Consider the following 51,447-nt stretch of genomic DNA (forward strand, 5'->3'; position numbering starts at 1 on the left):
TGGGGGCACTGGAACAGGAAGTCTATTATATTTTTCTTGTGTGTATTTGAGATATTAAGTATACCAAAATAGGATTTAAAAACAATAGTATTAAACGTGACATAGGACTCTGCCAGCAAGTTGCACTCTTTCTTAAGTTCGAGTTTTTTTTTGGAACACTGAAATAGTTCCCTCTCATAGAGGTTTATGTGATGCAACTTTTCGAGCTTCCTGAACATTATGAAATGACTTTGGAGGGCGGGCGTAAGCGTGTCACAACTATCTCTGTAAATATGAAACGGGCATGGGCTTGCCCCCTTGATCATTGACACCCAAATGCATCGTGACTATAAAATAGTCCAGGAAGAGACATCACGTACCATCCCGGTAATGTCCCGTATCCTCTCCTCAATATGATCCACCCTGAAATAGAGGGCTCCGATGAAGCATCCGAGGAGAAGATGACGGGCTAACTCGAGGCGAGAGAGGATGATGGTCCGGTACTGCTTGAAGTTACGGTCGGAGAGCGTGCATAACTATAATGTGCAAACCAAGAATAAACGTTAGAATGTTAATTAGATGATGATACTGGCAGTTCTGATGAAGAGAAAGATCATGCTTACGTCAGCTCAAGCTGTACTTACGACGACTTCTTTTGTCTAAGAATGGTTTTATGTGAATCATGTTGAAAATATATATATATATATGTATGATGATGTTTATGGAAAATAAATGAATGTCAAATCAAACATGGAATCAAATTAGAAGCAAGGCGTCCGAACCTGATGCCAGAAACTTGTTGGCCACTTGTCATTCTTGTCCTCCTTGAAGTGTTCTTTGATCTGCTCTAGGTCGTGCAGCCCCGCGATGGACATTCTGCTGACCATTGGCTGCTGCATGGCGTAGCCACTCTGAGCAAAAGAGGCCCGGATGCCCCTAGGCTGCCGCCCCGCCCCACTACTGGGGGATTGCTTGTACCGAGTGCCCAGCCCGGGCAGGGCCATGAAGATGGAACGACGTGCGCTGGGGCCTGGCTGGATCTCATCTACAGAGAGAGCTGAGAGAGAGAGAGAGAGAGAGAGAGAGAGAGAGAGAGAGAGAGAGAGAGAGAGGGGGGGGGGGGGAGAGATACAGACAGAGGGAAGGGAGGGGAGAAAGTATCTACATATAACGCATTTTGTGCCTCACATTGCATGAACATAGTTTTCACAATCCCAAATGTCTTGTGCATGTTTGGCAACCCAATTTGGTGTCACAATTTATATCATCCAACTTTGTTAATCGTCCAATTCAAATCGAATTTCCTGAATGTAAACATATAGATTTTCTGTTCCGCTCCTATTGCATTCATCACACATTACTTTTTTTTTTTTATTTGAGGGGAAGGGACGGACAACTGTGCCCATCATTTTAAAAACAACTGTATATACCTCAAGTACACAAAAGTGGCCCGCGCTTTTCAAATTGTTGACCAAGACACCAAGGCGCTCAAAACATCTGATAACCCTTTATCTCCCGCTTGTCAGAATAGTGTCTCCCCCTCCCCTCTCCTTACAAAAAACCTGGATCCGCCACTGGCATTCATGTCATGGATTTTAACGATATTGATTCGATCGCAAAGAATTGCAAAAGATGCAACCTCAGGCAATCTAAAGTCCTTCCTGCACGATTGAAATTTTAAACATAGCAACGGAATATTCCATACTCTAAACATGATTTCTATAGGTGACACAATAAGGTATTAATTTTCCTTGATTTGATTTCTTGAAAATCTTTACGACTGTGTTTTGAACAGACGCGAATTAAACCACTAAACCACCACCCTAACTCACCTAGATTGAATTGAACCGCGTTTCCTCCCTCCTCCATTCTATTCACATGCTCGCTCACGGTTCGAACCTCGGACCCTAAGGGTGTGAGCTCCCAGGTCTGCAGGCGAGCGGCTCGGAAGAGTGTCTCCTTCTCTGCTCTAGATCCTTTCATTTTATCGACTAAATAACAGTGATAGAAATGTGAAGATGAAGGTTTTATACTGTTCATAATTATACAAAGTCATGTATGTTTTTATTTAAAAATCCCCTTTTATGATTTGAAGTTAAACTTTATGCCGTGATTTTTTTTCTGCAATTTCTCTGACAGTGCATAATGTATTATCTTTCTGAGTTTCAAAGAAAATGTTAATTTGCAAAACCGCTTTTCATTGTGTATTTCATTGATTTTTCATCGGGCTCTATACAATCGAGGACAGGCAGCTACCAGAATATTTTAATATTGATTGTCCCGAATCTAGGGAGTTCCGAAAACTTCAGCTAGGTCACCGCACCTCTTATCCGCCATATGCAGATTTACATTATTTAGATGTGTCTTACATTGAAGCAATTCGTTTTGTGTATTTGATGATATATACACCTGTATATACAATATTAATTTTAAAGCCCTGCTCCGTAGCAGATGTTCATTATTTAGACACGTTCGATGCATCTTAGATAAAAGCGGCAATTACATGCATTCGTCAGTGTATATACCTGTATATGTATAGATCTGAGCAAAGCTGCCCCCACGATTGTAACTGTACACAATGTTACAAGCCAAGGTATACAGGTTAACGAAACTAGCGACTGACCAGTTAACTTTCACTTACTAACAAAATCTGCCGGGTTATAATGCCGAGAACAACGCAACCCAAGATGGGCGAAATAATCAATGACTCGACCAGCTTGTCCAAAATAGATAACCTGTACAGGAAAACAAGATTTGCATGTAGTAACTTACTCAGTTGAAGTACATGATTGGACCCTTTCTGTTTTGTTATCAGCAGAATTTTTTTTTATTAAACAAAAAATGAGTATAAAATTTTTTTTTTTTAGAATATAAATAAAATTATGTAGATGTTGAGATCATGGTTATTTTGCGATGGAATAGTTTAATTCCAAGCGACATTTTATACTTCGATAAATCGTTTACCATAACCCCCCCCCCCCCCGCTCACTCCCCCTCTCTCTCTCTATCTCTCTCTTATCATTATTATTGTTAATATTATTATCATTATCATCATCATCATTACAATTTTTTCGTACTCCGATCTCCTTGATAATATTACCTCTTCATCTTAGAGCGGCAGGTTATCGAATGTAAGAAACGTATGACTAGACGGCTACCATCACAATCACAATCATACTCCTATCCTCCTCCTCCTTTGTCATCACCATTACCATCACAACAATCTCAATCATCGTCTCAATTACCTCAATTATCATCATTATCATCATCATCATAATCATCTTTATCATCATCGTCGGCATCATCATCATCATCATTATCTTCACTCTGATCCCCTTTCAAAATACCTCTTCACCTGAGCAAGCAGAGCAGCAGGTTATCGAATGTGAGGAACTTATGATTCGACGACTATACCATCACAATCACCATCATACTCCCCTCTTCCTCATCCTTATCGACCATCATCTCAATCATCCTCATCTTTATCATCATCATCTTTATCATCATCATCATAGTCATCACCATCGTCATCATCATCGTCATCATCTTCACCCCAATCTCCTTGCCAAATACCTTTTCATCTGAGCAGCTGGTTATCGAATGTGAGGAACGTATGATTCGACGGCTATACCATCACAATCACCATCATACTCCCCTCCTCCTCATCATTTTTTTATCACCATCACCATCATATTAATCATCGTCATCACCATCATCATCATCTTTATCATCATCAACATCATCGCCATCGAAATCATCATCCTCATCATCATCATCATCAACGTCACCATCACCAGCATCATCATCATCATCATCATCTCCTTGCCATATACCTCTCCATCTGATAAAAGCAGCAGATTATCGAATGTAAGGAAGGTGTGACTGGACGGTTGATGAATGCACGCTACCACAGTTTTCCCATAACGCCTTGCGTACTTCTTCAGCATCATAATCAGCTCGCTCGCACCGTGAGAATCTAAACCGGATGTTGGTTCCTAGTAATCAAATCGATATAAAAAAAAAAAGATATATATATATTAATCAATTTTTGATAAAATTGTGCATTTAGTATACAGCTTAAGAAATTTACGTCACATTCGAAAGAGGTTCTGGGATTTCATTTCGTCCTTCGACTCCTACTTGAAGCATTTAATGCCAAAGTTGTTCTAGAAATGAATGACCATTTTAATGATAATGTCATGATATAATTTTAGTAGAATTAATCGACATTATCGCTATGGAAACTTAAGTTGTTGTATTGTTTTTATTACTTTGATTAGTTTTGTTTTTTGTTCTTCAATTATTACTATTATTATAACTATTGCCTTTATTAATATCATTATTGTTATTATTACTACTATTACTACTAATACTACTACTACTATTATTACTATCATTGATGATGATGATGATTATTTTCCAAATATGTAAATATGTGAATGAGAAGATAAACAAGAGAGAGATAGAGCGAGATTGAAAAACACAGGGCCTTGTTGATGACGATCATGCAGGCCCGAATTCACAAAGAAGGTTTGTCGACAAACCTTGGTTTTCGTACGTCATATGACGCGTTTTACGCGTTTTTTACAAACCTGGTTTGTAAAGAACAAAAGGAGGTTTGGCGAAACAAAAGGAGGTTTGAGCTCAAACCTTGGTCTGAGCTCAAACCTTGCTTTGTGAATTCGGACCAAAAGGTTGCCTGAAGGTCAGTTCTATGGTGAAGTGTAGCAGTTGGCTCCAGATCGAAACACTTGTTCATCTAACAGTTGTTAGAGGTGAAAATAGGATCGTGTCTAGGGAAAGTGCATAATGCTTAGTGATCATATAGGCCTAACTATAGGCTACACCTGTGTGTAATGGTGCATTGACGATATGTCATAAGCCTTCTTTGTGATTCAATCGCACACGCGTAAAATCATACCCCTTCCACCAAGCAGGGACGTGATAGAGAAGGAAAGGAATCAAGCCGCTCTCCTTTGACCCCATGCTCCAAGCCGCCGAAAAGTTATGCGCTAATCTGCAACTGTTGACCAGGTGGTGAGATAAAAGAGCGCATGAAATTTCAGGATTTAGAATTCCTACATCAAAAAATAGTATCACTGCAACTGTTCGCTGTCCCTTTCAATGATTTCTCATCCATTGTTGAATGTGTAAAGAGTAGAACAAGCGAACACAAACTTGTGTACTTTCATCCTTTTTTAAACTTTAAAAATACAAAAAAACACGCGAAAACACGCATTAGCAAACTTAATGTTTTTGAAGATTGTAAATCATGGATCAAATAACGGGAGATTAAAGCATGCACAAATTAGCGCATCATCCTAAAATATTGAGTTTTTGACAGGATGTAATTTTTCTTTTACCAACTCTGGCACACAAATTAAAGGAAGGACGGAGTTCTAAATTTGAAAATTTGTTTGATGCACTATTCCCAATAAAATCCCCATATAAAGTTTTTGATTTACACTGAAATTTTGCCGGTAATTTAATATTTTGTAATAAATGTAAAACTGGTGCCTGGCTTCCGCCGGGCTTCCGAAAGTCCCCGCAGTGGAAGCGCGGTTCGGAGCATGGAACTTCAAAGCCAAGTGGAATGTTACACATCCCATTGTTACGCTTTAGAACTCAAGAATGCGTTTGAATAAATTACAAGAGTTGCGCCTCCTTTTCTTTCACCTCCCTGCACCAAGTGACAATCTTACAAAATGTTCAGACAAGGGGCGAAGGAGAGGGGAATGGGGCGTTACCCCATGTGTCTAAGAAATTATGCGAGTTTACCTTTAACTTTTCTTTTCTGTTGGGACAACATACAGGGAGAATATAAAACTTGATAGTCAATATAGTGCTAAGAGACTTCCGGTGGAAAAGCACCGTTTTATTATTATTATTATTATTATTATTATTGTTATTGTTATTGTTATTGTTATTATTATATGGTAGTTTCCTCTAGATTGAAGAAACAAAACAATTTCTTAATGAAAAGCGCAAGTTAATCATTAAATCCATTCTTGAAATAAAAATGAATCAAATTCCCCATGAATGTAGGCCTCGAAGTCGGCAATATTTGAAAATCTAATTTTGAAATGAATTCGTAGGGAAATAAAAGGGAACATTTTGCAAAATGTGCAATCAACGGAATGTCACGTGACATTTAGTAGCGATATATCAAGTTATTTATCATGACTTTATGGGATAGAAACAGCTTGGAAGTGACTAGCGAGCATAAAATTTTGTCGCTCCGTATCAACTATCATTTGCGATTTCCGAACGGTTTGCCCTAAACTGTTAAAGCAAATGAGCTCCGGATGGTTCAAGTCCAGTCTGCATCATGATAATGACATGTTGGCAAGAGAAAAGGGAAACCACAAACATCTCAACTCACATCTAGCAGGAGAACATCCGGATCAGTAAGTAACTCACAGCCGATGTTAGCCCGCTTCTTCTCACCACCAGATAGCCCCCTACTTAGGGAGTTACCCATCTCTGTTAATAGCAGATTAAAAAGGTAAAGAAATAAAGTGAGACCGATGGATGTCAAACAGTATCATAGCCTAACTATTTTGATGGGGAGGGGAGGGGGGGGGGTGGACGTCATTAACAAATTTAAACAAAAATTTCCGATAATATTTTTAATTTCTTTTTATTCCCACGTTCCACTTGTCAAATGATACTCAAATAACAGATGAAGGAAAGTAGTATCAAGTCTGTAATAAACATTTTGTTCTCCTTTTGATTACTAATTATTTTTGTCTTTATAATCTATGTTTGAATAATTAATATTTTAATCAATCAATCAATCAACCAACCAACCAACCAAATAATCAATCAATATATCTATCAATTAGTCAATTTTCAATTTGATGATGTACTAGTGATATGATTTGTTGGTTATCATAATAATGTTGTTATCAGTTTGTAATTTTGAAAAGACCATGAAGAGAAATTAAATCTAATCGTATCAAATCAATCAAATCAAAGGACGCTTTCACGAAATGATTCACAACTACATTGTATTAATTCCACTTGTTTTGAAGGGTCAAAGTATCTACTTAAGCATTGTTCACGAGCCTTCAATGTGGACATCAACTCTGAAAGACTAGTATTCAATACTATGATTATAGACGTACTCGTGTTAAGGCATTTTTGTAGTCCAAGGGTCGTGACAATATTCCTCACTCGGCTCCTCTTCTCGTCAATGGACATTTTCTCAGGTAACCTTAGCTGGGCTGTATACTGAATCAAGATACAACAAAGTGCTTGAAATAGTAAAGTTAATTTAAAATTATTCCATCATCCACTACTTTAATTGTTGTAATGATTGCTTTATTATTATATTAATTTAGTTAAGGTAATGCAAGCAAACTTTAGAAAAGTGTGAAATGCTATGATGAGGTCACAACAGTGTGTAAGACTAAATATCACGGGGGGGGGGGGGCTAGCCCATCATCTTATAAACCTTGTTGGCAAATCTGAAGTACACGTTCGAGAAACCGTGTCTTTTTCAAACTTTTGACCCCAAAGGCGTCTAAACATGTGATAAGTTCATATCACCTTTTCACATGCATGTACTGTTTACATTGCCATCTTCCCCCTTAAAAAACCTGGACCCATGCCTGCGTGTAAGTAACACCAGCATCTCGTAACCATGTCATTTTAAATGAACATTTAAAAACATTTTGCTATTACAAAGAAAAAATAGAATGTGTTATAGTACTCAACGGAGATACCGTTAGGACATGCTCATCGGGAACTTGTTAATCATAATGACCGATGGTTAAGAAAGTTATGTTTCTGTAAAATCAGTAAATACAAATAAAGACAGTGATAAGTAAATGATGTAATACCATTAAAGTATCTCGTAGAGTCAGTTGGTCAAAGAAGACATCTTCTTGTAGGACGAAGCTAATTTTTCTTCTCAGGGTCTTGTCCATTGGTTTCTGACCTAGCAGCACCTGACCCTTCTGAGTTCCCTGGTAGCGACCAGCCAAGGCGGTAAGCAGCATCGTCTTACCAGCCCCTGAACCAGTATGGATAAACATAAATTACATATTTCATCTCAATTTGTTTAAGAGGTAAATACTGATAGAAATGCAAATACTTCTTGCTCGGTCGCTACGCTCCCTCCCATAATATTACTGTCACCCTCGCCCTCTCGTTCACTATGCATTCTCATCCCTCGCATTTTGTCCTCCCTCGGTCATGAAAAGAAATCGCCGCTCATGCATGTAAGCATCTAAATGTACAATGATGTCTTCGTTACAAGCCATATTGAAGATACATCCGATTCCTTTATTATTTTTCAAATGCTGCATTTTTCATCATAATAAAAACATGTCCGAAATGTAGAGCGAGGCAACAGATCAAGCAGTTATAATAACACTGGTGAAGTAAGGGGAATAGGTGAAGAGACGAAAAGGCAAGCACTACAATGCATGCATTGCTATGGGGCATCGTCTGCTTATACTAATTTGGTCCCTATCGTGATGTCACAAATCCCGGCAGTGTTCGGAGAGCTCTTCAAGTGCGAAAGTGGGGCTGTATTTTACTATTTCAAAATTGGTAGTAATCGTTACTTTAAATCTTTCCGAACGGGAAATTTCGATGACCTTGTTCGATTTAACCTCCCCATATGTAATGATACAAATTAAATCAATATTTAAAATCAATGAATGTTTATTATGCAAAATACAAGTCTGGATGTTTTTTTCGTTACCTCAAAATTTGCCCTCAACAAAAGACAGGAATACTAAGATATTCACAATTTATGCATACGTTTTGAACAAAGCATGTTCTTCACAACCTGAAAGCTTGCACGAGGCTTCCCTAACATTGTAACAAGTACTACATGCAAATTGTATTAAAAGTATTGTAGTCCATTTGTCAATAACAGGTTAATGGAATAACTTGTCACTATAACCATGTACGTCTCAAGGTAAAGGAACCAAACTGTATATAAATTCGAATATGATTTAACCGGAATATTCTGTAATTTCTCACCGCTAGGACCCATCAAAGCTAGAAGTTTGCCTGGTTCGGCTGATCCTGATACATTCTTCAATACATCCTTATCCTTTAGGGTCAGACAGATATTCCTGAATTCCAATGTCGAATCCTCTTTGTCATAGTCCATGTCGGAGGATTCCTCTAATGATAAAGTGTCTTTTGTCTCCTGGTGTGGGATAGGTTCAAATAAACCATTTTCACGATGTAATCAAATGTAATACATAAATCCTTGATAAGTGCTATTATTGTTGCTAAGTAGGACAAACTTTAGGGCTTGTCCTACCTAGCAGCACGGAATGTATGCAATCCGCATTATGACTATTGAAATACAATTATTCGTAACAGGTGAATGGAATATAATTTGTGATGAGGCACCTACAAAGATCTATGATTAAATTTGATTAAATTACGAAAATGATCCATTGGTGACCCTGCTATATTTTTTTTTTTTCTTTTTCTTTTTCCCTTCCACAGGGATCCTTTATTAAATAATATCGTTCACATTATTATGTATACAAGAATTGGTTTTTACATGCAGAAATTCAAAATAATATTCCTGGCCATTCAAAATATGATAAGAAAATACATTTATAGATACCGGTATCAGTTACAAATTGAAGTTCACTATTTAACATAAATATCCCAGATTTAGTTGGCAAAATGATTTTAGAAGAAATAAACAATCAGAAACACTTTGCAAAAAGTAACCACTTTTTCACAAATTTCTGTTCTTTCAGATTTGTTTTACATATATACTTTTCCATGTTATAATAACACTTTATCGCTGATATTATGTTTTCAAAAACTGGCAAACACCGTTTACATTTGGCTGCAAAAATTTCTTTCCTGACTATAATCATAATACAGTTGAGGGCACTGTTATTATTACCGTGAAACCCAAACAACTTATTTTGATTTCTAAACTTAATAAGTACATTATTACGAGACAACCAATACTCGAGTTTAGACCATATTTCGGTTGTATGAATACAGTAACAAAATATATGTATAATCGTTTCTACACTGTTATTACAGAATGTACATAAGTTATCTGTAACTAATTTAAATCTTAACAAAGCATCTTTCATATAAAGAATTCTATTCAGTAACTTGAACTGAAACCACCTCATGTTAACATCGACAGTTGAATTAAAGGGAAGAAAATAATACGAACTCCATACAATATTGTCAAGGTCAAACTCCTGTTTCCACTTAGTAAGACTTTTACATTCCTTTATATTATGTTTCAATAAAGAACGGTATATATGTGCACAACCTTTTTCCACTTTTATTATTAATAACAATGCTTCCGGGATGATACATGTAGGTTCAATGACCTTTGGTATGACATTTTTATTAAAACCAAATCGAATAGCATTACAAAAGCCATAATATTGAAGGAAGTTTACATGTACATTGTATTTATGTTGAAAATCAAAGTATGAGAGAAATGATCCATCTGTTTTTAAAACATCGTTAACAAAACGTACCCCCTTAGCGCACCAAGACTTATAATAAATTACGTTATCATTAACTTTTATTTTAGGGTTATTCCAAAGGGGTTGACATGCAATATCATTTACAGTGAATTGAGTAAGGTCTGAAAAGGCTGATAATACTTCTTCCCAAAATGGGTTTCGTATTGTAGTGGCTAATTCTTTGTAATATTCAGCCCCCATGAATAACTGAAGAGATGTATACGGTGGAGGTAAGAATGATTGGAACATATGAAGAGAGAAACTTTCAGAACAAATAAATCTTCTTATCCATGATATCTTAAGTGATTTACAATGCATACAAAGGTCAGTCACTTTAACTCCGCCTTCATTGTACAATTGACCCATTTGTTTCCTACTTATTTTATCACGTTTGCCATGCCATATAAATTCAAAAAAACGTCGATCGATATCCTTCATAATTTCTAATTTTGGTTCAGGAAGAGATAAAAATAGGTAGTTCAATTTGGGTATAAATAAAGATTTTACTATGGTAACTCTTCCTAAGGGAGTCAATGTTCTTTTCAACCATATCGTCATCTGACGGTTTATCTCTTGAACCTTTTCTTGATAGTTGTGATTAACCATTTCTGATAATTTAACTGAAAAGTCTATGCCCAAGTACCTAAAATATCCCTCAGATATCCAATTAAGTTTGTACTCGTGTAAAATCTCTTTTTTGAAAGTTCTGTTCTTCCCAATCCATATCACTTGAGTTTTAGTCGTGTTGACTTTGAGGTTGGACATATTTGCAAAGTCATTAAGTATTGTAAGGGCACATTGTAAATCCTGCATTGAACCGTTGAGTGTCAAAAGGGTATCGTCTGCATATTGCAACAATTTAAGCGTTTTTCCATTCATATGCAATCCGCCCAAAGAATGTGAGTGTCGTATTAGGATCCCAAGTATCTCACTGACTAACAAAAAGAGGTAGGAAGACAAAGGATCTCCCTGGCGACACCCTCGTCCTATTTCAAATCTATCTGTACAGTGTCCGTTAACTAATACACAAGATAATGCATTTGCATAAAACAAGTTGATCCATTTCTGCTATATTGCTGCTATATTGTCCCGAGTCAGTTCATCACTTCACACAAAAACAACAATGATAAGCACAAAAATGTATGTAGTCCTAGATGTTACTCAATCTTTTAGGAGCGAAACAAATATGCGACTTGAATATTGAAAACTATTTAGCAAGAAACTAGAATGATTGAATGCAGTATTTAGCACAACGACAAACGTACAAACTGGACTTCGCCTACTCCATTTTCCAAACAAAAACGAGGGTGACGCTTGAATACTTCTGAAAAGAATGGATAAATATTACGAAAATTGGGACGGAGGTCGCCTACAATGTGAAAGACAACAAAAGTTGTGTCTTGGTTCTTCTGTCTGTTGGCGACCTCTGCAAGAGGACTTGTTATGATAGTCGTCAGTCTGTTGACTTTCCCAACACTAATGACCCCTCCCATTCCTATTCACCCTCTATCAGCAGTCAGTCACGATCAATAAACGTCAAGTTTAGCTATTATAAATAAACTTTTTATTGGAGGTGGGTATATCTTGCCAAAAATTCATTCACTATCAAATGAAAAAATATATACATTTTCCTTTTGCTGCAAAATTGGCATCATTATCATTTCATGTTGCAATAAATACATCAACCAATTAATCATGTACAGGTGGTGTTTCTTAATATGGATATAAATTGTTTACTATGTCATTCATTGCCTATTTTCTATCTTTCTACCCCCCCCCCCTCCCCAATGATCGATGTTCACGTTTATTTTTAAGGTAGACGAAATGTGAATCAATATACTGAATCAGGGCACTTTTCATAAGAGGAAGACATTTTTATAGTGTGCATCAAACCACTGGAACAGTAGGGGCAGTGCTTGTCTTAATTGCAAAATGAAATTCAAATGTGCAAGGCAAAAGATTAAGGAGAGGGTGCAGGAAGATGTTTCTTTTCTTATCCTATCCCCACCCCCTTCCACGTTGCAAATTGAAGGAAATCAAAGCAACGCGAAACAAAGTAAAAACAATGATTCTCGATTTCATTCATTTGCCTATACAAGGTTCACCGAATCCAACATAATTCATCCGACAGCTAAACAAATTTGAGAGCCCCCCCCCCCCCTTGCTCAAGAGACGCCCATGTTTGCATCGAGCATTGGCCTTCACTAGGTGTGACACAAAATCAGAGGCGGTGATCCCGGGGGAGCAGCGGGGGGGGGGAGCAGAGTGCCCCCACTTTGTCAAATACCACCAAATTGCCCCTTTTTCTACATAGGAAAGTGCCCCTTTTACTTTGAAAAGTGCCCCTTCCCCTTTTCACCTCTGATAAGTTATTTCCCCTTCTCACGAATGCTTCTTTTCATTCCCATGGTATATGACCCTTTTCAGGTACAAGAAGATACTCCTTTTCACTTCAGATAAGTGCCCCCTTCACATTCGATAATGCCCCTATTCAAATATGAGAGATGCTCGTTTTACTTTGACAAGTGCCCCTTCCCTTTTCATAATTACCCCTTTTCATCTTTGATAAGTTCCCAGTTTATTTCATTTATTTTTAACATGTGCCTCTTTTTGTTTTTAATAGGAGCCACTTCCCTCCCCCTTTTAATAAAACCCCACTTTCACCTCCGATGCCCCTTATTATAAAATTGATCGTTGCCCATTTTCATTCAACAAATGCACATTTTCCTTTAATGTAAGTGCCCTTTTTCATTCTCATAAGCGGCCCCTTTTTATATTTGGTCAGAGCCCCTTTTCAGGTGCGATAAGTGCCCCTTTTCACCTCTGATAATTTCCCCTTTAACAATAATACGTTCCCCTTTTCCTTTCTAAAAGGGACCTATTCCCTTTTTACCTCTTATAAATTTCCTTATCAAGATCTAATGGGTGCCCCTTTTTCGCCGACAAATGCCCATTTCCCATTCTCATTCGTGCCTTTTGTTTAATCCCTGGCGAGTGCCTCTTTTTAGGTGTAAGAAGTGCCCCATTTTTACCTGTGATAATTAACCTTTGTACTTTGACCCATGCTCCTTTCTTTTTTCTAGTAAGTGTCTTATCCCTTTCGATAAGTGTCCCCTTTTTCTCTCATCATTAAACGTGCCCCAAATTCATAGCGACTAAGAGCAATTTCCCCCATAGCTCGCTCGCTCGCATTTTTAGATGATATAATTATGTTACTTATCAAAGGACTTTTCAGTCTTCCGTTATGAGAATGTGCTTATAACCCCATCAGGATGAGGTTTTTCCTCGCTCGCTTCGCTCGCTCGAAAATGGATATTCTGACCGTCTATCCCAGCTGCAAAGCATGATGCTTAAGCAATATCTTGTATAATGTATAAAGAGAACAATTATTGAAATCATCCCTGGTAATGTAATCACAGTGTAGGGGTATATACCAATGTCTAAAAACAATGGTATATAATCGCTTTGAGATTTCCCTTTATAGGTGCCCTTTTCCCAGAAAGTACCATTTTTTTGTTGGTGCCCCCCCCCCCCCAAGTCGCTCCGCCACCCATACAATGTTAAATCATCACCTTCAGTATTCCGTGAGGGGATTACTTGAGGTGTGTTACTAGCTGACTAAGTAACACGTGCCCCTTCTTTTCACCACACTTGGCAGTATAATTATCTCTTTTCGTGTTTTACGCATGTTTTAATTCTCATACTTCTGAAGCTTCATTATTCCGAAGGTTATTTTTACGAATATTCATAGTCTTAAAACACAACTTTTATATTCCAGGAGATTCATGATCCCGGAAATCGAATAGGGGTCGTTAATTTCTGAACATTTGTTGCGTTGCTACTATTTTTCATAATTCCGAAAGTAAAATAGGGTTTATTATTCCGGATGTTTGTAATTTCGAAAATAAAATAAGGTTTATAATTCCAAAGGTTCGTAAAAACAACATCTGACGATGATGGCACTAATTGTTGACACGCGATGTGGTTTTGTTATAATACCCGCATCAAATAGTTTTACGTAGAACGAAATTCGACTGATCAGTCAATTCTACCTTTAGCATTTAGTAGACCTTTTATGCACCTTAAAGAGGTAATCCGCCCTGATATTTCATCGGTTATCATAAAAATAGCACTTGTGCAATCATTCTTTTGAGGATTAATTTGTAGGATTATATAATTATATATAGAAAAAGACGTTTGTGATTTGTTTTTTAGAACGTACTCTTAATAAACCTCACAGAATTGCCAATTTGTGTTTGATCGATTTCACATTTATAATAATAATAAATTTATATAGCGCAGCTTTTATACAAAATATTTTCAGCTGCGCTGGTTCAGAGCTCCTTTTTTTTACTAAATTCTACAAATAGGATCTCTCAATTGAACAAATATGTTTTTAATTTGTATTTAAAGACATTGAGAGATGGAGTGCTTCGTATTTTTATTGGCAAGCTATTCCATAGTTTGGGGGAAGCAATTGCAAAAGCACGGTCCCGAGAGTTACTTTAGTTTTGCCATGGGGAATCTGCAACAATAATTTATATGTGGAACTGCGCAGGCTACGACTGTGTGACTGGACTTTGAGTTGAAGTAATTCTGTTACATTCAAACAATTCATAAATTTCCTATTTCATATTAGATTTTGCTCAAAATTCCACGAATCTGATTCTCTCAGTTTTGCTGCATTTATTAATAAATTAAAAAATATCAGATAACGTGTACCATGGGTATAAACAAATAGAAAAATATAAAATGAAATAAAATCAAGTTTTAAAAAAAGGGACGAGATTTTTTTTTAGAGAGATCCGTGTTTTGCTAACAGTTCGAAATAAAAACATCTTACGAAAGATAAGAACGAAATCTTTTGTTGTTGAGCTCATTATAAATGCACTAGGAACATCCTTTGTGCGGTGCCTTCGTAAAGTTTGATGTCATATAAAGTTAATTCCCTTACTGTAATACCCAGTTGCAAATTTTGACCATGCAGTTGGTAGGCATACATTAGCTAGTCAAGACTGTTTGCCCCATACTTTACCAACCTTACCTTAGTTTACCTTATATTTTAGTACATCTGAGCGTTGTATTAAGCTGATATTCAAGAGCTTTAAGACCAAATTTGAAATGAAATGAAATGACACGCTTGATGGCAAATTATGTGCAAGCTCCAAAGGGCTTGGCAACGTAAGGAACTTAAAGTGCCAAAGTACTTTGGATTTTCGAAGTTAATATACCTGCTATAGTTAGAGAACAAATGGACCTCGATAATTTTATGAACACACTTGCAGATGAACAGCGAACAGTCAATATCACAAGGACAATATCCGGATGCACCTGCCGACACAGGTGATGCCGTATGCATGATAGTAGTGATAAAGATGAAAATCATCTATTATTAACTCAGACACATTTGGTGGCAATGTATGTGCAAAGCTCCAGTCGACTTGGCAATGTAAGGACACATAATGCCAAAGTACCCTGGGTTTGCCTTCTTAAAAGCAAGATAGATAGATAGAGCTCTTCAACAATTATTCATATCTTTCTAATGTTTAATCGGAATTTGCTCAAACTATCACTGATCTGTAAAACAGTTGCTCTCAAACTAACTGAATATCAGGATGTGTTTTCCATTATTACGCCCATTGCGGACACGGTATATCTCTCCTAGGCACTCTTCAGTGCACGTGCCTGGATATGATTCATCAGGCTGAGGTTTATACGGAGACAGTAGTCAGGATAGTTTCCAGCGACAGCCCATCATGATGACACCATCTTGATGGGGGTAATGAACTTTGTTAAATTGGTCGTGCTTCAATCAAGCGCCTGCGATCGAGCTTGGTTAAAGTTTGTGTGGCTCTTTTGCACTGACTCCTGAACCGAACAGACGTATCCACTGGAATGATGAGGATGGATTACCCTGATACATGTCCAGTGAGTATTAAATGCTTGGTGTGGTGTCTAAGTAGATGCCCAAATTTACTTCATTGGTGTAGCTACCCAGGTGAGGTAAATGGATACCTGGCAGGAATTAATTCCTTGAAATGCTAGAGCGCTGTAATGGCAGCTATAGGCTAAAGCCGGTGTGATAATAACAATGCGCCTCGGAATAGAATTTCTAGATAGACGGCGCTATAGAAATGCCTATAATTATTAATTATTATTATTACATAGTGCACACGGTGCCGTCGTATTTTTAATATAGGTTTTCCCGGCCAATTTCGTAAAAGCAGCAATCAATTTCAACGTGCATTCATGTTCGAGCAAATTTTCTCCACTCGTAGCTCCCCTGTTTCATTTTTTGTTTCGAGTCACCGAATTTTCTAAACATGCACATTCAAATTTAAACTTGGTTCAATCAATTTGGAAATGCGTAAGGGTCATTCAATTTCGCCAATGTTGAGTGGGAGGTGAATTCTTTAGCGAATTGCGGTTTCATTTTCGTCTATGGGCAACCTCTTTCGCAATCGGGTCATTCAAATTAAAACTAGACCTCCTAATCATAGTATGAGGCTCGATGTTCATTCGGATATTCAGTATTTCATGTTCATTTATTTATTCTTTTTTCTCTATGATCTTTTCTGACATGATTTCAAATTATACAATCTTTTAATTTATCTGATATATTTATATTGCATTTTATGTTTTCTCTTTCTTTCGACATTCTTTATTTTTGTTGAAACGTCACTTTATTCATATCTTCATATTTTTCATTATAAATGCCTTAGGGGTTATGTTTTAAATAGTTTGTTTTGTTCAATCTTGATTGAGTAGGTGATCTTTCTTTCTTTTCATTTAACATCTTTTTCTTTATTCATCATTGTATTTTGTTTCCATCATGTCCATGTCTATTAAACCTGAAATAACTCTCTGTCCAAGATCTTGTGCTTAGAAGAGAAGTCACAAATTGTGCACCTTCTCTGGGGACAGTTACCTGTGTAATGACAGAACGAATACGCATGTCATTCCTCCAAGTAAACTTTGCATAAAAATATTCAAACAGAAGTATATTAAGTGACAAATTAACATCAAATGGAAAGCAATACACAAATGTCACAAATGTATGCCTAATCACGAAGTTGAATGACATACCGACGTTTGTCCGGCGCGAATTTGAATGCTGTTCGCACGCTTTTCTAAATTGAATGCTCGTTTTGCACTTCTCCGTGACAAGAGTATGAAATCGCATGCTACTAAATCAAATTGAATGATACAATTAGCTTTTTGAATGTACACAAACAATCCTGATTGCATACCCGAGGGTCTATTTTCGGTAAAAAGAAAAAGAAATAGAAAAGGGTCCAGTTACTTTCGTTGCATTAATCCAGGGTTCTTGGGGGCAGGAAGAGAATATTATAGAGAGTAAAGCATTGAAGTAGATATTCATTGATTTTAAAAACTAACTTCATTTTCAATATTGCAAAGTTGAAACTATGATTCGACAAGGTTATCAAAATTCAATGCTTTCGAAGCAATGATTATTATAAATTACAAAACGCTTAAATACAGCCCCGGCATAGCACCTGAAGAGCTCTCCGAACGCTGCTGAGATGTGTATGGACATGATTTGCACAAGCAGACGATGTCCCATGACATCTCACACATTTTCAGTGCCTGTGTTTTCATCTTCTCTTGAGTTCTTTCTCATACTTTACTACCGCCAGGCAAAATGTATGATCTATTGCCTCACTCTAAACCCCGCGCATGGTTTTATTTTGATCACAAATGCAGCGATACAAAAATATAGGAATCTGTCGCTTGTAAACAAAATAAGACGCCATTGTATTTTCAGCTGCACACACCGCGGTATGTTCGGCGTTTCAAGAGGGAACAAAATTATGCCGTCCTTAATATCATTCCAGTTTTTTTTTTCAATTTGAAAGTCTGGTTTCTTTTATTGTTAATTAACCCCTATCCTGTGTATGTACAAGCAAAAGATTTTAGTTATCAAAATCGGGTCATATCCCCTTTTGAATGGTTTGACATGCCATTACATTTATATACACTAAACTCATTATAATTTGACAAATAATAACTTTGCAATTATGTTCATTCTTTATGGGATTTCGTCTGCTTGGGCAGTATTGGTCCATATTGCAACGTAATTAAAACATCGTTATTTTTCTGGCGAATCTCTCGTATATCCCAGCTACTATGGAGGTGTTTGTATTTGTATTTTTATAAATCACCCGATATGTAGTTGACCTAAAACTTGTACGATGGCTATCTGATAGCTTACCAGTTTCTAGTGATACATTAGTTGACATAATTATGTGTGATTTTCTTTGAACTTCACCTTTAAACAATGGCGTAGCGTGTCATTGAAGGGGGGGGGGGTTAGTCTAACGCCTGGACTGTTCTCTATTCCTACGTCTTAGCGGCGTGCGCGCTCGCTCACACACTAGCTAGCATATATATATATATATATATATATATATATATATATGTGAAAATAAATAAATGAAACCGTGTGATAGCAGTCAAAATTACTCATATTTATGCGTACTTTTTATTAAAAGTTTTTCTGAACCTAAAAACTCTCCAGATGCTTGCCAGACATGTGCATGGCCAGCTAGATAGGATGAAATCGACCCGACTTCTTGGGCCTCTCTTTGGGAGGCTCTGGGCCAAACCCGCCAGCTATGGTCAGGCTCTAACAATCTTTAGGTTAATAATAGAGCTAAATGGCCTACATAATGTTGAGGTTTAAAATATAATGGATGAAATAGGGTGACTATTCCGGGACAGACTCCTAGAATCGAAACCACACGGTTCAGTGGTTTTACGCTTTTATGCTACACCACAGCAGGTAATATTGAAGGCATATCCATTTGTGCTCCAGTAAGTTGCTCCATTCGATCGTAGCAAGGTCTTCAACGAGGGAAGCTCGGGAGCTCTTCTTCGGTCGATACAGATTGTCCATATACCTGCAATTCCAGTAGAATAATCAATACAGTTATATATACTCATCAAGAAGTGTAGCACGAACACCTGGGCCTAAAAAAGTAAGTTATTTCCGCCTCAAATTTCTCTATTTTAATACGAAAACGTCAATCTGTTGACAGGCGCGAGCGCACTTTCGTGATATCATGACTCGTGAGATCTAAATCCATTGAAAGACGAATATATCTGTTGTGTAACAAAACTATTAAACACGAAGCCTAGATATTTAAAGAACTGCATGAATGGTTGTTTTTCCATGCCTACAATTCAATGACTAGACTCCCATGGATAGCAACCATGCATATCGTATGAACTGTGCGTGTTTTTTTTCTAGGTCAGCGTTTTTAATCAGGATTGCTGCAAATCATCGCTGGGAGCCGGCTGGTGCCACGTGAATTCTTGTGATATCATAAATTTTGATATATTCGGGCAATCACCACCTCATAGTTGAACAACAAGGTGCGCCATAATCGATGAGAAAAGAAAATTTCAAAGATAACAAAGTGCCCTTATCAGCCCTTGATTCGCTCACTCGCAAATGGTTTCAGGCCGCAGCAAAGTGCCCGAATATTCGGCAGCAAGATGCAATATATCAATTGTATTTATTATATCAAAACAAAATACAACAAACTAGAGGGTCTATTTACTTCCTTCCTTCACTTGCTCGCGGAATAGTAAAGTGTAGATTTGGCTATTACCGTCCATGCTGTTTGAAGAATATCGATATACAGTACACGCCGAAAATCTCCGCAACACGATTACACGATTTATTTTTAGGATTACACGGTTTACACGATTCACCTGAATCGTGTAACTGTGTAATCGTGTAAATTTACACGATTGAAGAATGTCGCTCTGAATCGTGTAATCGTGTAAATAGTTAAGTGCATTGGTCAGATGATTCGACCAGATGTAACAATCGTGTAACTGTGTAATCGTGTAAATTTACACGATTGAAGAATGTCGCTCTGAATCGTGTAATCGTGTAAATAGTTATTAGGGTTATAAGGGCATTGGTAGAACGATGCGACAAGCTGCAACAATCGTTAAATCGTATCCTGCTTACACCAATTGCTTTATACACAACTTACCTTCAGTGTACATCAGTTAATTACTGTACTTTATATTCGTGTATATATAAACCTCAGCACTTTCCACTAACATGTATCGTATACTAATCCGTGAGACAAGGTAGGAAAACGTCAAAAACAGGAAGACATGATAGATGAAATAGTAAAGGAAAAAAGATAGCTACGAGGAGAAGGGAACATATAAAAGGAAAATGAGGGTTGAAAGGCACGATAAAGATAAACAGAAAAAAAGAGAGAAAAAAGGGAAAACTAAAAAGTTGACCGGAAGAAAAGAAAGAGTGAAATAGAGTGATAAAAAAAAAGAAGGGCGAAACCTAGTAAAATTAACAGAAATGAGAAGGCTATGAAACGGAGAGGAAAAGAGACAAATTAATAAGGTAAGAGGGGAACATAATGAGGGAAAGAGAGGCGAGAAAGATATGGGGGAATGGAAAGATATTGAAAGAAAGAGAGAGAGTGAGAGAGAGAGAGAGATAAAAAAAAAAAAGCTTTAGTTGAAAGAAAAGGGGCACCGATCAGATTTTAATAGGGGCATTTATCGGAGTTGATGGGGGCATTTATCAAAAGTGAAGAGGGGTACTTCTCGTACTTAAAGAGGGATACTTACTAGATATTAAAAGGACACTAATGAGAATGGAAAATGGACACTTATTGTAAAGGAAAATAGGAACTCGTCGAAGGAAAGGGGGTGTGTGTCAAAAGAAAAGGAGCACTTATTAGAGTTGAAAAGGGGAAGGGGCACTTACAAATTAATAAGGACACTTGTCAAAGTAAAATAGGTACTTTTCCTACATACAAAGGGGCACTTTGGGGGAACTTGAAAAAGTGGGGGGACACTGTGCCGCTAGCTAAACGTAACTCAAAGACAGTTGGCCATTCACTTATTCTATTCATTCTCGGCTTGCAACTGTTCCCTACACTCTGTAGTCAATGGCTTACATACTTACATACATGTAATACCTATTGTTCAGGGGGATCCTATGTTCAAGGGGAACCCCCTGAACAATAGGTATTATGTAAGGAACTCTGCCTGTAGCTAGGGCAACGGCCTTTGTCCCCGGCGAGGGTCAATGGCAGGCCACATTCAGAGTAAGCTTCTTTTGTATGTGACAGGAAGTGTGCCCTTAAGCCTTGACCGTAGCTCTTTATACATATAGCTGAATAATGCAATGTTGTAAAAGGTAATTTACGAAAATGAGGAAAGCTAAAAAAGCAATAAGTGATCAAAGTCTAAGGCCCGAATTCACAAAGGAGGTTTGTCGACAAACCTTGGTTTTCGTGCGTCATATGACGCGTTTTTACAAACCAGGTTTGTAAAATGGATAATGATTGAATAAAAAAAAGTATAACGATATTCATAGTAACGAATGAGCTGGTGAATCGTAATTCTAATTGGTACAGCCTTGTAATGTAAGAGTATCACAACATACTTAATTATGTTAGCCCTCCTTTACATTTTGTAATCATTTTTACTTATTTACAACTTAGGAATAACAAAATTCCCCCCTTCCTTCGTCGTTCATCGCTTTTTTCTTTTTTCTCACCGAGGATTAAATCCGAGAGTGCTTTTCGGAAAGTGGACTGATTTTTTTAACTTTCAAACATTCTATAATAAAACTAGAGACAAGACACTGCAATTAAAAATATATACAAGAGAAAGAAAACGTAATCTTCGCTATCCCCTCGTATCGTCCACGTTGTCCTCGTTCAACCAAGAAGTAACTTCTTGCTTTTACTGAACTAGACGTCCTTAACCTGCTCACCATCACCACTGAAAATAAATTGTAACACAATTCCAGCGAGCAATCGAATCGTGTAAATTTTGAATCGTGTAATCGTGTTGCGGAGATTTTCGGCGGGCAGATTACACGATTACACGATTCGACCTGAATTGAGGAATCGTGTAATTTTACACGATTACACGTTTACACGATTCAAATTTCGCTTCATTGGCAAAAAACGAATCGTGTAAAAATAAATGGTTACACGATTCCCGCGAGCAGTCGAATCGTGTAAATCGTGTTGCGGAGATTTTCGGCGTGTACTGTAACATCCACACTAGAAAGGCAGCCCCCCCCCCCGAAAAAAAAAATACCCTTAAACATAAATGCCGACAAATACGAACAAGTGCGGACATGGGTGAAGTAGTTTTCTTACCAATAGAAGTTGTTTTTATGTGACCTCATTTCTCCTAACGATGTTGCTTGTGAAATAGCTGCCCCTTTGTCAAATCAGGGACCCTACCCATGGCCAAAACCAGGCACCTCCCTGGTCAAAACAAGGAGCTTAAAGAGCTATCTCATATGCTTTCACACTGGTAACATTTTCCTCGGCCCCAAACTATCAGTGAGGCTCAGGGGTAGTACAGGGCTTCGTGTTCACACTTGGTTTTACCAAAATGGGCTAGCCCCACCGAATTTACGGGGAAAAGGGCAGGGTTGGGTTAGCACCGCAATTGCTATTTCGTCTCACTTGAGCTCTTAGCAATTCCAGTGCTAAGAGCTAAAGTGAGAACAGGGTCAAAATAACCAGGGGCTAAGGAAAAGCAGTGCTTAACCCGTGAAGGCAGAAAAATCCGTATCCAATCAGGGATAGTCCGGGGTTTACAATTTGAGAACAGGATTGATTACCCAAGCCCGGGTTGCGTAAATCTTAAAAAGATGAGAAAACCGAGTGTGAAAAGCATAGGCTCCTTGGTTGGAGAAAAAAAACAGACTAAAGCTACCCGTGGTAAAAGTAGAAGAAGTTATTATTTCAGTTGTGATTCATAAAGCTCAGGGAGGACGATGCTAGTAAAAAATCTCTGTTATAATCTCAATTCTTCTGTATACTGAGATTACTGTTGAATGTGTCTCTAAAATTACATTGAAGTTCGGATAATGGTCCTGTAGATACAATCGTGTTGTAATTATTTCGATGAAATGATGCCAACTCAGCAAATAGTCGGTGGCCACCCCAATCTCGATTCTATTTATCACACTTCATGGTTGGCTGATCATGTTTGTATATGTATATGTCATATTTATTTCCTACTTTTCTTTTCTTTTCGTTAGAATTGAGCGCTTATTGTTAGGATAGTCCGAAGTCGAAATAAATTGAAAGACGACAAATTAAATCTGTGAATTCAATGAGAGTTTATTTATTCTAGACGGAATTAATTTGATAAGGGATCATTCTTTTTTCAGTGGTGTTTTTAATCCTTGCTTCGGGAGTTGACTTATCGGAACTTGTTAGCGATATTTTTGTTGGCACAGTTATTGCGATATTATTAAGTCTCTATTTCGTGTTGCTTCAAGATTGTCTGTACAGATAAAGTTGTTATTGGTAAGAATTTGGGGATACAAAATACAGGTGTATATGAAAGCGATCGTTCCACAACAGCCATAACGGCACTAACCTAGCGTTCCACAACATCAATGATGGTAAATTTATATGATGATGACGGTGATGGCGATGATGACGATGACCATGACGATGATGAGGGGGAGGAGAAGGAGAAAAGATGATTATAATAAATACAACTTCTACTATATAGGACTACTACGACTACTGCCACAAATACGATGACTACTAATTCTTAGAGTAATAATGATGATGATAATGATGATGATGAAGAAGACAATAATAATAATAATAATAATATCGATAATAGTAATAATAACAAATGTAATAATTTGAAAAAAGCACTTTCATCACTAAAGACACCTGTCTTCGCTTTGGAAAGCAACTAAAGGGATGTTCGCTATTTTGTAAATCTCAAGTCCAAGGGGATGAAAACTATTTCCACGCGATGTACTTTGGGGGAATTCAGCGGATTTGCGAATACAAAATTGGCACCGTGCCAAAAGTGCATTCTTAGGAAGAGGCAATTTACAAAAGTTCATGAGAGAACAAATTCACTCGGTAAAATTTCTTTCCCTTATATATTAAAGGGCACCTTCTTTTCTCGTTGGACGCGTAAGTAAATTTCTATAAATCCTCAGTTCTCTTGCCCCTTACCGTTGTCAATGAAGTACAGTGGTCATTTAAACTATTCTGTTAACGTGAATTAACGTACATGTAATAGCAAAAGATCCCAATATTGAATATACTACATGCACACGTTTTATGTAGCGTTTGCTTTTAAAGTGATAAATGTCTGTATTAATCATTTCACACATTATGTGAATTGTCTGTTGACTCATGTTGCCTAAGAAATAAGTGGAGGCATCCGGATATTACTTCTTATGGTGATGGGGGGGGGGGGGGTTACACGTGTGCAAATCTTACCCCCGATACAAAATAGAAACCCGGTCACTTCACCAGCGCTCTTAAAGTCCAGAAATATATAAAATGTTAAGTATTTCTATTTACACCGCTCATTTTACTTACCATCTAGAGTGACAGTTATAATTCGCTACAAATAAATTAATAGGTTTGAAATGTAATTCTGTTACTCGTATTTCTCACGAGGGTTGTAAAACATTTTAATGTAACTTTGTTAATTTCAAATTGTTTAACGAGGATGCAGCTCACAATGAGACTAAAAGTTCAGAAAGGTTATAATGAATAAGTTATCAATAATTATATTGACATTTTCGGACCAAGATTTTACTGTATATTTTTCGACCAAATATCCCGCTAATTGCAACTGCGGGCTGATCTGGATAGTTAAAATAGCTGGTTATTTGGCAAACTCGAGCTGATGGAGATCTGTGTTCTTTGGTAGGGCAGACTGTCGTTAAAAGTGAGGAATGTGGAGACAATACACTGTCTAGCTAAACTCCATATAGAGATCTTTGTTGTTTTTCTCTGGACTACAGTGGTGTTAGGGTATTGGGTATAACACTACTGGGGCTCTTGTCAAGTTATGTACAAAAATTAATGCGCCAATCCACAAATACACTATGCAAACTGTTGTTGGCCTATGATCATTCCTGATGATATATACAATATTTTCAAGCTTTGCTAGGGAGGGGGGGGGGGGGGGGGGCAAAGTTCGGAGTGTTTGGCACATTTAAAATGTCACGTGTCAGTTTTGTTTTTTGTTTTTTTGCGAGGGGGCCCACCTTTATGAGTATCTGACAACCCTTTCCCGACGAGAAAAGTATGGCATTTTTCTTGTTTTGTATCCTCTACTGTCAAAATGCTTCCTTTTGACAGAGTTTGGTGCATGAACAAGATGTTGAATAATCGACCCGACCTATAGCCTATATAATGATTTATTCAAGGCCTTCGCGAGGGTTAAACCCGTCCGCTATAGTTGTCTTTCTTTTGTTATTGTTTGTTTGTTCGTTTCTTTTATGTACATATTTTTTATGTTTTTGGTTTGCCTTTTGTGTGTTTTTCTTGTTGCTCTTTTTATTTCTCTCTCTCTCTCTCTCTCTCTCTCTCTCTCTCTCTCTCTTTCTCTTTCGATAATGGTTTCAGTAAGTTTGAGGATTCACATTTTACGGCCATAAATGTTAATTATGATCTATACGAGATATAGACTGGCGCCCATATTAACACCACATTTCTTTACTTTTAGATGTCAATAATCTTGTATTTAGTTAGTAATCGCACAGACTTTTATCAGAATTAAAATGTTCTCAGAATTAACCTATATTAACAGCAAAATTACATGAAAAAAGATCACGTGACTTGGCGAGTCAAAGAAAGTACTGTCAAATCAAAGAGTTTTCAACCTTTTTGAGATCGTAGTATAGTTCAAAGTTGTGAAGCTTCATTTCGCGAAAATTTACTCATCAACGTGACTTCTTCTCTCGTAGCCGTAGACCTACTAATCATTGTGGTGTGGTATAGTTTAGGCTAACCAAAAAGAAGAAGAAGAACAGAATGCGTCAAGATTGACATATGAACACATGGAACTGTTTTATCTGTAAACACGTTAGTATGAGTGTATGACTATATCTGATAACGCGTTTTTTTTCCATGCTTAAGTGGGCGTGGGTTGTAAAAGCCAGATGATCACATAGATTCAACTTGCTTTTCATTCCTTCTAGGCCGCTTCTGGGAACATGCCCCAAAACACATAACAAATTGTTATTCCTGTTTTATCTGTTGCTTTTATGATTGCTACACAATTTACTATGTTTGTTTTTAATATGGATTGTGTTTAGGGGCGGATCCAGGGGGTGCATGGGGCGCACGCCCCCTTTTATTTTTTACTTCTGAAAATAAAAGAAGGAAAAAGCTAAGAAGAAGTCACATAAATGTTCGGTTAACGTATTCAGAAGTGCCTCAGAATGTATCATAGAGCATCTTAAGGTTTAAAATTTTCCGGGGCCCTTTAATAAGCGGGCCCCGTTACAAAGTCACGTGACCTTTTGTCTTTGTATGTCAGCCCGAAAATCGCTCATTTTCGTGATTTGTGTACAAAACATATGGAAATCTCATTTTTCCAAAAAAGGGATAAAAACTTTGGTTATTTGGTCTTGTTTATAGTTGGGTGTTTATTTTGGGGTTCAGAATAGTTGTATTATAGCTAGAATTAACATAAAACAACAAAAACATAAAACAAAGAAATACATGAGAAATTATCAAATCAATAGATAACATAAGGAATAAAGCCACTCTTCCAATTTTTTTGTTGTATTATTCTCCAAATGGTCTAAAAAAAATATTTGTAGTGAAAACTATTAATTAAATATGAAAAATATATGATTTATGGGTAAAAATGTGAATTTTATGACCTTGTTTGCATAAATTATCATAAATATGCATGGGTTGGGGGAATTTTTCAGAAAATTAAATTTACCTTAGTGTTCTATACGCTTCACTTGCCATGCGTGCAAATTTCGCTACAATCGGCCGAGATCTTATGGAGGGCCTTAATGCCCCCCCCGGTCGTAATAATACCTCAAATAGCCCGGCCTTTTTAGGGTTAAGGCAATGTTGCCTTAAAAGGACGTCACATTGCCTTAAAAGGATGTCACACATGGCAGGCCACGATCTCGTCGTACAAATCTAAAAGTCTCTATGGAACAATGTTGCAGGATATATAGTTCCGACATTTAATGGACTTTCTTTTTTAATTACTGATAACTCAGATTTTTAATATTTGTCTTAATGAGTATTATTTAGGTCATCAATTTACCTGTTCAGATAGATATTTGCTGTACCGATATATTTTAATATCGTTATCATAAGTAGGGGGATCGTCCCCCCCCCCCCATCCCGGAAATTTGAAAAAGTGCAACAATAAAAAATGTATAGCAAATACTGACTAAAGACTGCAACACACTTTTAAGCTCTGAAGGCGCTAAAGTGCAGCGTTAAGACAAATAAAAATGCAAAAATCTTCTCGCTCTGGAGCTACGCTCTCTCGCATAATGTATTAAAAATGTACAAGTAAATAATGTAGAAAAGTATATTGCGTGTTTTTATACTATAATTTTGATAAGGAATTTAATTTTGTAATACAACAAAACTTCAAAAACCTGTGAGGGGTATATAGTCACTTCCGTCACCTTCATCCCTCTCGTTCTCTCGTTCGCTCCATCGCACTAACGTACTGTTTTTTTTGTTTGTTTGTTTGTTTGGGTTTTTTTTTTTGGGGGGGGGGGGCTTGGGGCAGTGAACCCCTCCCCCCCCAAAAAAAAAAAATACAAACGTGTTTTTTTTCTAATTCGATACCCATGATTAACAAATGTTGCTGAAATAGCATGATTTCCCCTGAGCTTCCGGGGGCTCTGCCCCCTGGACCCCAAAAATATGCCCTAACGCGGGCCCCTGGTTGCTCATCTGACGGTAATTAAATGCCTTCATGCAACCCCTAATTTTCCGGGGGCTCCGCTCCCTGGACGCTTGAGGGCCATAAGGCAACCCGGCTCTGGATGCTCATCTGATCGTAATTGAATGCCTAAAACCCCTTCTGGGGGCTCCCCCCGGACCCTACTCCAATTAGTGACCTGCATGCCAGTGTCACAAATAACCTATTAGAATATGATCATCTAAACGTAATTAAATGCCTAAAACTCCTGAGCTTCCAGGAGCTGCGCTCCCTGAATGCTGATCTGACCGTTATTATATGCCTCAAACCCTTGAGCTTCATGGGGTTCCGTCCCTTGACCCCTGCCCCTGAACCCACGCCAATTTACGTTCCACTTGCTTTTCTCTACCCGTACGTTTATGCTCTACCTGATCGTAAATACTTTACCCCCCCCCCCCCCAACACACACACTTTGAAAACCTTCCACGGGGTCTGCATATAACATGTAACAGTGGTGGTGATGATGCGGATTTTTTTTCTGCCCCCTCCCCCTCCATTTGCTCATTACGTCACTGCTCCCTCGTCCCTCGCATTTCGCCCCCCCCCCCCCGGTCATGAAAAGAAATCGCCGCCCCTGCTAACATGAGACGACAACAGACAACACCTAGACCGGCTCATACAAAAGGCTTGGATTCTTTGACCAGTGACTATCAAGTGTACTTTTAAAAGAGTTGACCGACCCAGCTGCCACAACGTATTCTGGGAGACCGTTCCAGAGCTCGATCACAACTCTATTGCATAATTGTTTCATGTTGTTGTACTTGTTTTCTGGAAGTTACTAGATTAATTTGGATTCATAAAGGTAATTGTGTTGATGATTATATAGTGTGTCGAGTTATTTGAGCCTTAATTGATTCACATTGTACATATTAATATGAGGCCATGCTTTATACATGCCTGGTACATATATCAGTGTAGCTGGCTTGTTCACTCATGCTTAAACATTCTTTTGATACCAATACGACCCCTTTGTGTTTCTGTGTACCGTTATACTGCAGTTGTCATTCATTCCAGCCATGTCTTTTCAGTTGCGTAATTTGGGTTTGGTACGAAATACCGAACTCGCAGTGCAACGAAGAAGGTTATTCATGCATTCATTTCAAATGCTGTCTTGTTCAACCTGTCTCCGGCTTGCCTATTTACACAAATTACAGAAATAATGTCTGCCCTCTCAAACAAACACAGTCTAGGAACCCCCATTAGTTTCGCATAAAAGAACGTATTGCTTATTTTTCATTGCCTTATGTTTCATTGTGTTCATGGCTCTGCTCCACAGTACAATATTTCTTTGATTAATCCCTACACTCCTACCAGATCTTTACGTTCTCAAAACCCTTGATTGCTTGTTCTTCCCAAGGTGGGGTGTGAGCACTCCTACAATGCTTGAAGTCTAACCGTAAACGGGAGGCCATCACACTGTTTACCTCGAGGGATCAGAGATATTATTTATACAGTAAAATCTTTCAATAGCAACCTTAAAACTTAACTTTCCCAATTTTCTTTTAATTGATCTGATTTTTTTTGTTTGTGTTACATTGTACTTTTGTACAAATATGTTTATGTATTTTCATGTTTTGCACTAGTGCGCCTTGAGCGTTTAATTTTAACTGGATTTGGCGCCTTATAAATCCTATAGGCCTATACTATTATTATTATTATTATTATCAGTGTCATCAATAGATTTGTGAGTAGGCCAATTTCTCCTTTTTTAAATTGAAATATTCATCCCTCGCCTCTCTCAGAATATAATATCTAATAATTTTATTTGTTCTCCATTTTTATTCTTGGTTTTCAGCCGGATGAAAAGAGAGCCATTATGGCGAGCTATCAGAAGCAAGTGACATTAGAGTTCACTGACCTCTTTCTCACTATCAACAAAAGGGATGTTCTCTGTGGAGTGTCTGGGACGGCAAAACCCGGTCAACTGATGGCAGTTATGGGACCGAGCGGTGAGTACCGGTTCTGAGTAATTCAATCTGATTTTTACCGGTTTGTTTAACATAAATTATGGGACCTGAAGTGGTGGTTAGCGGTTTAGTGTTATTCAAACTATTTCGTACCGGTTCAAGATATTTCACATATTAAAGGTGAAATTCAAAGAAAATCACAAATATGTCAACTAATGTATCATTAGAAACTGGTAAGCTAACAGATGGCCCTCGTACAAGTTTTAGGTCAACTACATATCGGGTGATTTATAAAAATACAAATACAACCCACCTCCATAGCAGCTGGGATTTACGAGACATTCACCGGAAAAATAACGATGTTTTAATGACGTCACTATATGGACCAATACTGCCCAAGCAGACGACATCCCATAAAGAATGAACATAATTGCTAAGCTATTATTTGTCAAATTATAATGAGTTTAGTGTATATAAATGTAATGGCATGTTAAACCATTCAAAAGTGGATATGACCCGATTCTGATAACTGAAATCTTTTGCTTGTAAATACACAGGATAGGGGTTAATTAACAATCAAAGAAGCCAGACTTTCAAATTGAAAACCGTCCGGAATGATATTAAGGACGGCATTTGTTCCCTCTTGAAACGCCGAACATACCGCGGTGGGTGCAGCTGAATATACAATGGCGTCTTATTTTGTTTACAAGCGACAAATTCCTTTATTTTTGTATCGCTGCATGTGTCATCAAAATAAAACCTTCCGCAGGGTTTAGAGTGAGGCAATAGATTATATATTTAGCCTGACGGTAGTGGAGTAAGAGAAAGAACTCAAGAAAAAATGAAAGCACAGGCACTGAAAATGTGTGAGATGTCAAGGGACATCGTCTGCTTGTGCAAATCATGTCCATACTGTGATCTCACATATCTCAGCAGCGTTCGGAGAGCTTCTCAGGTGCTATGCCGGGGCTGTATTTAAGCGTTTTGTAATTGATAATAATCTTTACTTCGAATGTTTCCAAGCATTGAATTTTGATACCCTTGTCGAATGAAGTTTCAACTTTGCAATAATGAAAATAAAGTTAGTTTTTAAAATCAATGAATATCTACTTTAAGTCATGGGATCGAGCGGAGAATACCGGTGTTGTGTATTATTCAATCTGGAAGTTATCGAACCAAGTGGTCAGTACCAGTTCTGCGTTAGTGGGGACTTTTATATTTACACGACGAGAACAAGGACCGCCACGTGTGACATCCTTTTAAGGCACTGCCGGGCACGGCCCAGTGCCACGCGGCAGTCCACGCTCTCGTCGTGTAAATATAAAAGTCCCTACTAACGCAGAACTGGTACTGACCACTTGGTTTGATAACTTCCAGATTGAATAATACACAACACCGGTATTCTCCGCTGGACCCCTATTCAATCTGGTTTGTACCAGTATAGTTTGTAGGAGGGGCAAATAATGGTGGCTATATTAATAAAAAAATCCCCTTTTTCGAGGTTGGAAGTGGGAGAGGGAAGTGTCTGTGTATGTGTATGTTTTTTCACAACGTTTGGTATAATTAGATTTATTCATTCATCCATTTATTCAATTTTAGGGGTGGTGGTCAAGCATAGCTTCTGAAAACACCTCTTTGATTCATCATTTTATTACTTCTCACTTACTTGAATCGACACCTTACTTTCTATTCTGGCGAATCATGACTTAACATTTTTACAGTCTCAAAATGATCTCTTTATTATATTACAGGCGCAGGGAAGACTCTTCTGCTAACTTGTTTGGCTGGACGACAGAGGGCGCTAGAATCTGGAGGTATTTTCCTGAATGGCCAACCCATCAGCAAACGTTTAAGAAGACAAATCAGTTTCGTGTTACAGGAAGACTTGTTCCTCAGTGAACTCACTTTGAGGGAAACCTTTAAGGTAATGGTGCTAATACTAAGGGATGGGTTGGTGGGTTAAAGTGCTACAGATTAATCTAAATCCACCCTCCAAACCACCACCCCCCCCAAAAAAAAAAACAAAAAACAAAAAAAAAAATATATATATATATATTAAAAAAAAATAAATAAATAAATAAATAAATAAAATAAAATAAATAAATAAAATAAGTAAATAAATAAAAAAATAAAAAAAAACAACAAACAAACAAAAACAAACTAATATCTGTATCTTTCTACCATTTTCACGGCAAAATGTAATAGTGTAGCTACGGGGACACATGGACATGGGGCATGTTCTCCCCCGTTCGATAACATGCGGGGGTAGAGACAACTACAGAGAGCGGGAGGGAAAAAAAAGGGGGAACTTAGGAGTAGATTGTCTAAGTCGGAAGTAATGCTCGGGTCGTGCCCGGTTTTCCAGCAAATGGCATTCCATGTTCCGGACCTTACAACTTTCATAGAAATCACATCTGGGCCGTCATCGCGTGGTTCGGGGCTTGAGTCCCGCCGCGGCACTAATGTATTTTGTAGGCGCCTTGAGCATCCCCTGGGGTGGATATTTGCGCAATATATAAAGTAGTAGATGACTTACAATCCACCATATTTCATTTGCAATTGAAATTGCCATTGCATTTTAGATAATTATCTCCTTCTTTTTATTGTGAAATTGAAATTGCCATTACATTTTAGGTAATTATATCTCCTTCTTTTTATTGTGAAACTCTGAAGTTCACAGCAGATCTGAGATTACCCAGCCGATTGACAGGTGAGGAGAAAAAGCAGAAGATTCGAAGCATCGTCGAAACTCTTGACTTACACAAGTGTCTCGATACTAGTGAGTAATCAATTAGATGCTAATCATAACACGTGATGATGTGAAATCCCAACTCGATCCCAGCCTTTTCTTAATCTTCATGTCTCTTTATTGTTTTTGATTTTTTACATGCTTCCGAAGCAAAGTATCATTCACATATAGCGCCGCAAACCGCTTCAAAACTCTGCATTGCCATGGAATAGAATAACCAAAGCATTGTGCGCTTATACAGTGTGTCCCAGAAAAACGAAACCAAGAATTATCGATGTTTTATCATAACTATATCATTTCATCACAATTATAATTAATAAATGACACATATTTGTAAAGCTTAGATCCTCCTCTTTCATTTGAAGCAAGCCATATGATTAAAGACCATTTTAAGAGAGGAAACCAAACAGTCATTATGCGGGCGATATCTGAATTTCAAAGAGAAAATCTCATTTCTAGAAAGTTCATTTTCTGCCTTTTCAAATGACACCTCAATCAGGATAAATATAAGCCAGGAATAACAAAGTTCCGTTTGTTTAAAGTAATGCTTGCTTTTCAATAATTTGATTAAACGAATTCATTTTCACTGGCTGCCTGCCGTAGCAACACATAGAGTTGACAAAAGACTTAACTCCGTTCCATTGACGATCAGCCATGCACAAAGAAGACGAAAGACTTGGTGCATGGCTGATCGTCAACGAAACGTGATTAAGTTATGATAAAACATCAATAATTCAGCGTGGAACAGCAATCCAGTATCATACACCTGCAGATAAAATATTCCCCTGGATAAGGTGCATTTTTAAAAGTTTTGATATTCGAAATAACACAGATTTTGTGGCTAAAAGTAAAGTGTACGTGGACAACATAATGCCACTTTGTGAAGTCTTATATATACATTTCTATGTACAGTACATGTGACTTCTAGCAAGACTGTACCAATTTCTTATTATTCAGGAATTAAAAAAAAAAATCACAGTATAAACCAGTGCTTATGCGCTACGTGATCAACCTTTTGAGATGCTTCCACGCAGATATTTTCTTCACCATTATGACAATGCAATCGCGTGACCGACCAGTGCCCCATTTCACAAAACTTGTCATCAGTGACAATTGACAAATGACAGTTTTTGTCATAAGCTACTGAAATCCTTGCTTCTGATTGGTCATCAGCAGATTTGTCACTGATTTGTGTCATTTGTCATTGAAAAAGGGTTTTATGAAACGGGTCCCAGAAATAGCATCGTTGGTTCAATCCCCGGGCAGCGAAATTTTTATTCCCAAACAGGTTTGCCAATGATAATATTTTCGGTCATCTGATTGGCTGATATGTTACGTCATTAGCAATGACGTAACCGTTAGGGTGCGTGATAGGATTATAACAATTATGCAGAATCACTTTTCATCAACCCATCGTTGTTGGCTCAATCGGTAAGGTTAGCGTAATATACAATTATAGAGTTGTGGGTTCAAGTCTCAGTTTATTCCGTTTTTTGCCTTTATAAATAGTGAGGCAAAGCAATAAAAACTAAAAGTCTAATTGTTTGTGACCTCTTTCCAAGCTGATAATGACGTAGAACATATCAGCCATTGAGAAGAACGGAAATATAAGAAATTGCAAACCTGTTTGGGAATAAAAATTTCGCCCCCGGGCATGCGCTAAGTCATCGCCGAAATCACACGCATGGTATAAATTAGAGCAATGACCGCATGTAGTCACGGATCCATCCAGTGGCGGATCCAGGGCCCCCTGTAAAAACACGTTAATTTTAGGTTTTTTTTTAGATGCCCCCCCCCCCACCTGGCGTTCAAGGGGGGGGGGGTGCGATTTTTCAAATTTTCGAGAGCCCCCCCCCCCAAAAAAAAAAAAAAAAAAAAAAAAAAAATAGTGCTCACTACCCCCAATCCCCCCAAATGTTGTTCTTGCTTAAGATGATCGCAGAGACCTATTAATATCTCACCTATTTCACGAATCAGTTTTTACAAGAGCTTTTGTCCTCACAACCATTTTAAACCTCAGATTTCCTCAAACCACTTTATGTTTCAGAGATGGGTGATTCGCTGAATCGTGGACTATCGGGAGGAGAGAAGAAGAGAGCTAACATTGGATGTGAGCTTCTCACTGATCCCTCTATACTGCTTCTAGATGTGAGTATATACCAGTGGCCTAGCTAGCCTTAGGCAACGTGCTCTCAACCCCGGGTCCCAACCGGGTGCCCCACGATGTGTTTTGTTGGTATTGTTTAGGAAGTCGGAGGTAAAATGTGTTCTTTATGCCTTTGCAATAGGCCTTAATTGATCCATTTCAGTATTTAATTTGAATAATAACAGAATAAATTGTCATGGTTTTTCTTTTTGCTCTATTGCTTAGCTCCTTGCAAATATGCCTAGCTGTAGTGGCGTCACGTGGGGGGGGGGGGGCAATGACACCGGTGTTACTCAGTTGATGAAAGTCGAAAATGTCACCAGAAATTACCATTACCATCATAGTGGTGGTAGTAGTAGTAGTAGTAGTAATAGTAGTAGGCGGATGATAAAGGAGGAGGAGAAGGAGATGTTACTCAATGCGTGATATATATTTTATTTCGTCATTAGGCCTACAGTTTTTTTAAAGTAGATATTTAAATGCTAATTTTATTGGAGGAGCTCGCGAATTTGAATGTTTTTTTAAACAGATATATGGCGCCATACAAATGCTGTGAGTCATCATCATCATCATATTCATTGATTTTAATAACTAACTTTATTTTCAATATTGCAAAGTTGAAACTTTGATTCGACAAGGTTATCAAAATTCAATGCTTGGAAACATGCGAAGTAATGATTATTATAAATTACAAAACGCTTAAATACAGCCCTGGCATAGCACCTGAAGAGCTCTCCGAACGCTGCTGAGATGTGTGACATCACAGTATGGACATGATTTGCACAAGCACACGATGTCCCATGACATCTTACACATTTTCAGTGCCTTTATTTTCATCTTCTCTTGAGTTATTTCTCTTACTTCACTACCATCAGGCTAAATGTATAATCTATTGCCTCACTCTAACCGCGCATGGTTTTATTTTGATGACAAATGCAGCGAATCAAAAATAAAGGAATCTGTCGCTTGTAAACAAAATAAGACGCCATTGTATATTCAGCTCCACACACCGCGGTATGTTCGGCGTTTCAAGAGGGAACAAATGCCGTCCTCAATATCATTCCGGGGGTTTTTAAATTTGAAAGTCTGGTTTCTTTAATTGTTTATTAACCCCTATCCTGTGTATTTACAAACAAAAGATTTTAGTTATCAGAATCGGTTTCATATCCCCTTTTGAATAGTTGAAATGCCATCACATTTATATACACTAAACTCATTATAATTTGACAAATAATAGCTTTGCAATTATGTTCATTCTTTATCTGATGTCGTCTGCTTGGGCAGTATTGGTCCATATTGTGACGTCATTAAAACATCGTTATTTTTCTGGCGAATCTCTCGAATATCCCAGCTGCTATGGTGGTGGTTGTATTTGTATTTTTATAAATCACCCGATATGTAGTTGACCTAAAACTTGTACGATGGCCATCCGTTCTAGTGATACATTAGTTGACATATTTGTGATTTTCTTTGAATTTCCACTTTAAGAAATAAAGTTTTATGTATTTAAAGGTTATGCAATTTTGCAAATTAACTTTCCAGATCCTGCGTCTATACCGATTCAATTACATAATGCCAAAAAACATGTTTAGCGTCCTTCTTTTTTGAAAAATAGGAAGGAGGGGGCCCTTTTTTTTTCTTTCAAAATGGCCGCTCAAAAATTTTCCCTAACAGTCGGGCTATTTTTCAAGATGGCCACCGAAATGTGTTTTTTGTTGTTAGTTTTTTGTTTTTTAATCAGAAATAGATCTTTGTTCTTTTTCCTAAAAATATACAAAATTCATACAAAATTAAAAAAAAATAAAAATAAAAATAGGAGGCGGCCCCTAAAAAGGATGCGGGCGGGGACGCTAAACATGTATATTTTTTTAATGGCCTAAGTTATATTTCTATATATTCTTCTTCCCTTCCTTCATCCTGAAGATATGTTAAGATTGAGTTAATTTGATGCTCAAGTTAAACCAAAATGTGTTTCATTCTTTATAAGGAGCCTACATCTGGACTAGACTCCCGGACAGCCTATGAGCTGCTAAAGACGTTGAAAGAATACGCCGTTTCTTCCGGAAAGACTGTAATCACATCTATTCACCAGCCTTCCAGTCGAGTGTTTCAACTTTTTGATTGTTTACTTCTGCTCTCTGAGGGGCAGGTATGTATTAAGCTATATCTTTCTTAATCCATTGACATTTAAAATCTCTCACCAGCAGCTCCATCTCTGTGAAACAATCCGATCCTTTTCTCTCCAAACAGCCATGGCCCTTCAATCTTTCAAAGCCATAATTAAGACCCACCTTACGCTTGTCGGTTACAATTAAGTTTCCCTTCTTAGAGTTCAACTTTCATATTCATTTAATTTGGAGCTTTGAAGTGAAATTGTTTTTAGGCGCCTTGAGAAACTCGAGAGATATATGTGCACTTTATAAATATTGTAATTATTATTATTATTATTATTATTATTATTATAATAATTATTATTATTATTATTGTTATTATTATTATTATTATTATCAATATCATTATTATCCCCAGGGTTGATAGAGGAAATAACTCCCGTTCCTGCAGCTAATGAGCTAATAGGGGACAAATCTTGAATGTTCATCATAATAAAAATTGAAGCTTCCGCCATTACTTTTTCAGAGAGAAACATATTACATGTATCCCCATAGGATTAGTGTAGGAAATCATTCCGTTTCAGAAGCTAATGAGTTAAAGGGCAATTCAACCCTTGTAATAAGTAGATTCGTAAAAGCAGAAAAAATAACAGAAATAGAATGGCAAAAGTTTGAAATGAAACGGACCAATAGTAATGAAGTTATGAATGTTTGAAATATGAGATCACTAAGTCTATGCGAATCTCAACTTGGTGGGTTGGTTAGTGGATTGTGATGTTGGACGTAATTGACAAAAATATCATTAATTTCTGTTTTTCTCGTACGTTCCTTCTCCCTTGGGGCACTACTCAAAATATATTATAGATAGCATATTATTATAGGTCCTCCTGAGCCATGAATTTTGGAAAATTTAAATGTTAGTCATTTTATATGTTGGAATAGATGGGAGAGTATTCCGGTACTACATCACATTGGCATTACCGCTTCAGCCAATTTGAAGTGCGCATACGTAAAGTGATTGCATATTTTACAAAATCATAACTTTCTTATATTTAATCTGATTTAATTGCAACTTTCATCAGTTTGCTTCTCTTATTTTACTGCTTTCGTTTAGAATAGTTGAAAATTCTGATTTTTTTTTTCCATTCTGGACTATTTCTTCGTTTATGGACTGTAAAAAAAACACAGAAAATGCTATTTAATACTTTTTTTTATTAAGCCCTTTTTAAACCAAAAAGTCACAAATCTCTGTCATAAATTAGTAGAAACAATGGTATTTGTTCCTTTTTATTTCCTATCTTGTGCAAGAACAAAATGATATTTCTCTCAACCTTTCTTCATGATCATGCATTCACTCTCTTTTCATGTACCTCGTCTTAAAACACAAAGCGATTAAAACATATCAGAAAATTATATTCATTATGCATCATGTAGTACGTTTGATTTTGATTTTATTGTTAAATCACCAATTGACAGTTAACATAATTACAAATGTCATATTTATTCCTTTGGACAGTATTCAATAGTTATCTTAAATGAATTAACAATTCATGTGTAATTTATTAATTGATTATTGTGCAATTAATGAACTATTTTAAGATTAAGCAGAACCATCACTAAAAGGGTAACAATAAATTTGTAATTGATTCTGGCTACTGGTATCTTTCACATAGCCTTGAAGAAAAGTAAAAGAAAAACCCAGAACCTGACAATTAAACAAATTTGGTGTAAATCTGGATTTCTGCTGTCCAGATTGAAATAATTTGTTGTCTATTCGGGTTGGATTTCCAACATCATGAATGTTTTGGGTGCATCAGCTTCGCCATTACTTTTTTTAAGAGAGAAACATAAGGAATTACATTATCTACTTGCAAGGTAAAAAGAAAAGTAAACGAGGGCACGAATCATTAGAAAAAGAAGAATAATTAGGGCTCATCATATCCAAACGTGCAGCTTCCGACATTACTTTTGAGAGAGAAAATTGAAAAGTTATATAATCTACATGTCCGGTAAAGCAAAGAGTATCAACGAGGTTCAGTGTCACGCATATAAAGTCGATGAATCGAATCAAGAATTCATGAAACGTCACACTACTTTGTAAGAAAAGAAAATATGAATGACGAAATAGGGAAAACTGTTCGTTGATTGAAAACAGTGGATTGATATACTTTTAAATATCTCTTACCTTTACGGTGTCATCCATACAAAATTCAATATTTTTCTAGAATCATGAATTTAGAAGTTTGAATTCAACGTCGTAGTTTGCATCAAGTATGGAAGCTACATGTATATACATAATACAGAATATTGTTCGTTGATCATCAAAAAGCTGTTTTTGTTTATATTTATTTATTTATGTATTAATTTGTTATCATTATCATTTTTTTAATTTTTTTTTTTTAATTAAAAAAAAAAAAAATTGGGGGGGGGGGGAACGTGAGCAATCATTTTGATCACTATGAATTCAGCGCAATTTTCGGTTTTTCCTTAACTATGTATTTTTCTTTTTCCCCTCTCTCTCTTTCTCTCTCTCTTTCTCTCTCTCTTTCTCTCTCTTTCTCTCTCTTTCTCTCTCTTTCTCTCTCTCTCTCTTTCTCTCTCACTCTCTCTCTCTTTTTTTCTATATATATATATATATATATATATATATATATATATCTATCTAGGTTGTATACTCCGGAGATGCTGACCAGGTGGTTGATTACTTTGCTCGGTTAGGACTCCAATGCCCGCCGCACTATAATCCAGCCGACTATATATGTATGTTGGTTCTAGGAAACCTACTCCCTGGATAACCACCCCCGGATAACCACCCCAAGGATAACCATCCTCAGACAACTACCCCCTACGACAACTATCCTCTAGGACAACTACCCCCAGACAACTATCCTAGGGGAGTTTTCTGGAGGGTAGTTATCCGGGGGTAGTTGTCCGGGGGTAGTTGTCCTAGGAGTTAGTTGTCCGGGGGTAGTTTTCCTAGGGGGTAGTCGTCCTAGACGGTGGTTGTCCTAGAGGGTGATTATCTTATTGGTGGTTATCCGGGGTGGATTTCCAGGGGATATGTGTCCGGATACGATGTATGTTTTGTGGCATTTATCGAGAGAAAGACGACAAATCTAGCAATGTATTAAAGGATATCAACATACATAATGACTAGTTTTTGTACATAATCTCCAGTTGATATGGAGAATGCTCAAATAAAAAAGTAGACGTGAAATAAATTCGAATTCTTAGTATTCAATTAACATACATCAGATTTTACTAACTTCAAAACATCCCTTATACCAGCCAGGTGTTATAACTTTATATTGTAAATTAATTATGAACTTATAGAGAAGCCTTTGGAAAAAAAAACATTTTAGAAAGAGGTAATGAGGCACGGGGATATCAGCCACTGCGGAGATAGCACTAGTACAATGTACATACATCCTCCAAATATCTACAGGTCTTTTACACATGGGACGTTCCACTGTGCATTTTAGAATAATCACTGCCAAATGGATGGATAGGCTTCATGAATACATCTTGTTTGCCCTCATGAGAAGAACACTTTCAACTGCGTATCATAAATGTACCGCCGGTGCATAAGCGAATAATGATCAAATAACTTTCATGACCACGTATCCAGCGGTCGTCTCGATGGATTTCACAGTTTTGTACAAATGTCCATGCGCAGCTCATGTGGTATCTCCGAAGTGGCTTATGATCTCAGTGACACACTAAGATTTCAATCGTTTATTAGCTACATCTGATGGATTAATACATTTGTAATGTTAATCTATTCCAGTGGATATAGTGAAAGGGACCGAAGAGGAACGGGAGAAGATCCACACCGCAGCTAAGGCGCAGTCATGGAATCATCACTACCGCGGAGAGCACACACCCACCTTTGTCCAAAAAACGTTTGAATCGATGGCGGAAAATGAAATGAGAGAGCCACGTGGGAGCATTAATCGCGGTAAGTCCATCCATATTTGCCGAATTTGTTGACCGGTTAGGTTTGACGTTAGGTGCCTAGATAGGTGCGGATTTGGGATGGAGTTGGAGAGGAGATGGTTGTCATGCTGGGTGTTGGTTTGGAAGGTTAATCTCATGTTGGGTGGAGTGCGGAGTTGGGTGCGACGTTGAGTGCTAAGTTTTGTGCTGGGATTGGTTAAAATTGGATTTTATTTTAGGGGGGGGGGGGGGTCACTTACAGAGCCGACTTGGGTACCGAGATGGTTGTCATTGTAGTCGCTGATTTTGTGTCAGAATGGATCACGAATGGGTGCCGAATTGGATGCCGAGGTAGAGACCCAGTTGGGCCAGTACCGAGATTATTTCCGATATGGGTGATCAGTTTGGTGCAGAGATAGGTTACGACTCAGATGAAAGTGGGTGCCGAATTCGATTCATGGCTAACTGCCAAGTTGTGTTTCTTGTTGGGTAAAGTGTGGGTGACGAGTTGCGTACCGAAATGGTTGCGATTGTAGTTGCCGATTTTGTGTCAGAATGGATGACGAATGGGTGCCGATATGGTCGCCGAGTTGGGTGCCACTTTGGCTGCCAAGGTTGCTGTCAAGATGGGTTTCAAGGTAAAGGGCGATTAGAGTACCAAGATGGATGTCGATACGATGTCCAGTTATGTGCCAGGCAGGATGACGAATGGGTGCCGATTTGGTCGCCGAGTTGGGTGCCACTTTGGCTGTCAAGATGGGTTTCAAGGTAAAGGGCGATTAGATTACCAAGATGGATGTCGATACGATGTCCAGTTATGTGCCAGGCAGGATGACGAATGGGTGCCGATTTGGTCGCCGAGTTGGGTGCCACTTTGGCTGTCAAGATGGGTTTCAAGGTAAAGGGCGATTAGAGTACCATGATGGATGTCGATACGATGTCCAGTTATGTGTCAGGCAGGATGACGAATGGGTGCAAATATATTTGCGGAAATGGTTGCCGAGTTCGTTGGGTATCATGTTGGGTGCCAAAGCGGGTTGATGATATTAGCACTAAGATGGGTTAAATGGTGAATGGCAATTTGGGCGGGAAGATGGAAGTCGAGATTCCACATGCCGGAGAGGGCACTATAATGTTTAAAATAACATTCTGTCATTGCCTTTACGTTATACGTAAAGGCCTGAATTCACAAAGCAAGGTTTGAGCTCAAACCTCCTTTTGTTTTGCCAAACCTCCTTTTGTTCTTTACAAACCAGGTTTGTAAAAAAAAACGCGTAAAACGCATCATATGACGTACGAAAACCAAGGTTTGTCGACAAACCTCCTTTGTGAATTCGGGCCACAGGGCTTTACATCACATTACTTCCTGATACTAATTACTTCCTGCGTTTCTCCCATACGTTTCCCGCTTTGATTGGGAAATACAGCTTTATCGGTTGGGAGCTTGCAGAACGGCAGCTTTGACAATTCCGTCTTCGTCGACTGCGTCATTGACGAGGCTGATGACCAAGTGAGAAGCCCATCTGCAGGCCACGTGACCACTAACAGTTCACACACCAATGGTAACTCGTCGCAAAACAACTGCGTCATGGCATCCCTCAATACATCGGTATGCCGTGATCTACAAGCCAAAACAACCAAGGAAAGTCAGAAGTTTCACGCTGACCCGTACGCAAACGCAGATAAATGGCCGACGGGATATTTCCACCAGCTCCTTACGTTGACCCACAGGAACTTTAAACAGAACCGATATTTGGTTCTTTCCAAGCTTGATATCTCAAAGCATATAATGATGGCGTGTGTTACGGGGGCACTGTGGTTCCAAGTAACGTTCGCAGAGGAAAATATCAGAGATATTTCCGGATTGGTAAGTAAAAAAGTTTGGTATATCAACCCTTATCCATTTCATCCCCAAGCTGTACTGATTTTTTTTTCTAGGCATCCGAACAGAATAGTTGAGGGAAGGGGCGGGGGGGGGGGGGAAGAAAATAACCTCATTTCAATCCCATCCTACATACTCTACCGAATAGTATTGTGAATATGTTTTGGTTTATTAGATGAGTACAATATGAGCACATATTGTTATTATATAATCATTAATATCCTCCGTTTCCTCCTCCTCCTCCTCCTCCTCCTCCTCCTCCTTCTCCTCCTCCTCCTTCTCCTCCTCCTCCTCCTCATCATCATCATTACTATTTTATTATTGGTATCAATATTAAAATTTGTATATCCCCACCAGATGTTCTTCATGTCTGCCTACTGGGGATTTGAATCGATTTACAGCAGCCTGACATCGTGTAAGTGCCATTCACATCATTATCAAAAAATTTCCGTTTAAGCATTCAGTTATGTTCTAGTCACTAGATGATACAAAAGCTTATTCCATGCAAACAGATATGCGATTTTTTTTGTTTGCGTATGCCAGATTGGTGGTTTGTTTTCTTTTTAAATATACACCGCAGATTCGATTTTACAAAAAAAGCAGAATGGTAAAACAGACCCTTTTGAGCTGTTGGGTTCTTGCTGAAAGAGACATGCACGAATAATATTGTGGGGATTACACAGCATATTTGGCATGAAGGTTTGACCCAAACACATCACCTACTATCTCTGTCTCCTTCGAATATGAGGGCGAAAGAAGAACAATCCCTTTTTGCTAGAAACATTACTTCTAGGATATTCTTTCAACATTAAAACGATGAAAAGAGCACACAAAATATTTCACCTTTACCCGAACACTGCCTTCTCTTTAATTGATTTCCTGTTATGAATTCTCTATCCATGCAGTTCAACTTGAACGCGCTGTGTTGGCCAAGGAACGTGCGGCTGGTGCCTACAGACTATCGGTTTATTTCATGTCAAAGGTCATTGGAGTACTTCCTCTGTTTTCCACATTGACTATAGTCTCCGTGACTATTACGTTTTGGATGGCTGGGCTTCATAAATCCGTCTTAGTATTCTTCTGTTACGTTGCGACTCTTCTACTTAACGTGCAGGCCGGGCAGGTAAGTGTCCCTTTAAAGTAATACTGAACAGACGAACTTCCTGCTTTAGCATATACTGTTTATCACACAGCGCCATCTCATGGTCAACTTTCCAACAGTGCGTAACCCAATACCTAGCTAATTTCCACTTCGCAGACAAGGGATCTGATGCGAGAAACAACAGTGCAGCTCGGTGCTAAAAGAGATTTCGCGATAGTGCTTCTAGTGCAGTATGAATTTAATAAAAAGATCTTTGCCTTCGATTGAATTAAGTCCATGCACCGTAAGCGGACAAATGCAGGGGGGAGGTGTCCCTTTAAAGCGATACTGAACAGATGAACTTCCTGCCTTAGCATACTGTTTATCACACAGCGCCTTCTTAATATGGTCAACTTTCCAACAGTGCGTAGCCCAAAATCTAGCTAATTTCCACTTCGCAGACAAGAGACCTGATGCGAGAACCCAACAGCGCAGCTCGGCGCTAGAAATCGTTCTGCAAAATGAAATCCTTCCGTTAACTTGTGCCTACACTGCAAAAACAAGGGTGTTAAATTCAACACCATTGGTGTTAATTTTAACACTTTCCCGGTATCTATATCGGAAAACACCAGCTTATGTTAATTAACAACAGGGTTCGGAATTAAATAATTCAATTCCACTCTTGGTGTTAATATTTGACAACTCCTACTGGTGTAGATTAACACCAATATCAGGAATCACAACAAAATCAATTCCACTTTTGGTGTTTACATTCTTGTTGATCCATTAGAGATTTTTCTATGGGTTTATAATGGTCCCATATTCCATATTCCTTATTATCGACCATTATCGACCAGGGTAGAAGAACCAGTGGTAAACTGATAATTCATAATCGATGTTGGCAAATGTCCACCAATAGGTATATTCGAATCTCCATTGCATTAAATCCATCACACATATCATTTGAAGTAAATTTAAGATTAACATTTAAAGGTACTATGTCCCTTTTGCAGCCAACCTCAAATGCTGTAGAACTTTGCAGGAATTATGAATATGTCATGTATGTCCTATCTGTGAAATTTAAACGTTAGCAGTGTCCTCATATTCAAATTATGCAAGGAAACCCGTTTACTGGCTAGACTTCACTGTCAGACACTATTGAGTGACTGACTCGCTTTTTTTCATCTTTGGTAATGAAATACATGAAAAGAGTTGTAAAGGGTACATGAGCATTTGTCTACATCAATAACCCACTTCTTGTGATGGCCAAGATTAAACTGATTGAATCTTTGCGCAGCATAAAACGTATGACCATTCGGTACAATTGTCTGAAAATCAAGACTATTACTTTTGTGCTCTATATAGCCCTAAAGTCGATTTGACAACTAATAGTCGTTATTTTCCCACTTGAAGACATTTTCAAGCCCCACATTTTATAGGGAAGTTCTAAATTAGTATTATCTTTCAAATGCAGTTGGAATTTAACTTTTTCATTTTTTGGGCCTGCAAATGGGACATAGTACCTTTAAATGATAGAGGCTGGTAAACGAATATATAATAACCATGCATGTTGTTTCTTAGTTAGTAATCATATAATCAATATATCTATTACTAAAACGTTATCGTAATTGTAACAAGATCGGACAAATAATCTATTGGTCAATAATTGCCAAAGGAAAATACAAATCACAAAATGGATGTGCATTGTCATAATTTGCTTAACAAATCATGATATCGGTAAATGTATTTGTCTGTAAACACGTGTAAAGTAATCATTAAGCGCGCATACACTTTGTGAAAACTTATTCGACCAATCAACCACCTTAAGAAATCACGTGATGATACTTTCAACACCGATCATAAAACTACACCATATTACACCCAGTAATTATTAATGCATGCTTAAATTTGACTGGTGTTAAAAATAACACCACTGGTGTCAAAATAACACCAATGGTTTCAAAAAAATTGATCACCATACTGGTGTAAGCATTTCTACATCCTGGTTTTTACAATGTACATGTAAATAGTTCTGATTAAAATTGCACGCTTGGCAAACGAGACACCGTGCAAAGAGGCAAAGATTAAGCGTGTTCAGCGCAGTAGGGTATATTTGTGAAGTGGCTACACTATAATCTTTGTAAATTACGTATTATGATTTGTTGTTTATACCACCAGGCTATTGGACGGTTTATCAGCGCAGCTTGCTCAAATATACGACAAGCAATCACAACCTCTGCTTTGACTATGCTGACCTCTATGCTTCTAGGGGGCTTCTATGTACAGAATTTACCCATATTCCTCTTCTGGTTGCGATATATCAGCTTCACTTCATACGTGTATAGAGCTCTTCTCTCTACTGTCTTTGTCTTGGTTCCACAAACTATTAGGTAAGGATTCATAAGGGGTGGATGGGGGAGGGGGAGGGGCAGGGTGGGGGTTCCGATCATGGGCCGTTTCTCGTTGTCTTCTATGTCATGCATGGTCTTAACCCTATTTTAACCGGTGATTTTAACTGGGCTATTTCAGACCAGATTTGTACTGGGGGGGGGGGGGGGGGGTGGGGGGGGGGTCAGCCGTTTCACAGCCGATCGCCGCAAAAATTTGCATGCATGTCAGATGAAGTATAAAGAGTACTATGGTAATTTCATTTTTTTGAAAAATTTACTCATTTATATATTTATGGTAATTTATGCAAATAAGGTCTAAAATTCATTTTTTACCCATAAATCATATATTATTCATATTCGTTAGACCATTTAGAATAATAAGACGACAAATAAATTGGAAGAGCCAGGTAATTCCTTATGTTATCTGTTGTTTTGAAAATGTCTTTTGTCTTTCACTGTTTTTTTAACTTATGTATTTTAAATACAATTCAAATATTTTGACCCTAAACAAGCACCTAAACTTTAAACAAGACTAAATAACCAATATTTATTTTCTTTTTAGGAAAAATGATATTTCCATTTGTTTTGTACACAAATCACAAAAAAATGAGCGATTTTCGGGCTGACATGCAAAGACAAAAGGTCACGTGATTTTGTAACATTACGTCCAATTTTCAAAAAGATTGTTTTAAAAGATGCGTAAGACTCGGAAGAAAAAAGTCATGAAAGGAAAGCTTTATATCTGCCGTGGTTTCGGAGTAGTCGCTAAACTACAACAGGGGGTCAAATTGACCCCCTGTTGTAGTCAACATAAGGTTAAAAACTCGCATGTAATAATGGAAAAGGTAATTGTTACCTACTACATTCCCGAACTTGGAATTTAAGGATTGCTTTTTTATGTTGCTGCTGTACTTGTTCAATTTCTATTTCCATAACATATTTTAGATCGAAATAGTAAATCATATTTAGTGTAATGATCGGTATTTTCATGGCCAATTTCTTCTGTGATTTTTTTTCCACACTGACCTAAAAAGTATGGGAAGCTCGCATATTATATGTATGACCTTTACAACCCAACCTTCTCTCTATCTTTCTGTTTGTTTATTTGTCTCGGCAGCTGTAACACGACAGTCATCTCGGAGTTTGGAGATTGTCTTTCATTGAGCAAAGCAGACGACATCAGTACCAACATGAGCGCAATATCGGGCGCTATCGTATCGAATTCCACGTCGATCACAAGTACGCGTGGAATTTTAAATGAAGCACAGATCGTCGAGGTCTTGCTGAATTTCAGTTTTCCTATTTGGGGCTCCTACATGGCACTTGTCGGATTCACTGTCACGTTCAACTTTCTGGCGTATTTGATGCTTAGATTCCGCAGACCACAGCTGTGACCTGGATCCGTTACATGGCACTGTAATGAGTATGAACTAACGACTTAATAAGATATAATTTCTGTTTCTATATATAACCTTGTATCACTGTATGATATAACGTTTTTATACGCCTTCAAATGACTTTGGATATTATTGCCCCGGTTTTATCGCTCAGTATACAGTGAATAAATCCTACCAGGTACCTATTTACTACACCTTGGTCGAGTGCGGCAAATGTAGACTCCTGAACGATATGATCATGACAGGAGAAACCATTGTGGTCGTGTCGCGGTCATCATCATCAGATTCGTCGTCGTTGTCGTTCAATGATCACTGACCATCGTATCAGCAGTGGCAGTTATCCACTACTTGACCAATCGAGGAATGACGGGTCTGGAGATCAATGAACAACAAAAACGCTGAGCTCTGGTCAGATCCTTGCGTTTGTCACACTGTCTGGAAGCAAGCGCAAAGATTGATCATGTCCTACATACAAATCGATGATATAAGATTTTAGAATCATTAACATGATAAAGAATTGACTCATTGTTATTGAAAAGCATATATTACACCCTTCCCCCTAATTAATGCTTTTCATTGTTAGCGATATTTCGTGTTATTGTTCTGCTATGCAAACTTGTTTGATGGACTCTCCTTCACATAGCCCCTTATTCACTATCAAACATATCGGTATAGTTGCTTTCGTGTTTAAGCTTGCAAGCATTCAACGCGTATTATTCAAACCGCAATAGTAACTTGTAATAATTTTATATCCTATGTATATACATGTATGTTTACAAATCCTTGCGTATGTATACATGTATACCAATTTTGGTATTCTTTATCACGCAGATTGAGCAAAGATCGTCTTCCAACTTTATTAAATGAACATCCGAAACAATATGAGGTTCATTATGAAAAAAAACATCTGAATAATCATGATTGTATACACATAATCTAAAAATTCTATACGTGTTATAAAATATTTTAATAATATGCAAGAGTATTTTTCTTGAAAATATTCGCATTTATATTTCGAGGATACCAAAGAATATGTATATATTATATTTATTCTAATTTGTATTTTGTTTTGTTGTCTTTGTTGAGTTTGTATATTCATGATTAAATATTGATGTTAACAAACCGGGCCTCATGCATGTTAGACCACCACTGTTCGTGAATTTGTGCAACACTGTAATAATATAAGAGATAAATAAATAAATAGATGAGTAACTGAATAAATAAATAAATAAATAAATGAACAAATGAATTAATAATTAATAGATAAATGAATAAATAAATATATATATACATAAATAAATGAATATTTGAGAAGGAATTCACGCCAAAGAGCTATACGAACTTCACCAAAAAAGGGGCCAAACACAAAAGTACAAAAAGCAATTGCAATCGGAAAGAGTTTTAATATCCATCTCTGGAAACTGTCTGTAGAATAATCAAAATATTCTCTTTCCACCTCTTGAATATTTACAGACCCACCGGAGTAAATATGTATTCATTTCACCTGTCTTGTCAAATACAATTGTGCGAACATGCAATTAATGCATACAGTGCTACCTAGCTAGCTGTAGCCAGCCTACAAGCAGTTTACCACCGCAAATGACAAGCCTTTACCAGTAAACACAAAGAACTGCAACATTAGAAACGTTATGATAAGCAAATGTAAATTCATGCAAACGTATTTCTTTCTAGATGTTTTCCAAATCTGGAGTTCTGTTTTCTGTCAGTAGTTTCATTCACCCCCTCATAGTAACCATGCATATATGTAGAAAGGGGTTTGTTATCCTTTATTACAAAATGCAATGTGATTCTATTTACACTGATTTATGAATAAAGTGGGATTTCGAAAAAGTGGTTGAGAAAAAAAACAAGGTACGTGTATTTTATATATATGAAAATAAAAATAGTGTTATAATCAATACTGTTTATTCGAGTCTCTTATATGTCAAGTCGACAAAACTATCTTGATTTACACCGAAAAAATGAGAGTAAAAAGTACAGAATCCCTGCCCTAATGGAGCTTTCTGGTTTTGTATCGTCGGTGCTTCCCCCACGATAATAAGCTGAGCTATACCACGCGATTCGAAGCACTAAGTGTTTTTAACCTATACCTTCAGTCAGGCACGTACGCAGAAGGGGGGGGGGGGGTTGAACCCCCCCCCCCTTCTTCCGTCATTTGAGACCAACCAGTCATTAAAGATAAACTCCAGTACTGGTAAAAAAAAAAAATAATAATTCTCACAGAATCAAACGAAACTTACACTGAATGTTCAAGATTACAAATAAATGACATGTGCCAAACAATTTTGGAAGAAAATGTATACTGGCTGAGTAATGAGCATAGAAAGACAAGGAAATCAAGGTAGTACTAGCCCCGACACCATGTGTGTTGTCCCATATATAGCTTTCTATGTGAGTGTTTGTTACTTTACCAAGACTCGGTCAAATTTATTATGATTTTGATGACTCCAGAACCTTGCAGTGCACACCAATACCTACATGCTACATGATCAACTGTTTCTGATCCTTTCCACACCTTTTCTTTCACAATGCAATCGCATTACCAGTACTAAAGTTTATCTTTAATTAACAGCTAGCAAACGGTGTACGATACGTACAGTGCATGTAGTATGGTGATGTGACCATACATATAGTTTGCACGTGACCAAAGTTCGCGTACTAACACTAAAAGCGCTTAAAGAGGAGAGCAATACGCAGCGTATACAATGAAAGTACGTTGCACTGTGTAGATAGTACTACTATCTACACAGTGCAACGAACTGTTCATTTCCCATCAATGATGGGCTATAACTATCTTTCATAACGTGATTTATTTTTGACCAATCGTAGAGCATGATTCTTAGTATGTGGAATATGATAGCTGATATTAATAAAAGCAGGGAAAAACTAGTGAAAGTTTAAGCAATATCCGATTAAAAGTAGGTGTAGCTTATGAATTGTTGAAGTTGTCATCATTGAAACACAAATTGGCAACACTGTGACGTATCTTGTGAGGTTCTCTCCAATTTGCTCTGTACGAACAAAATTCCTAAACGGTCATTTTCTTAGCTATTGATGACGGAATAGATTTGTTCCTTACAGCATGGACCTACTACAAATGGACACTGATCGGTACCATAATTCATTCATGCACCTGACTCTGTCAAAAGTATCATAATGACGTTTTAAACATGCTTCCAAGCTTTGATCTCATCACGACCGCCGCCAGTCAGCCATAAAAAAAAACTGTGCCTTGAAGAATCAACAAAATGCCTGCGCAAAAGAAACTGAAGCGCTTAAAATCACGGAAATGCATATGCAGTTGTGGCGTACATATTAATACTGACGTATATGAAGTTTTCAAAAAGAAATTAGAAGTAGTTTACAATAGATACCTGTAAGTTTGGCTGTAATTAAATGATTTTAAACTTCATTAAAAGACATATCCTATCAATGTTCAAGAAATAGAAAGTAATAGGACAATAAAGTATAGGTATTTTTCAAAGTTTGGCAAGTCCAAATGTATGTCCACCGGTGTCCACCATTTTAATAATCAATCTAATATCACACAAATGTTCCTAATTTGGGGTTCACTGCTCCTCTAACT

At 37.6% G+C, this 51,447-nt stretch overlaps 2 protein-coding genes across 3 annotated transcripts in view; one reads left to right on the top strand and one right to left on the bottom strand.

Moving 5' to 3' along the window:
• The window catches only part of LOC105442281 (ABC transporter G family member 27-like), an 18,152-nt gene extending 9,043 nt beyond the window's left edge, over nucleotides 1–9,109 (bottom strand). The window contains exons 1-9 of the mRNA XM_030987686.1: nucleotides 8,977–9,109; nucleotides 7,824–7,996; nucleotides 7,107–7,212; nucleotides 6,362–6,462; nucleotides 3,813–3,974; nucleotides 2,615–2,714; nucleotides 1,812–1,970; nucleotides 762–1,024; nucleotides 360–515 (exon numbers count right to left, since the gene is read on the bottom strand). Coding sequence (XP_030843546.1) covers nucleotides 360–515; nucleotides 762–1,024; nucleotides 1,812–1,970; nucleotides 2,615–2,714; nucleotides 3,813–3,974; nucleotides 6,362–6,462; nucleotides 7,107–7,212; nucleotides 7,824–7,996; nucleotides 8,977–9,109 — 1,353 coding nt within the window. The remainder of the gene's footprint in view (nucleotides 1–359; nucleotides 516–761; nucleotides 1,025–1,811; nucleotides 1,971–2,614; nucleotides 2,715–3,812; nucleotides 3,975–6,361; nucleotides 6,463–7,106; nucleotides 7,213–7,823; nucleotides 7,997–8,976) is intronic.
• Nucleotides 9,110–19,314: 10,205 nt separating this feature from the next.
• Nucleotides 19,315–48,967, top strand: LOC762449 (ABC transporter G family member 14). 2 transcript variants are annotated; one of them, XM_030986620.1, is made up of 13 exons: nucleotides 19,315–19,459; nucleotides 30,037–30,190; nucleotides 31,900–32,072; nucleotides 32,822–32,927; nucleotides 34,945–35,045; nucleotides 37,031–37,192; nucleotides 39,821–39,914; nucleotides 40,942–41,112; nucleotides 42,518–42,957; nucleotides 43,330–43,387; nucleotides 43,878–44,095; nucleotides 46,232–46,443; nucleotides 47,561–48,967. In XM_030986620.1, exons 2-13 carry the CDS (start codon nucleotides 30,058–30,060, stop codon nucleotides 47,835–47,837), a joined length of 2,145 nt encoding a protein of 714 aa, XP_030842480.1. In that variant the 5' UTR covers nucleotides 19,315–19,459; nucleotides 30,037–30,057; the 3' UTR covers nucleotides 47,838–48,967. The 2 variants fall into 2 exon arrangements, with proteins under 2 accessions (XP_030842480.1, XP_030842479.1); XM_030986619.1 differs by lacking the exon at nucleotides 19,315–19,459 and adding an exon at nucleotides 28,987–29,043.
• The last annotated feature ends 2,480 nt before the right edge of the window (nucleotides 48,968–51,447 follow it).

This window comes from Strongylocentrotus purpuratus, unplaced genomic scaffold (genome assembly GCF_000002235.5).
Source record: "Strongylocentrotus purpuratus isolate Spur 01 unplaced genomic scaffold, Spur_5.0 spur5_scaffold_16, whole genome shotgun sequence".
NCBI classification, from domain to species: Eukaryota; Metazoa; Echinodermata; class Echinoidea; order Camarodonta; family Strongylocentrotidae; genus Strongylocentrotus; species Strongylocentrotus purpuratus.

Excerpts from the sequence above, each read along its gene's own strand:
- LOC762449 (XM_030986620.1), top strand. The coding sequence starts at position 30,058 with ATGGCGAGCTATCAGAAGCAAGTGACATTAGAGTTCACTGACCTCTTT. Across the intron at positions 42,958-43,329 it reads TCAGAGATATTTCCGGATTG|ATGTTCTTCATGTCTGCCTA; the intron begins GTAAGTAAAAAA and ends TATCCCCACCAG. Across the intron at positions 46,444-47,560 it reads TTGGTTCCACAAACTATTAG|CTGTAACACGACAGTCATCT; the intron begins GTAAGGATTCAT and ends TTGTCTCGGCAG.